The sequence below is a fragment of the Rattus norvegicus genome, chromosome 4 (genome assembly GCF_036323735.1).
Source record: "Rattus norvegicus strain BN/NHsdMcwi chromosome 4, GRCr8, whole genome shotgun sequence".
In the NCBI taxonomy this organism is placed as follows: Eukaryota; Metazoa; Chordata; class Mammalia; order Rodentia; family Muridae; genus Rattus; species Rattus norvegicus.
The window spans coordinates 34542140-34614228 of record NC_086022.1 but is presented as its reverse complement, the minus strand read 5'-3'; the positions used below and the strand labels follow the sequence as shown (position 1 = coordinate 34614228).

General features: G+C 40.8%; 1 protein-coding gene, 1 long non-coding RNA gene and 1 pseudogene across 2 annotated transcripts; 2 read left to right on the top strand and 1 right to left on the bottom strand.

Annotated features, from left to right (window-relative positions):
• Window positions 1-45899: 45899 nt before the first annotated feature.
• Pdk4 (pyruvate dehydrogenase kinase 4) lies at window positions 45900-55902 on the top strand. Its single transcript, NM_053551.2, has 11 exons — window positions 45900-46124; window positions 47051-47192; window positions 48479-48550; window positions 49269-49453; window positions 49610-49696; window positions 50141-50218; window positions 52048-52124; window positions 53782-53880; window positions 54064-54174; window positions 54466-54579; window positions 55668-55902. Exons 1-11 carry the CDS (start codon window positions 45995-45997, stop codon window positions 55809-55811), a joined length of 1239 nt encoding a protein of 412 aa, NP_446003.2. The 5' UTR covers window positions 45900-45994; the 3' UTR covers window positions 55812-55902.
• A 1450-nt stretch (window positions 55903-57352) lies between these two features.
• On the bottom strand, window positions 57353-66490 carry LOC102552448 (uncharacterized). Its single transcript, XR_010066093.1, has 2 exons — window positions 63774-66490; window positions 57353-61735 (listed from the first exon to the last, which is right to left on the bottom strand). It is a non-coding gene; the product is annotated as an uncharacterized LOC102552448 (long non-coding RNA).
• Window positions 66491-69101: 2611 nt separating this feature from the next.
• On the top strand, window positions 69102-71837 carry Vil1-ps1 (villin 1, pseudogene 1; annotated as a pseudogene).
• Window positions 71838-72089: the final 252 nt, after the last annotated feature.

The following is a 72089-nucleotide window of genomic DNA, read 5'->3' as shown; positions in this document are numbered from 1 at the left end:
TGACAGTATGATCATTGGAATCCAGCGACTAGAACAAAAGGACTGCCTGCCTTCCGAGGGCAGAGAGCAAGGGCCTATGCTTCCTTCCCTCCCATCCTTTGCTCCTAACGAGAAGTCTGTTTATTTCCCCCTTAATTTGAAGACAAAACTATTCTTCTCTCAGGGTGTGAATGCTAAGGGCTCAAAGAGATAAGCATAAGTGTCTGGCTGGAAACAGGAGCTGACCACATGAATTATGATCATTGAAAATCCTATTTAAGACACTTCTTTGATAAACCAGTCTGGTCCGGTCTTCTGTGGTTCTTGTCAGTCTGTACAAGGAACCAAATAGACTCCACTAGATATTCTATGAAACATCTTTCTCTAATCTGTGTTCATTTACATTTTGACAATTTTAAGTAGGTTCGAGCCTCATATCTAGTACTGGTCAGTGGAAATTTTTTTTTACCTCCGTTCCAATCCTCTCCCTCTCCTGGAGCATGAGAACTCTAGAATGCCTGTTGCAATACAGGAACAACAGGGATCTCGGAGATGCTCCTGCAAAACAAAATCTACCTGATCTGGTTTGAGTGTGGCAAGAACAAGAAATAATTCTTCCTCCTGTTAAGCTAATGATGGTTTTACTTCTGTGACTCTCAAAATAGCAATTACTCATGGGACTTATGTAGACCTCAAGTTCATCCATGACCCATATCTTAATTGTTTTTCTAGAAGTAAATTTAAAAAAAAACAATACTTTTGCAGACAGGAGATGGGAAGCAAAGGAAACACAATTAAATATCAGTGTTCAATCTGAAGAGCAGGCAGGAAATAAATAGAAGAGGCCAGGAAGCTACATGCTGTCCTGTTTTGCTTTGCAGATTTTTGTGGTTGTTGTTGGGGGTGGTAGTGGTAGTGGGGGGTGTGCATGCACATGTGCACGCGTGTCCATGTGTGCTCAGGGACATGTATAGGCCAGAAATCAACTACACATGTCATTCCTCACATGTCATTCACCTTATGTCTTGAGGCCTGATGGTTAGCAGGCCTGCCATTCACTCAGTAGGCTAACCTGGCTAGTCAGTGAACTGGGGACCATCTCTTTCTCCCCAGTGCTAAGCTCCCAAGCACATAAAACCACACTCAACGTTCTTCTGAGGCTTGGAGTAAGGACTTTACAGTCTTTGGGCAAGTATTTTACTGACCAAGCTGTCTCCGAACCCCAAATGTGGCTTTTCTTAACGTGAACATCAGGTTGCTAAATATCATTTTCTATCCCATCGCACTAGTTTTTAGTTCCTTGCACAGTGACTCTACTTCTTAAGCCACATGTTACAAATAGTTTGCACAGGACTGTTCCATTCTTCAAAATATATCAAGGACATCACAACTTCGATACAGTTTCACTATTTCTAGAAAGAAAGTCATTTTGTAGTTAACAAAATTAAAAAAAGAATATGAGACCCTGACATCTTAACATTGGTGGTAAGAGGGCTGGAGAGATGGCTCAGCAGAGCACTGGCTGCTCTTCCAGAGGTCCTGAGTTCAATTCCCAGCAACCACATGGTGGCTCAGAACCATCTGTAATGAGATCTGATGCCCTCTTCTGGTGTGTCTGAAGAGAGCAATAGTATACTTGTATACATAAAATAAATAAATCTTTAAAAATAATTGGTGGAAAGAACAAAGTTGGTAGGCAAAGTGGGAAACCATAAAGTTTCTCTATAATCATGTAAAATAAAGGATGTAGTAAAAGAGTGAAGGGTGTTCAAAGAACAAGGACTCATGGAAGGATGGGAGTGTCTGACATGGGTAGCCTACATGTTTTCAGAAGAAGAGTCACTTTCAAAATATGATGTATAGATAAAAATTTACACAGCCAGAGCTCTTCACATCTACTTAATTCTTTGTTTTTGATTTACTAAACTTGGTATATCAAGAGAAGAAAAATATTGAGATTATTAAACATGAGGATCTTCTTCCAAGCAGCTATGCAGTTGTGTGTCTGGGTAGCTTAGGGAAATTGGAATTCATTGTCAGTAGGCAGATTGCCAATAATGCTGTATTATTATAGATTGATTTAATTGTGAATTTCAAAAAGAAGGAGAATAAGTAGAAGAGGAGGAGGAGGTGGTGGAGGAGGAGGAGAAAGAAGAAGAGGAGAAGGAGGAGGAGAAAAAGAAGAAAATAAGGAGAAGGAGGAGGAGAAGGAAAAGGGGAAAGAAGAAGGTACAGGAGGAGGAGGAGGAGGAAGGAAGGAAGAAGGAGGAAGGAAAAAGAAGAGAAGAATGAAGGAGGGCAGTTTTCCCTGCATTATTTGAGAGACAGGTTTTCCCAAATCACTTTTGGGCTCAACCACACATTAGAATGGAGAGAGCTGCTACACAACCAATGAGGGTTAAATATCTCCAAGGGTGCCTATCAGTCTAATCCAAACAAATCACCTTCTGCTTCCTCCGCTTGTTGCCAAGTCTCTGCTTAGTGCTAAGGACAAATAATGCACAGAGTGGGAAAGAGTCTGGTCGACTCTCTGTTTGGTCTGTTTAAGTAAATGAAGGTCGAGCTGCAAGCTGATCTCATCACCTGCCCAGAAGCCAGCAGATCGCTGATGTCAGCATTAGAGAAGCTGCCCTGTCTCTAGATAAAGAGGAAGTACACTGTGTAATAAGCACGAGGTGTGAGGGGATGAATCCAGACATCATGGAAAGAACAAGTCTTCACCATGCAGAAGTCACCAGAAGATACTTTGTCTGGACACAAGAAGTGGATGGTATGAAGAGGCACTGAGCTTACTACTACAAATGCATAACCTCTGAGGTTATGAGTTAGGTGTATTATACAACTTACAGAAGGCTGGATTCTTCCAAGTCTAACCAATAGTTGGTCACTTTATCGAATATTCAATATACCACGGTAAAGTGCAGGGAGAACACAACTTCTTAATACTTTCCATGACAATAAATTAACTCCATTTTCTGTTGATGTGATTGCAACCTGGCCCAGGCACTCTAGAAAGCACTCTCATCTCTAAAATAAACTTATAATCCTAATATACCACTCTTCCATATTACCCAAAGGACTCAGGATTCTGTATCTCATTCCACAGTTGTTACTCAGCTATGTTCACTGTAGCTCTGTTCCCAACATTCAAAGAATGGAAACGACCTAAATGCCCTTCAACTAAGGAATGAATAAGAAAAGGATGGCAGAGCTATACTATGAAATACTATGCTGTAAAGAAAAAAGAAAAATCTTATAATCTGTATGTAAATGGGTGGAACTAGAAAATCTTATATTGATTGAAGTAACTCGGATCCAGAAAGGCAACCGGTATATGTCCTCTTTAATCTGAGTTTCTGAGCTTCAAAGTTTCAGCTGTGAGCTTATAACTTGAAGTAACTGCAGAGATGAGGAAGACTAAAATGAGACTGCAGTAGGACAATAGAGAAGGGAGTGAAGAGTTCAAATGATGTGAATAAGGGAAGGGGAGAGATAGGAATGGCTTTGATATGGAAGGGAGACAGCAATACATAAAGAAGAGAAATATGAAATAGCTGTAAGGATGTCTACAGATTCATAAAATGGCATACTACTAACCTACGTAAAACATGTAATTGTGTGTATACATGTATTTAAATAGTTAAATAAAGGTTTCTCATCTGGTCTGATAGTGATTCCCAAAAAAAACAACAACAACAACAGTATTAGAAGACTCCTCTTGAGTTCAGTGTTCTCCAAAAAACCCCAATAGAATCTAAAACAGGCTTTTGCTGTTACTGTTGGTTGCTTCCCTGAGGCAAGGGTGGGACCCTATTGATGAAGATGTTATGTACTTCAGACACAGGAGCCAACAGATCTAAGCTGGTTCTAACCTAAAAGTCTCTTCCCTGAGGAATAGTTGTGGTATCAAAAGGTGCCATACAAGCTTCCAAAGGAGAAAAGCAACCAATAGACTTACCCAGCTATGATGCCTATTCTCAAACAACTACCAGCATAGCGAAATGTGCCTAAAGGTACAATAATGACATGCATACCTTGGTGGTAATCAACATCCCTGAGCTGGACTTAAGGCTGGACCAATAATAGGGAAATTGTGCCTGGTGTTGGAAACCTAGCCATCTACTTGGGAGGACTGAAGAGTCTTAAAAAAAGAACTTAAACCATCATTTCACTAACCTTTTGAAGAACTTCTTGGATGTATACCATTTTTAGTCCCCAAAAGAGGGTGTGACAGTCTCAGATTCTCCATAGCCTTACTAATAGTTGGTTATCACTTTCATTATTGTAGCTACCCCAGTAACTGAAGTGACGCTCATTATGGCTTTGTTTTGCCATACTATCTGGACAAGCATTCAGGACACTTGTCATTTTTAATTGGACTGTTTGACAACTTACTATTGAATTGCAAGATTCTCTTCTATGTCCTAGATACATATTATTTAAAACATTTTAAAGATAAATAACCTGTAAATATCTTCTCCCATTCACTAAATTGTCCTTTCATTTTGTTTATAGTGTTCTGTGTAGAACAAAAATTTCAGTTAGAATTTTTTTCTTTGCATGTGTATGGGTGGAAATACATGTGGTACATGTGTTTGCTTGCCTGTGGAAACCAGAAGTAAATGTCAGATGTCTTCCTCAAGTAATCTATACTTTAAGTTTGAAACAGAGTCTCTTACTGAAGTTGGAGCTCACGAATTAAGTGAGACTAGCTTGTTACCAAGCATTGTGGATTTTTCTGTCCCCCATTTCCCGTAACTACGATGACAAGCTTGTGTAGCTGCTCTGCGTTGTTTAATGTAGATGTTTGGACTTCATGATGGAGTGGTTAGCACTTAATCAGCTGGGCTGTCTTTGTAACTCTAATCTTTTTAGTTTAGATTAATCCAATTATTATTAGTTTTTGGTTATTTGTTCTTTCAGTGTCAAATTTAAGAGATTATTACCAAGACAATAATGATAAGCATTTATGCCCATGTTTCTATATTTCTTATATATTTTGTCCTTACACTTAGACTTCTTCCACTTCTATGGAATTTTTGAATTACGTGTGAAATATGTGGTCAGCTTCATTCACTGGGAGGTCAACTGCTAGGTATTCCAATGTTATATATTGAAATGGTGATATTTTCCTCAACTCTTGCCACTCTAGTCCATTGATCCATATGTCCATCCTTACAGCAGAATAAGCACTGCTTTTACAATTTGTAGCTTTATATTTCTCAACTTGAGTTGAGAAGCTTGTTTTTCAACTCCTGATTATTATGGTCTCCTTGAACTTCCATGCACATTTTAAGCCCAGTTTATCAATGTTCTCAAATAAGTAGAACAACCTCGTTGGTATTGCCATGTTACCAATACAAATACTTTGCCTAATCAATGTGCACAGGATCTCTCCCATTTTGTGTGCCAGCTTGCATTGCTTTCAATAGTGCTTGTGGGTGTCTGAAAAACTGTAGTCAATTTTGTTTTTGTTTTAGACTTACTTGACTTAATTGATTTTTCATTCTCTGCTTCATCCATTTCTTTTTATCTTTGATATTTCTCTTAGTATTCTCATTTTAAAATTAGAGTTTTCTTTTTTCTACTTTTTCAAGTTTTAAAGTAGAAAGTGAGGTTGTTACTTTGTGAGCGAGTTCTTTATTAATATGGACTTACTTCATCTCATTTTTGTCTATGTAGTAAATTTTCTAATTTTCTTGACTGTCTTTAAATGGGTCGTCCTTCCACATGCTTAGGAATTTTTTTTTTTTTGGTTCTTTTTTTCGGAGCTGGGGACCTAACCCAGGGCCTTGCGCTTCCTAGGTAAGCACTCTACCACTGAGCTAAATCCCCAGCCCCGCTTAGGAATTTTATAAACTGTTGTCTGACACTTATTTCTTATTCTACTGTGGTTAAAGCATATAATTTGTATGACCACAATTCTTTCAATTTAATGAGACTTATTTATGGCTCAGCACATACTTTATTCTTTGCAGTTTTTTGTGTGGAACTGAGAAAGGGGTGTGTTCTGCCAATGTTACATGGAGTATTCATTCTGTAGGTGAATATTATGTCTAAGTGGTTTATTGTATTCAAATCTTATATGACTTGTTGATCTTCTGTCTAGAATTGTGAGTGCTAAGTCATGAAATTTGTCAAAGAAATTTCAGATTCTTGATACATGTATCTTTTCATATCCTGATCTTTCTCTGAGATTACTAATTCCCCCAACAGGATCTCTTCCCTACTAAATAAAGAAATCATGCTTTCTTTTTTTTTTTAAAATATAATTGAGTCTTGTAGATGAAACTAAGAAAATTCCCAAAGTTATGTTACAGGATATCTAATTATTTCTTTAAAAAATCCTAGACTATTCAACTAAGTTGGTTTGTGTGACTAGGAATCTAGAATCTGAGGACTAGGAAAGAGAGAAAGAAATGTCACCATGATACTAGTGTCCCTCATCAAAACACTGCCACCAAAGAATCAGTTATTAAATGCACATGTTAATCTGCTCCTTTCTTTGTAAGGTAACTTTATGATTTTTCATTGGTCAGACAAATGTCCAGTCACATTTAAGTAAGGAACTAAAAGAATTGTTCTCATGTTACTGTTAAACCCCCATGTAATGGGAATATTTAAAAGACTTTGTCTACCAAAAAGAAATCCCTACACATAATTAAGTAACAAACGTGTTCTACTTATATCACTATAATATTGGTTTTTGTTTATCCAGAGTATAAGTCACTTATCATAAAAGTTTATGATAGCATGAATTCACATCAGTGCGTATCAGGGTAGTAATACTACTAATAAACAAAAATGAGTAATTAGGTGTTGTAGAAATTTTTAATCCCAATCCTGGGTTCCTACTCCACCTTTGACAATTCAGTTCCGGGATAAAAGTCATATGACTTTTATTGTTTACAGCAGCCTTAAACATCACAAAAGCTGAGCAGATATCTACCCTCTCTTATTAGAATCTACTTTCCTATCTTGATAATCCCGAGTTATTACTTACTATGTTTCATCTGGGCTGCTCTTAACTACTTTGGCCAGCCCTTAGGGCCACATTTCCTTGACTCCTAATCCATGGTATCTTTCTCCCTTCTTCCCACTTTTTTTCTATCCTCGTGGTCTCCTCTGACCCCCAGGCAGGGAACACCAAGCACTTCCTATCTCAATTCTGACTAGCTATAGGCTATAGAAACCTTTATTTACCAAGAATAAATAATTTGGGAGACAAGGTCACATAGTGTCACTTGGGTATAAGTGTTGACTTTCTCGTCTCTGAGGTAACCAGGTCTTGGGGACCAATACATAGCAAGAGACCAAACCACAACACTCAGGATAAAGACACTCTTCCTTATTTGACAAACAACATTAGTAAACGCTCATAGCAATATTTAAATCTGGTGTCAGGATATCATATGCTACAGTTAAATAATATCGCCTGACTTGTGACCTCAGAGTTAAACATGGCTTATCATCTTGTCCTAAGAATTTCTGTGACACTCCTCAACCAAAAGAAACTGGAATGTTAGGAATCAATATCTCAAGAACTTTTAAGAATATTTGGCAGGCTCCATGGTGCCATAACTGTGCACCAAGGTACTCTAGAGAACTACAACATCACTGCAAGACACTCTAGTTTTGTTTCTTTGTTTTATTTTTTTCTAGAAAACATGGCATCAATCTCTCCAATATCACATGAATTGTTATTATCCTATTGTTTAGAAATACTACATATGCAGTTGGAGCCTTGAGTCAGGATTTTCCTTGGGATTAGGGATACCATTAAGGAAATTACTGTTAATCAGCATGAGCTGCTCTGACCTGAGAAGTTTGCCAGGTTCTATATTATCTATTTTTTTGTTTTCTCCTTAAGCTTTATTGAAGACAATTATCTGATTTTATTTGGTCTTCTGGATGACATAAAAGAGCTTTAAGAACTTTTTGGTCTTGTGAGCATCAAGAGATTTTTCTAGTCTCATCAATAGAACAAAGTCTGTGTCACTGTTCAGTATTGTGTCATAACTGTCTGCCATGGTATGCAATTCTGCCTACTCTTGATCACAGCATCCCTAGATGCACTCCTAGAGCTAGAGAATGAGCAAAGAGATTAATTAACTTGTTGTGCTACACCTGAGGAGAAATTATTTCTTTCAATACAATTTGGTTTAGGATCTACTGTATTTTTAACCCTTAAACAAGACCAAAAAATCCTTATTTCATATTCCAAAATCCAAGTGTTGCATGTAATGTTGGGTATACCAATAGAAGAATAAAAGTGGGGGATATACAATTTCAGCAATTGGGACCATGTTACATACCTTGAATAAGGAACCATTTTCAGCAGAGACATGAATAACTGCAGAAAAGATGTACCATGAAGAGGGGGAAAGTTCCAGACAGAAAGTAAGATACAACACTTACAGCATTCCTAACTTGGATCTTGTAAGTGAGACAGATCTTAAGTTGACTTCTATTCTTGACTGCTTAACAACACTGTATCTGTGGACCTGCAAAGCCTAGAACCAGTTGGGAAGCACCTCACCGACATCCCAGAGATACAGACTCAATCTAAGATGGCAGAAGAATTTTCTGTTTGGTAAAACAAGATTCGTAACAGCAGCAGTTTGCAGAGTCAGAATGGAAGGGGGAAACTGGGTGTTCTGCTTTGTTAATTCCTCGTGGAAAAGATTGGGTGTCACCTGTAACAGAATTCATATGGCACCTGTGTTCTCTGAGTGGCGAGATCAGAAAGTGAACTGTGCATTTTCCTGGAACATCCTATACATTTGTATTCTTTTTTTTTTATTAACTTGAGTATTTCTTATATACATTTCAAGTGTTATTCCCTTTCCCGGTTTCCGGGCAAACATCCCCCTTCCCCCTCCCCTTCCTTAAGGGTGTTCCCCTCCCAACCCTCCCCCCATTGCCGCCCTCCCCCCATCGTCTAGTTCACTGGGGGTTCAGTCTTAGAAGGACCCAGGACTTCCCCTTCCACTGGTGCTCTTACTAGGATATTCATTGCTACCTATGGGGTCAGAGTCCAGGGTCAGTCCATGTATAGTCTTTAGGTAGTGGCTTAGTCCCTGGAAGCTCTGGTTGCTTCACATTGTTGTACTTTTGGGGTCTCGAGCCCCTTCAAGCTCTTCCAGTTCTTTCTCTGATTCCTTCAACGGGGGTCCTATTCTCAGTTCAGTGGTTTGCTGCTGGCATTCGCCTCTGTATTTGCTATATTCTCGCTGTGTCTCTCAGGAGCGATCTACATCCGGCTCCTGTCGGTCTGCACTTCTTTGCTTCATCCATCTTGTCTAATTGGGTGGCTGTATATGTATGGGCCACATGTGGGACAGGCTCTGAATGGGTGTTCCTTCAGTCTCTGTTTTAATCTTTGCCTCTCCCTTCCCTGCCAAGGGTATTCTTTTTCCTCATTTAAAGAAGGAGTGAAGCATTCACATTTTGATCATCCGTCTTGAGTTTCGTTTGTTCTAGGCATCTAGGGTAGTTCAAGCATTTGGGCTAATAGCCACTTATCAATGAGTGCATACCATGTATGTCTTTCTGTGATTGGGTTAGCTCACTCAGGATGATATTTTCCAGTTCCAACCATTTGCCTACGAATTTCATAAAGTCGTTGTTTTTGATAGCTGAGTAATATTCCATTGTGTAGATGTACCACATTTTCTGTATCCATTCCTCTGTTGAAGGGCATCTGGGTTCTTTCCAGTTTCTGGCTATTATAAATAAGGCTGCGATGAACGTAGTGGAGCACGTGTCTCTTTTATATGTTGAGGCATCTTTTGGGTATATGCCCAAGAGAGGTATACCTGGATCCTCAGGCATTTCAATGTCCAATTTTCTGAGGAACCTCCAGACTGATTTCCAGAATGGTTTTACCAGTCTGCAATCCCACCAACAATGGAGGAGTGTTCCTCTTTCTCCACATCCTCTCCAGCATCTGCTGTCACCTGAGTTTTTGATCTTAGCCATTCTCACTGGTGTGAGGTGAAATCTCAGGGTTGTTTTGATTTGCATTTCCCTTATGACTAAAGATGTTGAACATTTCTTTAGGTGTTTCTCAGCCATTCGGCATTCCTCAGCTGTGAATTCTTTGTTTAGCTCTGAACCCCATTTTTTAATAGGGTTATTTGTTTCCCTGCGGTCTAACTTCTTGAGTTCTTTGTATATTTTGGATATAAGGCCTCTATCTGTTGTAGGATTGGTAAAGATCTTTTCCCAATCTGTTGGTTGCCGTTTTGTCCTAACCACAGTGCCCTTTGCCTTACAGAAGCTTTGCAGTTTTATGAGATCCCATTTGTCGATTCTTGATCTTAGAGCATAAGCCACTGGTGTTTTGTTCAGGAAATTTTTTCCAGTGCCCATGTGTTCCAGATGCTTCCCTAGTTTTTCTTCTATTAGTTTGAGTGTGTCTGGTTTGATGTGGAGGTCCTTGATCCACTTGGACTTAAGCTTTGTACAGGGTGATAAGCATGGATCGATCTGCATTCTTCTACATGTTGCCCTCCAGTTGAACCAGCACCATTTGCTGAAAATGCTATCTTTTTTCCATTTGATGGTTTTGGCTCCTTTGTCAAAAATCAAGTGACCATACCTGTGTGGGTTCATTTCTGGGTCTTCAATTCTATTCCATTGGTCTATCTGTCTGTCTCTGTACCAATACCATGCAGTTGTTATCACTATTGCTCTGTAATACTGCTTGAGTTCAGGGATCGTGATTCCCCCTGAAGTCCTTTTATTGTTGAGGATAGCTTTAGCTATCCTGGGTTTTTTGTTATTCCAGATGAATTTGCAAATTGTTCTGTCCAACTCTTTGAAGAATTGGATTGGTATTTTGATGGGGATTGCATTGAATCTGTAGATTGCTTTTGGTAAAATGGCCATTTTTACTATATTAATTCTGCCAATCCATGAGCATGGGAGATCTTTCCATCTTCTGAGGTCTTCTTCAATTTCTTTCCTCAGTGTCTTGAAGTTCTTATTTTACAGATCTTTTACTTGCTTGGTTAAAGTCACACCGAGGTACTTTATATTATTTGGGTCTATTATGAAGGGTGTCGTTTCCCTAATTTCTTTCTCGGCTTGTTTCTCTTTTGTATAGAGGAAGGCAACTGATTTATTTGAGTTAATTTTATACCCAGCCACTTTGCTGAAGTTGTTTATCAGCTTTAGTAGTTCTCTGGTGGAACTTTTGGGATCACTTAAATATACTATCATGTCATCTGCAAATAGTGATATTTTGACCTCTTCTTTTCCGATCTGTATCCCCTTGATCTCCTTTTGTTGTCTGATTGCTCTGGCTAGAACTTCAAGAACTATATTGAATAAGTAGGGAGAGAGTGGGCAGCCTTGTCTAGTCCCTGATTTTAGTGGGATTGCTTCAAGTTTCTCTCCATTTAGTTTAATGTTAGCAACTGGTTTGCTGTATATGGCTTTTACTATGTTTAGGTATGGGCCTTGAATTCCTATTCTTTCCAGGACATTTATCATGAAGGGGTGTTGAATTTTGTCAAATGCTTTCTCAGCATCTAATGAAATGATCATGTGGTTTTATTCTTTCAGTTTGTTTATATAATGGATCACGTTGATGGTTTTCCGTATATTAAACCATCCCTGCATGCCTGGGATGAAGCCTACTTGATCATGGTGGATGATTGTTTTGATGTGCTCTTGAATTCGGTTTGCCAGAATTTTATTGAGTATTTTTGCGTCGATATTCATAAGGTAAATTGGTCTGAAGTTCTCTTTCTTTGTTGTGTCTTTGTGTGGTTTAGGTATAAGAGTAATTGTGGCTTCGTAGAAGGAATTCGGTAGGGCTCCATCTGTTTCAATTTTGTGGAATAGTTTGGATAATATTGGTATGAGGTCTTCTATGAAGGTTTGATAGAATTCTGCACTAAACCCGTCTGGACCAGGGCTCTTTTTGGATGGGAGACCTTTAATGACTGCTTCTATTTCCTTAGGAGTTATGGGGTTGTTTAACTGGTTTATCTGTTCCTGATTTAACTTCAACACCTGGTATCTGTCTAGGAAATTGTCCATTTCCTGCAGATTTTCAAGTTTTGTTGAATATAGGTTTTTATAGTAAGATCTGATGATTTTTTGAATTTCCTCTGAATCTGTAGTTATGTCTCCCTTTTCATTTCTGATTTTGTTAATTTGGACGCACTCTCTGTGTCCTCTCATTAGTCTGGCTAAGGGTTTATCTATCTTGTTGATTTTCTCAAAGAACCAACTTTTGGTTCTGTTGATTCTTTCTATGGTCCTTTTTGTTTCTACTTGGTTGATTTCAGCTCTGAGTTTGATTATTTCCTGCCTTCTACTCCTCCTGGGTGTATTTGCTTCTTTTTGTTCTACAGCTTTTAGGTGTGCTGTCAAGCTGCTGACATATGCTCTTTCCTGTTTCTTTCTGCAGGCACTCAGCGCTATGAGTTTTCCTCTTAGCACAGCTTTCATTGTGTCCCATAAGTTTGGGTATGTTGTACCTTCATTTTCATTAAATTCTAAAAAGTTTTTAATTTCTTTCTTTATTTCTTCCTTGACCAGGTTATCATTGAGTAGATCATTGTTCAATTTCCACGTATATGTGGGCATTCTTCCCTTATTGTTATTGAAGACCAGTTTTAGGCCGTGGTGGTCTGATAGCACGCATGGGATTATTTCTATCTTTCTGTACCTGTTGAGGCCCGTTTTTTGACCAATTATATGGTCAATTTTGGAGAAAGTACCATGAGGAGCTGAGAAGAAGGTATATCCTTTTGCTTTAGGATAGAATGTTCTATAAATATCCGTTAAGTCCATTTGGCTCATGACTTCTTTTAGTCTGTCGACATCACTGTTTAATTTCTGTTTCCATGATCTGTCCATTGATGAGAGTGGGGTGTTGAAATCTTCCACTATTATTGTGTGAGGTGCAATGTGTGTTTTGAGCTTTAGTAATGTTTCTTTTACGTATGTAGGTGCCCTTGTATTTGGGGCATAGATATATAGGATTGAGAGTTCATCTTGGTGGATTTTTCCTTTGATGAATATGAAGTGTCCTTCCTTATCTTTTTTGATGACTTTTAGTTGGAAATTGATTTTATTTGATATTAGAATGGCTACTCCAGCTTGCTTCTTCTGACCATTTGCTTGGAAAGTTGTTTTCCAGCCTTTCACTCTGAGGTAGTGTCTGTCTTTGTCTCTGAGGTGTGTTTCCTGTAGGCAGCAGAATGCAGGGTCCTCGTTGCGTATCCAGTTTGTTAATCTATGTCTTTTTATTGGGGAGTTGAGGCCATTGATGTTGCGAGATATTAAGGAATAGTGATTATTGTTTCCTGTTATATTCATATTTGGATGTGAGGTTATGTTTGTGTGCTTTTCTTCTCTTTGTTTTGTTGCCAAGACGATCAGTTTCTTGCTTCTTCTGGGGTATAGCTTGCCTCCTTATGTTGGGCTTTACCCTTCATTATCCTTGGTAGTGCTGGATTTGTAGAAAGATATTGTGTAAATTTGGTTTTGTCATGGAATATCTTGGTTTCTCCATCAATGTTAATTGAGAGTTTTGCTGGATACAGTAACCTGGGCTGGCATTTGTGTTCTCTTAGGGTCTGTATGACATCAGTCCAGGATCTTTTGGCCTTCATAGTTTCTGGTGAGAAGTCTGGTGTGATTCTGATAGGTCTGCCTTTATATGTTACTTGACCTTTTTCCCTTACTGCTTTTAATATTCTTTCTTTATTTTGTGCGTTTGGTGTTTTGACTATTATGTGACGGGAGGTGTTTCTTTTCTGGTCCAATCTATTTGGAGTTTTGTAGGCTTCTTGTATGTCTATGGGTATCTCTTTTTTTAGGTTAGGCAAGTTTTCTTCTATGATTTTGTTGAAGATATTTACTGGTCCTTTGAGCTGGGAGTCTTCACTCTCTTCTATACCTATTATCCTTAGGTTTGATCTTCTCATTGAGTCCTGCATTTCCTGTATGTTTTGGACCAGTAGCTTTTTCCGCTTTACATTATCTTTGACAGTTGAGTCAATGATTTCTATGCAATCTCCTGCTCCTGAGATTCTCTCTTCCATCTCTTGTATTCTGTTGGTGAAGCTTGTATCTACAGCTCCTTGTCTCTTCTTTTGGTTTTCTATATCCAGGGTTGTTTCCATGTGTTCTTTCTTGATTGCTTCTATTTCCATTTTTAATTCCTTCAACTGTTTGATTGTGTTTGCCTGGAATTCTTTCAGGGATTTTTGTGTCTCCTCTCTATGGGCTTCTACTTGTTTATTTATGTTTTCCTGGAATTCTTTCAGAGATTTTTGTGTCTGCTCTCTATGGGCTTCTACTGGTTTATTTATGTTTTCCTGGAATTCTTTCAGGCATTTTTGCGATTCCTCTCTGTAGGCTTCTACTTGTTCTCTAAGGGAGTTCTTCACGTCTTTCTTGAAGTCCTCCAGCGTCATGATCAAAAATGATTTTGAAACTAGATCTTGCTTTTCTGGTGTGTTTGGATATTCCGTGTTTGTTTTGATGGGAGAATTGGGCTCCGATGGTGCCATGTAGTCTTCGTTTCTGTTGCTTGGGTTCCTGTGCTTGCCTCTCGCCATCAGATTATCTCTAGTGTTACTTTGTTCTGCTATTTCTGACAGTGGCTAGACTGTCCTATAAGCCTGTGTGTCAGGAGTGCTGTAGACCTGTTTTCCTCTCTTTCAGTCAGTTATGGGGACAGAGTGTTCTGCTTTCGGGGGTGTAGTTTTTCTCTCTACAGGTCTTCAGCTGTTCCTGTGGGCCTGTGTCTTGAGTTCACCAGGCAGCTTTCTTGCAGCAGAAAATTTGGTCTTACCTGTGGTCCCGAGGCTCAAGTTCGCTCGTGGGGTGTTGCCCACGGGCTCTCTGCAGCGGCAGCAACCAGGAAGACCTGTGCCGCCCCTTCCGGGAGCTTCAGTGCACCAGGGTTCCAGATGGTCTTTGGCTTTTTCCTCTGGCGTCCGAGATTTGTGTGCAGAGAGCAGTCTCTTCTGGTTTCCCAGGCTTGTCTGCCTCTCTGAAGGTTTAGCTCTCCCTCCCATGGGATTTGGGTGCAGAGAACTGTTTATCCGGTCTGTTTCCTTCAGGTTCCGTCGGTGTCTCAGGCAGGGGTCCTGCCGCTCCTGGGCCCTCCCCCACGGGAGCCCAGAGGCCTTATACAGTTTCCTCTTGGGCCAGGGATGTGGGCAGGGGTGAGCAGTGTTGGTGGTCTCTTCCGCTCTGCAGCCTCAGGAGTGCCCACCTGACCTGGCGGTTGGGTCTCTCTCTCACGGGGTCTGGGAGCAGAGAGCTGCTGCACATTTGTATTCTTATTGGACACGTTATTAGTAATTAAGAAAAATGTTAAAGTATTTTCATTGCACCCTTAAAGAGAGGTTTAGAAAACAAAACTGCCTTTGCTCATGTATGTTTATGTATGTTCATATAAAACCATGAAGCATAAATTTAGTAAGTTTTTTTTAATTTTTGTTAGATATATTTCTTTACTTACATTTCAAATGTCATTGCCTTTCCCAGTTTCCTGTCCATAAGCCCCCATTCCCTCCTCATCCCCTCCCCCATATGGGTATTCCCTCCATACATTCCCCTTACTGCCCCCCATGTTCCCCTGCACTGGGGGTCCAACCTTGGCAGGACCAAGGGCTTCCCCTTCCGCTGGTGCCCCAACAAGTCTATTCTCTGCTACATATGCCGTTGGAGCCCAGGGTCAGTCCATGTATAGTCTTTGGGTAGTGGTTTATTCCCTGGAAGCTCTAGTTGGTTGGCATTGTTGTTCTTATGGGGTTGCAAGCTCCTTCAACTCTTTCATATGTCCCCTAATTCCCCCTAAGGAGGTCCTGTTCTCAGTTCGGTGGTTTGCTGCTAGCATTGACCTCTGTATTGGACATGCTCTGGATGTGTCTCTCAGGAGAGATCTATATCCAGTCCCTTGAGCATGAATTTTTTAGCTTCATCAATCTTATCTAGTTTTAGAGGCTGTATATATATGGGCCACATGTGGGGCAGGCTCTGAATGGCCATTCTTTGAGTTGTTGCTCTAAACTTTGCTTCTATATCCCCTCCTATAGATTTTTTCCCCTTTTAAAAAGGAGTGGAAGCATCGCATTTAGGTCATCCTTCTTCTTGAGCTTCCTGTGGACTGTGGATTGCATTTTGGATAATTCAAGCTTTTTGGCTAATATCCACTTATCAACAAGTGCATACCAAGAGTGTTCTTCTGTGATTGAGTTACCTCACTCAGGGTGATACTTTCTAGTTCATTCCATTTGCCTATGAATTTCATGAAGTCATTGTTTTTGATAGCTGAGTAGTATTCCATTGTATAGTTGTACCACATTTTTTTAATTCATTCCTCTGTTGAAGGGCATCTGGGTTCTTTCCAGCTTCTGACAATTATAAATAAGGCTGCTATGAACATAGTGGAGCACATGTCTTTGTTATATGTTGGAGTATCTTTTGGATATAGGTCCAGGAGAGGTATACCTGGGTCCTCAGGTAGTTCAATGTCAAATTGTCTGAAGAAATTCCCGACTGATTTCCACAGTGGTTGTACCAGTTTACAATTCCACCAACAATGGAGGAATCTTTCTCCACATCCTCGCCAGCATCTACTGTCACCTGAGATTTTTATCTTAGCCATTCTGAGGAGTGTAAGGTGGAATCTCTGGGTTGTTCTGATTTGCATTTCCTTGATGACTAAGAATGCTGAACATTTATTTAGGGCTTTTTGGCCATTCAATAATCCTCAGCTGAGAATGTTTTGTTTAACTCTGTACCCCATTATTATAAAAGGGTTATTTGGCTCTCTGGAGTCTAACTTCTTAAGTTTTTTGTATATTTTGGATGTTAGCCCTCTATCAGAAGTAGGCTTGGTAAAGATCTTTTCCCAATCTGTTGGTTGCCATTTTGTCATAATGACAGTGTCTTTTGCCTTACAGAATCTTTACAGTCTTATGAGGTCCCATTTGTCAATACTTGATCTTAAAGCATAAGTCATTGGTGGTTTGTTCAGGAAATTTTCCCCAGTGCCCATGTGTTCGAGATTCTTCCCCACTTTTTCTTCTATTAGTTTGAATGTATCTGTTTGATGAGGAGGTCCTTGATCCACTTGGACTTAAGCTTTGTACATGGTGATAAAAATGGATCTATTTGCATTCTTCTACATGCTGACCTCCAGTTGAACCAGCACCATTTGTTGAAAATGCTATTTTTTTCCATTGGTTGGTTTTAGTTCCTTTGTCAAAGATCAAGTGACCATAGATGTGTGGGTTCATTTCTGGGTCTTGAATTCTGTTCCACTTATCTATCTGCCTGTCTCTGTACCAATACCATACAGTTTTTATGACTACTGTTCTGTAATACTGCTTGAAGTCAGGGATGGTGATTCCCCCCAGAAGTTCTTTTATTGTTGAGTATAGTTTTTGCTATTCTGGGATTTTTGTTATTCCAAATGAATTTGCAAATTGATTTTTCTATCTCTATAAAGAATTGAGTAGGAATTTTGATGGGGATTGTCTTGAATCTGTAGATTGCTTTTGGTAAAATGGCCATTTTTACTATATTAATCCTGCCAATCTGTGAGCATGGAAGATCTTTCCATCTTCTCAGATCTTCCTCAATTTCTTTCTTCAGAGACTTGAAGTTCTTGTCATATAGATCTTTAACTTGCTTGGGTAAAATCACACCAAGATATTTTATATTATTTGGAATTATTGAGAAAGGTGTCATTTCCCTAATTCCTTTCTCAGCCTCTTTAATCCTTTGAGTAGAGGAAGACTACTGATTCATTTGAGTTAATTTTATACCCCAACATTTTGTGGAAGTTGTTTATCAGCTTAAGTAGTTCTCTGGTGGAACTTTTGGGGTCACTTAAATACACTATCATATCATCTGCAAATAGTGGTATTTTTATTTCTTCCCTTCCAATTTGTATCCCTTTGACCTCCTTTCACTGTCTGATTGCTCTGGCTAGGACGTTGAGTACTATATTGAATAAGCAGGGAGAGAGTGGGCAGCCTTATCTAGTCCCTAATTTTAGTGGGATTGCTTCATGTTTCTCTCCATTTAATTTTTTGTTGGCTACTGATTTGCTGTATATTGCTTTCACCATGTTTAGATATGGGCCTTGAATTCCTGATCTTTCCAACACTTTTATCATGAAGGGGTGTTGAGTTTTGTCAAATGCTTTCTCAGCATCTAATGAAAAGATCATGTGGTTCTTATCTTTGAGTTTGTTTATGTGAGTTTGAGTCATGTGGACTACATTGATGGATTTTGATATATTAAACCATCCCTGCATATCTGGGATGAAGTCTACTTGATCATCATGGATGATCATTTTGATATGTTCTTGGATTAGGTTTGCAAGAATTTTATTGAGTATTTTTGCATCAACATTCATAAGAGAAATTGGTCAGAAGTTCTCTTTCTTTTTGGGTCTTTGTGTGATTTTGGTATAAGATAATTGTGGCTTCATAGAAGGAATTTGGCAGTGATCCATCTGTTTCTATTTTGTGGAATAGTTTGGACAGTATTGGCATGAGGTCTTCTATGAAGATCTGATAGAATTCTACACTAAACCCATCTGGTCCTGGGCTCTTTTGGTTGGGAAACTTTTAATAGTTGCTTCTATTTCTGTGTCTATGTAGAAGTAGCTGTACAGAATGGAGAAAAGATTGGAAAAGCAGAGAAAAAGGGTTATCCTTGTAACTTGGTGATTAAATTATGGATGCTTTTTTGACATCATTTCTGAATTATTTTAAGATTTTACTATTTTAAAACTTAGCAGCCATAAAGAGAGCACAGAATAAGTATATACAGATACATTGTCACCCATTACTACCCATGTAAAACCTCGTGAGGTTATTATAAAAGAGAGAAAGAACTAATAGCACTCCAAAATCCCTCCACAGATCCTGTCATACACTTACTACAACAAGTTATAACAATGAGAAAAAAATGGAATCACAAAAAAAATGTGCAGCTTGATGTTGTCTTCATTCACAAGATCTCTGTTAGTTAGATAAGCAGTAAATTTGGATTGAACATCCCAGTTCTTCCTCATAGTATCAGCACAAGTTGCTTTCAAGTACTTCTTTCCATGGAGGGCATTTACATGGATAACATACTAGCTTTACAGACTTCAGTGGGTAAGTATTTCTGTCAGTACAGAAAGGCAAGGCAACCTGCCCACAGTCTCACAACTATTAATGAATAAATATAGACTAAGACCCCACATTCCTTTCTCTGAGTCTAAATTTCCTTACCTGAGTTACAGAAAAACCTGAAAAGTGCTGCCTTTGTTATTTGAAGAAAATAGCCTGACATTCTATGGCATCTAATAAAACTCAATATTGTCTATGTTTCACTCAGAAAACAAAAAACAAAAGCAAAGTGACTTGCATACACAGCTATCATGGTTTAAATCATAATGCTTCCCATCGGCTCATGTGTTTTAACTCAGTCCCTAGTTGGAACTCTTTGGGAAGGATTAGAAAGTGTGACCTTGTGGATGGAGGTGTGCCACTGGGGGGCAGGTTTTAATGTTTCAAAAGACCCAGACTATCCCCCCCGTCTCTCTCTCTCTCTCTCTCTCTCTCTCTCTCTCTCTCTCTCTCTCTCTCTCTCTCTCTCCGTCCCTCCCTCCTACTCAACTATTCCCACCACCATGTCCCACCATCATGAATTCTAACCCCTTGAAACCATAAACCCCAAATTTTTATAAGTTTACATTAAGGATATTTTTTTTATTAACTTGAGTATTTCTTATATACATTTCGAGTGTTATTCCCTTTCCCGGTTTCCGGGCAAACATCCCCCTAATCCCTCCTCCTCCCCTTCTTTATGGGTGTTCCCCTCCCCATCCTCCCCCCCATTGCCTCCCTCCCCCCAACAATCTAGTTCACTGGGGGTTCAGTCTTAGCAGGACCCAGGGCTTCCCCTTCCACTGGTGCTCATTAAGGATATTTTATCACAGCAATAGGAGCAAGATCAGGACTTGGGACTCTGCTGTGATAAATTATTATGCTGATTTTTAGAGGGATTCAGTCTATGAATCAGGAAACCAGTTGAACACTAATCAGAGCTTAATACATGAGCCACACAGGATCTTAGAGGATAGCTGTGAAGAGAACAATGTAAATTACAGAGATCCAGTCCAAGGAGCTTTCAGAGGGGAACAAGATGAGCAACGGAGGTAGAGACAGCTTTGTGATATTTTGACAAAGAATATGGCTACTTTCTGCCCTTGCCATGAGAATCTTCCTGAGGCTAAACTGAATGGGTTTCAATTAAATTCCTTGGTAGAGGACATTTCAAGACAGTCTAACATTGGTTTTGTAATGCGGTTACTAGTAATCACTCTTATTCAGGTAAATAATGAAAAGGGGCAAGCAGAATAAAAAGAAATACAAAATATATCATTTGAATGAAACGGGTAGTAGTAAATTTAATGTTGGATTCAAGGCTTGTGCTGAAAGAGATAACGAGAGGCCCTATGAAGGGAGAAGTGCCTTCAGAGAAGAACCCCATGTAGATAAGTTTCCAACTTGTAAAAAAGAAAAGCTTGAGGCACTTTCTGCTCCTAAAAAGCAACAGCAAAGGAAACTTTATGTACATGAGATTTAAGGAGAGCCAGGCTCCTTCCAAAGTAGCAGTCAATGCTGTCCATGTTTCTGGATTTAGGGTCATAAGGGACATATGAGTAAATGGTTGTGTAATCTACCCCTACCCTTATGAAGAGTTTCTGAAGCCATGCATGTGACAGGGAAGTCCTCTCTGGAGTTCCTGAGAGGTCATTGCATGATGCTGTGAAAGTGAAGCCTAGATTAAATTGGAAACCCCAAGATGTGGGAGGCACCTAAGCTGTGAGACATTTGTCAAGGAGAGCTGCACACAGGGACTGGAACTAGCCCAAGGGAGAGGATTGTGTTATAGGCAGCAAAGCTAGAAAGATGAAACCAACTAAGTCCTTTGATGTCAAACAAGGAGCTACAATTTGGAGTTTTCCCTACTAGGTTTAAGCCTTGCTTTGGTCCAGTATACCCTCATTATGTCCCAATCCTTCCATTTTGAAATTGTAATGGATATTCTGTTTCATTGTATTGTGCTGAAGGTATGAAATTTGCTTTCTGCTTTTGCTTTTGCAATAGGTTACAGCTAAAATAATGCCTTGAGTCTTGGAAGAGATGTTGGATGTTGGGATTTTTATACTGCGTTGAGAAGGTGAAAGGCTATGCGACTTTGAGTTTGGACTAAATGCACTTTGCATTAGATATGGTACAAGCCTGTGGCAGCCAGGGAGTAGAGTGTGGTGGTTTGAATAAGACTGCTTCACATAAGCTCTTATGTTTGAATATTTTGTCCCTAGTTATTGGAACTTTTAGGGAAGGATTGGAGGATATGGCCTTGGTGAAGGTATACAACTAGGGGATGGACATTGTCTATTTTTGCCTCCTACTTTGGGATCAAGATGTGACCTCTCTGTTACTTCTGCCATGCCTAGCCATCATGGACTCTAGTCCTCTGAAACCATAAGCTTTAAAACTTATAAAAGGTTTCTTTAGTAGTGGTGTTATATTACAGCAATTGAAACATAACTAAGAGAAGACTTAAGGTGGAAAACCTCTTGTGGTGTCTATCTGTGCTGGCAAGTTTTATGTCAACTTGACAAAAACTAATGTCATCAGAGAGGAAGGAGCCTCAGTTGAGAAAATATCTTCATAAGATCGAGCTGTGGGGAATTCTGCGGGGAATTTTCTTAATTACTGATCTGCATAGAATGGCCCAGCCCATTGTAGACATGGCCATGCCTGGGCTGGTTGTAATGGGCTCTATAAGAAAGCAGGCTAGGCAAGTGATGGGAAGCAAGACCATAAGCATCACTCCTCCACAGAATCTGCATCAGCTCCTGCCTCTAGGGTTTTTTCCTGATTGAGTCCCTGCCCTCACTGCTTTTGATGGTGAACTGTTATATGGAACTGTGAATGAAATAAAACTTTTTCTCCACAAGTAACTTTTAGTCATGGTGTTTCATCTCAGCAATAGTGAGGAAACACACCCTTACTAAGATGATCCCTTTAACCTGTCCTGAAAAGAGAAAAGGAAAGATAAGACTGATGGGTATGCACATCTTCAGCCTCCTGCTCAACATCCCACAATGTTCAAAGTGTCTTTTACACCCTGTCTTTGCTATCTTCCTCTTCCCTCCTTCCCTCCCTACATCTCTTACTTCCTTCCACTTAGGTCTCATCTAAAGAAGCATATACATTGTCAGTCATTCTGAGAACTTATCTGCCAGTCATGGGCCTGATTGCTTTAATATTAGAGACAAGAAAACTAGAGAAATTGGTAAACAGGAAATTCCAGGTGAGTATGTATTTAATGCTTGTCCAGTGAAACTTTGCCAAGTTATAAGATGCATTTTATTCAATAAATCAGTGTGTAAATGGATAGACAAAATGAGAGCTTTAAGATTTTAACAGATTCTTTCCTTAGTGGGGTAATTACACTTTTCTCCTGATTCCCATGATGTGTTCCTATATCTGTGTGAGGGTAAAATGCAGAGGAAGAATTTGGCTCAACCTGTCAGTCAAAAAACTTCATAAGAAAATCAATTAGGTAGCTCTAATATCATTTTTGTACTTTGAGGAGAAAAAAGAAAGCAGCTGCCTGATGATATTTTTAATTGAATTCAGAAGCTATTACCTACTAGGACCTTTAATTTATTCTTACCCAGTCAATCGAAAACAATTTAAGCAAAGCAGAATCTGTTTTCCTCTAAGTTGCAACTGAGCTAAGAGCTGTCACGAGCCAATTTTCACCTAGTGTGAATTACAGCACCTGAATGATAAACACCAGTAAAGGATACCCTTTTCTAGAATGCCAGCAGGTCTGCTTTAACCAAGCTGATGCTACTAGGCAACAATCTACAAAAAACCAATATTCTGTCGTTAATTACCCATCTAAAAGGCTAGAGAGGAAATTACAGAAAAAAAGCAATCTTTGCAGTAATTCCTCTATTAGCCCTATCCTGAACCCTCCCATACTCAAGAAAGGATGAACACCTGAAGTTTCAGAGAATACCAGTTTTTATTCAAATGGAGTAAGAGAGGGTTGGCCTCCTTTTAAAAGAATGGACTTTGCAATTCCATGCAAAGTCCTTACCCCACAGAGTAACTTAATAGATATGCAGTACAGTGGTGGGTAAAAGTTACATGTAAGGCTTCCAATGTGAAATACTAGGAAACACAAATCCAAAACTGACATTATTATAGCCAGACACAGTAAGGGGAACCCTATTATTTGTTTCATTCATTCATTCATTCATTCATTCATTCAGTTATCACTGATGAACTTTATAAAAAAACATACATTACAAACCAGATATAAGAGTCAGATGGAAAACGGGTACAGGTAATGGTTTAAAAAATAATAATTGTGCTTTGAGCAAAGTCCCCAATGTGATCTGATAAAGACTATCCTGATGAAACTTATTTAACTGTGGAGTTTAAGGACGGCCTCTCAAAGGATTCTTCCAGTTTAAAAGGTTTAGGGGGAGCTCTCTGCTCCCAAACCCGGTGGGAGAGAGACCTCACCGCCTGGTCAGGTGGGCACTCCTGAGGCTGCAGAGCGGAAGAGACCACCAACACTGCCCACCCCTGCCCACATCCCTGGCCCAAGAGGAAACTGTATATGGCCTCTGGGTTCCCGTAGAGGAGGGCCCAGGAGCAGCAGGTCCACTGCTTCTGAGACATCGCCAGAACCTGAAGGGACCGACCGGATAAACAGTTCTCTGCACCCAAATCCCGTGGGAGGGAGAGCTAAACCTTCAGAGAGGCAGACACGCGTGGGAAACCAGAAGAGACTGCACTCTGCACACATCTCTGACGCAAGAGGAAAACACCAAACGCCATGTGGAACCCCGGTGCACAGAAGCTCCCGGAAAGGGCAGCGCAGATCTTCCTGGTTGCTGCCGCCGCGGAGAGCTCATAGGCAGCACCCCACGAGCAAACTTGAGCCTCGGAACCACAGGTAAGACCAACTTTTCTGCTGCAAGTGACCTGCCTGGTGAACTCAAGACACAGGCCCACAGGAACAGCTGAAGATCTGTAGATAGGAAAAACTACATGCCCGAAAGCAGAACACTCTGTTCCCATAACTGGCTGAAAGAAAACAGGAAAGCAGGTCTACAGCACTCCTGACACACAGGCTTATAGGACAGTCTAGCCACTGTCAGAAATAGCAGAACAAAGTAACACTAGAGATAATCTGATGGCAAGAGGCAAGTACAGGAACCCAAGCAACAGAAACCAAGACTACATGGCATCATCGGAGCCCAATTCTCCCACCAAAGCAAACACGGAATATCCAAACGCACCAGAAAAGCAAGATTTAGTTTCAAAATCATATGTGATCATGATACTGGAGGACTTCAAGAAAGACGTGAAGAACTCCCTTAGAGAAACACAGGAAAACATTAATAAACAAGTAGAAGCCTACAGAGAAGAATCGCAAATATCCGTGAAAGAATTCCAGGAAATCATAAATAAACAAGTAGAAGCCCATAGAGAGGAGTCACAAAAATCCCTGAAAGAATTCCAGGAAAACACAATCAAACAGTTGAAGGAATTAAAAATGGAAATAGAAGCAATCAAGAAAGAACACATGGAAACAACCCTGGATATAGAAAACCAAAAGAAGAGACAAGGAGCTGTAGATACGAGCTTCACCAACAGAATACAAGAGATGGAAGAGAGAATCTCAGGAGCAGAAGATTCCATAGAAATCATTGACTCAACTGTCAAAGATAATGTAAAGTGGAAAAAGCTACTGGTCCAAAACATACAGGAAATCCAGGACTCAATGAGAAGATCAAACCTAAGGATAATAGGTATAGAAGAGAGTGAAGACTCCCAGCTCAAAGGACCAGTAAATATCTTCAACAAAATCATAGAAGAAAACTCCCCTAACCTAAAAAAAGAGATACCCATAGGCATACAAGAAGCCTACAGAACTCCAAATAGATTGGACCAGAAAAGAAACACCTCCCGTCACATAATTGTCAAAACACCAAACGCACAAAATAAAGAAAGAATATTAAAAGCAGTAAGGGAAAAAGGTCAAGTAACATATAAAGGCAGACCTATCAGAATCACACCAGATTTTCGTCAGAAATTATGAAAGCCAGAAGATCCTGGACAGATGTCATACAGACCCTAAGAGAACACAAATGCCAGCCCAGGTTGCTGTATCCTGCAAAACTCTCAATTAACATAGATGGAGAAACCACGATATTCCATGACAAAACCAAATTTATACAATATCTTTCTACAAATCTAGCCCTACAAAGGATAATAAATGGTAAAGCCCAACATAAGGAGGCAAGCTATACCCTAGAAGAAGCAAGAAACTAATCGTCTTGGCAACAAAACAAAGAGAAGAAAAGCACACAAACATAACCTCATATCCAAATATGAATGTACCAGGAAGCAATAATCACTATTCCTTAATATCTCTCAACATCAATGGCCTCAACTCCCCAATAAAAAGACATAGATTAGCAAACTGGATACGCAACGAGGACCCTGCATTCTGCTGCCTACAGGAAACACACCTCAGAGACAAAGACAGACACTACCTCAGAGTGAAAGGCTGGAAAACAACTTTCCAAGCAAATGGTCGGAAAAAAACAAGCTGGAGTAGCCATTCTAATATCAAATAAAATCAATTTTCAACTAAAAGTCATCAAAAAAGATAAGGAAGGAAACTTCATATTCATCAAAGGAAAAATCCACCAAGATGAACTCTGAATCCTAAATATCTATGCCCCAAATACAAGGGCACCTACATACATAAAAGAAACCTTACTAAAGCTCAAAACACACATTGCACCTCACACAATAATAGTTGGAGGTTTCAACACCCCACTCTCATCAATGGACAGATCATGGAAACAGAAATTAAACAAAGACGTAGACAGACTAAGAGAAGTCATGAGCCAAATGGACTTAACAGATATTTATAGAACATTCTATCCTAAAGCAAAAGGATATAACTTTTTCTCAGCTCCTCATGGTACTTTCTCCAAAATTGACCATATAATTGGTCAAAAATCGGGCCTCAACAGGTACAGAAAGATAGAAATAATCCCATGCGTGCTATCAGACCACCACGGCCTAAAACTGGTCTTAAATAAAAATAAGGGAAGAATGCCCACATATACGTGGAAATTGAACAATGCTCTACTCAATGATAACCTGATCAAGGAAGAAATAAAGAAAGAAATTAAAGACTTTTTAGAATTTAATGAAAATGAAGGTACAACATACCCAAACTTATGGGACACAATGAAAGCTGCGCTAAGAGGAAAACTCATAGCGCTGAGTGCCTGCAGAAAGAAACAGGAAAGAGCATATGTCAGCAGCTTGACAGCACACCTAAAAGCTGTAGAACAAAAAGAAGCAAATACACCCAGGAGGAGTAGAAGGCAGGAAATAATCAAACTCAGAGCTGAAATCAACCAAGTAGAAACAAAAAGGACCATAGAAAGAATCAACAGAACCAAAAGTTGGTTCTTTGAGAAAATCAACAAGATAGATAAACCCTTAGCCAGACTAATGAGAGGACACAGAGAGTGTGTCCAAATTAACAAAATCAGAAATGAAAAGGGAGACATAACTACAGATTCAGAGGAAATTCAAAAAATCATCAGATCTTACTATAAAAGCCTATATTCAACAAAACTTGAAAATCTGCAGGAAATGGACAATTTCCTAGACAGATACCAGGTACCAAAGTTAAGTCAGGAACAGATAAACCAGTTAAACAACCCCATAACTCCTAAGGAAATAGAAGCAGTCATTAATGGTCTGCCAACCAAAAAGAGCCCAGGTCCAGACGGGTTTAGTGCAGAATTCTATCAGACCTTCATAGAAGACCTCATACCAATATTATCCAAACTATTCCACAAAATTGAAACGGATGAAGCACTACCCAATTCCTTCTATGAAGCCACAATTACTCTTATACCTAAACCACACAAAGACCCAACAAAGAAAGAGAACTTCAGACCAATTTCCCTTATGAGTATCGACGTAAAAATACTCAATAAAATTCTGGCAAACCGAATCCAAGAGCACATCAAAACAATCATCCACCAAGATCAAGTAGGCTTCATCCCAGTCATGCAGGGATGGTTTAATATACGGAAAACCATCAATGTGATCCATTATATAAACAAACTGAAAGAACAAAACCACATGATCATTTCATTAGAAGCTGAGAAAGCATTTGACAAAATGCAACACCCCTTCATGATAAAAGTCCTGGAAAGAATAGGAATTCAAGGCCCATACCTAAACATAGTAAAAGCCATATACAGCAAACCAGTTGCTAACATTAAACTAAATGGAGAGAAACTTGAAGCAATCCCACTAAAATCAGGGACTAGACAAGGCTGCCCACTCTCTCCCTACTTATTCAATATAGTTCTTGAAGTTCTAGGCAGAGCAATCAGACAACAAAAGGAGATCAAGGGGATACAGATCGGAAAAGAAGAGGTCAAAATATCACTATTTGCCGATGACATGATAGTATATTTAAGTGATCCCAAAAGTTCCACCAGAGAACTACTAAAGCTTATAAACAACTTCAGCAAAGTGGCTGGGTATAAAATTAACTCAAATAAATCAGTAGCCTTCCTCTACACAAAAGAGAAACAAGCCGAGAAAGAAATTAGGGAAACGACACCCTTCATAATAGACCCAAATAATATAAAGAACCTCGGTGTGACTTTACCCAAGCAAGTAAAAGATCTGTACAATAAGAACTTCAAGACTCTGAAGAAAGAAATTGAAGAAGACCTCAGAAGATGGAAAGATCTCCCATGCTCATGGATTGGCAGAATTAATATAGTAAAAATGGCCATTTTACCAAAAGCAATCTACAGATTCAATGCAATCCCCATCAAAATACCAATCCAAGTCTTCAGAGAGTTAGACAGAACAATTTGCAAATTCATCTGGAATAACAAAAAACCCAGGATAGCTAAAACTATCCTCAACAATAAAAGGACTTCAGGGGGGAATCACTATCCCTGAACTCAAGCAGTATTAAAGAGCAATAGTGATAAAAACTGCATGGTATTGGTACAGAGACAGACAGATAGACCAATGGAACAGAATTGAAGACCCAGAAATGAACCCACACACCTATGGGCACTTGATTTTTAACAAAGGAGACAAAACCATCCAATGGAAAAAAGATAGCATTTTCAGCAAATGGTGCTGGTTCAACTGGAGGTCAACATGTAGAAGAATGCAGATCGATCCATGCTTATTACCCCGTACAAAGCTTAAGTCCAAGTGGATCAATGACCTCCACATCAAACCAGATACACTCAAACTAATAGAAGAAAAACTAGGGAAGCATCTGGAACACATGGGCACTGGAAAAAATTTCCTGAACAAAACACCAGTGGCTTATGCTCTAAGATCAAGAATCGACAAATGGGATCTCATTCACTGAGTTTTGGACAGGTAACATCCAACGAGATTTAAAAAACAAATTTATTGGAGCAGCAATGAGTTAAGTGTCTGTGCTCATGTAGACCAGGGACTGGGGGTTCAATCCACAGTAAGCTCAACAAACAGTACAATACTGGTGCCTCGTAAAGCCGTTCAATCCTTGTCAACACTGTTGAGAGAAGGGTGAAAGAATAAGAAAACGAATACAGCTAAGTGCAATTGTAAGTCTATGAGATAGAGAAGATCTGGGGATGGTAGAAGCAAGTCTTAGAAGAGTAATGTATAAATATGAATGTATTGGTCTACATATGCATGAGGAGATTCTATATGATCTCCTATAGGTGTCTTGATTCTCAACATGTAGTTCTAGCTTCTAAATCTGTAATTGATCCTGATTTCTACAACCTGAACCAAAAAGAAAAGTTATTCACAAAGTCTCTAAGTGGTAAAAGGATCAAGTTTGATAAAAATGTCTGAGAGTTCTGGAGTAGAGAATTCTGAAGCCCACTGGGCCCATGCCTGAGAGCTATTTGGTCCTCATAGCTCTGCCCCCACTGATACCCACCCACCTGTATTTACTACACATGTCTTTCCATGGCACTGAAAATGATTAAGTTTTTATAAGCTACATTAGGGAATGATCAGGGAGTCTGATTCAAATCCCAGCATCCTTCATGGGAGGCAAACACATGTTCTTTCAGAACAAAACAAAATGGAAATATTCTCTAAGAAGAACACGGAGTGTTACCTGACATTCAGCTGTAAGTTAGGCCAATCATTTATTAAATGCTCAGCAAAAAGCACTAAATGAGTATTAGTCACACTTTGTTTTTTCTGGTGATAACTACCTGAAAAGTCAAGGTAGGAAAATTAATGGTAGTTTTTGCTACACTGCAAACCGTTGAGATCGCTTACTACTTAGAGACACACTGTCACCTGGATGAGCCTAGTAGCAATGTGGCAGCTATTGGCTTAGGATGTTGGCTTAGTTAGGGTTTTACTGCTGTGAACAGACACCATGACCAAGACAACTCTTATAACGAGAACGTTTAATTGGGGCTGGCTTACAGATCCTGAGGTTCAATCAATTATCATCAGGATGGGAGCATGGCAGTGTCCAGGCAGGCATGGTGCAGGAGGATCATCTTCATCTGAAGAAGGCTGGTTTCCAGGCAGTTAAGGTGAGGGTCTTGATGCCCATGCCCACAGTGGCGAACTTCCTCCAACAAGACCACACCTCCTAATAGTGCCACAACCTGGGTCAAGCATATTCAAACCACCACAGATGCTGTAGAAAAATGTCCCCTCTTGGAGAAGTGGCTTGTGCTTGGTGAACATGAATCAAGAGGATTAGAATTCAGATTCATCCGGTGGGGGGGGCAGTGATAAGTGAACAGCAAGATGGTAAAGCCAAGATGCACCTGAGAGCTCATCTGCGACAACATTTGACTTTTAATACAGTGGAAACAGAGAGATAAACGAATGACTCTCCCAAGGATTCTCAGAGAGTAGGCATTTAAAGCGGCAAGGGTGATTATATTTTAATATCAGAAATGTTTTAATGAAAGAAAAAAAGAGAGAAAGAAATAAAGAGCCCATAGTATGTTTGTCCTCATCCTGTTCTTCCCTGTTGCAAGAGACTGCATCTGTTATTTCAAAGGAGTGCAGTTTGGGATGTACATACAAAGCATATTGAAGACCACATAGCTACCCTTTGGTGTTATGATAGTTAGTGTAAACACAGAGGTGTGATCTGGAAAGAACAGGGAGAAGGGCGTCAAAGGTAAGGGGTGAAAAATGCATTCACACCTAAGTGAATCTAATGTTCTCATATGAGGTCTAATTGACCAACATGTACTTAGTTTTTCTGGTAATTAAACTTCAGGTGCTAAAGGAAAAGCCTGTATTGCTTTCAGGGAGGCCTCAAGAAAATGTTACAGTGAAGGCAAATTATTTTTCATCTACTTAGAAAACTTTTGGACTGAAGAGAAATCAATACCTCACCAATTCTTGCCGGTGTTGTTTATCTCACATGTCTCCTACGATACTCAGATACAACAATTTAAACATGGCCTTAATGAGAAAAATCGCCGATGGCTGATCTGGAACTGCCTTAAATGGCTCTGTAGCCAATGTGCTGTTCACTTAAAATGTTTCTTAAAGGACAAATCCATTATTTATTGCCACTTTTTCCAGGTCTAAGGAGAAATTAGCTTAATTTTTTTCTTTGGTGGCCAAAACATACAAATCTTCTTGAGAAATGGCAAACAGTGAAGTGGTGATTCAGTGGTTTTGAGAAATTTTATAAATCAAAATATTGAAATATGTAGATCAGGCTATTAGAAACATTTCTCTAAAGGACAGAGTATATGGTAATAGTTCCTCAGTTCAGAGACAGAAGAAACTAAGAGTTTAGAGGCTGTATCAAAATATGGAGGAATTTGGAACCCCAGTCATCTGGAGATCTCAAAAATATGTCTAGCAAGAGTGGCCTCCTATCTGCTACCAAGTTGGTGCAGCATATAGATTCTTCAAATACACCATGGAATGTAATATTCATTAGGAGTTATGAAAGGATGTGACTATCTTAGAAGGAGTCTTTAAAAGAAAACGAAAAGAAAAATAAGGGAGAGGAGTAAGTAATGGAGGAAAAGGCTCCGGTGAAAACATAGACCCTACCCCTACCACCTCTCACCCCTTTTCTAGGTTTTCTCCCTAACATTCATCATTCATGCTCTTTCCTCTCAGACTAACAGTCTATCCAGCTGCCTGCTTCTATCACTGGTCAAGAACATTCCGTCTACCACCCCATGATTTCAGATAGGACAGGCAAACATGAACCTATCAAAGCTCACCCTGTTTTCTGTTCGTGGAGTCAACGTCAGGTAGTTTTTGTCTAGACTGTGAGCAAGCGGGCTCTCTCTGTCCTTTGAGTGTATTCATCTTGAAATGTTGGTCACGTTCATTCCTTCTACCTCTCCCTGGAGTAGCAGGTTCACGTTTGTCTAACTCTAGAAACCATGAAACCTTGTTTGCAAGATCTCTCTCAAAACTATGCCATGGTAGCCTCCCCAACAGATCCTCCATGCCCTATAGAATCTGGAGTTCATTAAAATGACAACAAAATAAACAATAACAACAACCAGCCAACCAACAGACAAAAAGCTAATAGCCAGAGTCTTAGGGAAATAAGCAAGGGAGGGGACTTGGGTTTTGTTTTAGAATCTCAAACAGAGATTTTTATACCAGTCTACATAGAGCTGTAAGGAAAGTATTTATTTGAAAAATCTCATCACAAGCATGACTTCCCACTTTGTTCCTGTTTATTTTCCCACCATCCATGATCTAGCAATTAGATGCCATAACCCATTTGCTCCTTACAGGTCACAATGTGTAACATGGACTAGAGTGTTTGCTATGCCTGGTGTTTAAGGCATGTTTTGAAGTGTAGAACTAGTAAAAATAAAAGCCACAGGTTCTTTTATAGAAATAGATTTTGGAAAAGAATCTGTCCCCTTTCTGTTGTGTATGCTATTTACCTAATATAAACTTATGAGCCGGCAGGATGTTCAATTCCTCTTAGTCGGTACTGGGTGGCCCCAACAGCACATCACAACCTGTTTTTCCACTTAGGCAGCAGAATTTAGAAAAGGCACACTAGACTCATGTCTTGGACGCTACTGGAATAAGGCATGGGCTATTCTAGGGCTGCCTCTGGTTGGTGTGACCTTTCCCCCAGAGAGTTCTCTTTCCACAAACAGAAACTAGATGCCTGAGAGTTGATGCATGGAAAGTCATTACTGCACAAGAGTGACCCTTCACCTACTAAACTTCCCCGTGTTGGCTGAGCATGGCTAAGCTGCCAGGCAGCGCGGGCAGGGCTGTTGGAGTGGGTGTGCGACTAACCTTTCACCTACTTCATCTGGCTTGGGAAAGCAAGGTGGTACCCGCTCAGCTTCTGCAAGACAAGCTGTTTCTTTAGTCTCAAACAATCCTGATGAAACTGTGGGAACAGGAAATCCCTTTATTTTCAAACAAGAAACGAGTTGCTGCCCTGGCAGAGTAAAACAATCTCTTTGCTCGGAACAGCCAGTTTTCAGGAGCCCTGGACACAAAGGAAGAAGTGGTGCTGCCTAGTGTGCAAAGGACAGAAGAAAGGACGGAATAGGAGAGCCCTATCCTTTCCTACTTGGCCTGTACCCTCTTTGGCCCCGGCACTGGCTGTTGAAATCCAGCCAGACCATATTAGTCACTCAATATTATAAACATGTTTTCTGAACTCAGCACTTCGGGTCCTCGCGGTTATTTTTGGAGCAAAGGAAAGAACTGTATGTCTATGTGGTGATATTAAAGTTGAAGACGTTAGAGGAGTTCTTAGGGTCAGAGCCAGGGCCCTGGCATCCCTACCAAGTCACGCTCCTCCACAATCCTCAACCGGGCAAGTACAGAAACAAGAAATAAAACAGAAGATGATGTATTCTGTTGCTCGTATTGTCCAGAAGTCTAGTCCTCCCTCCCAAGACTGTCCCTGGGTGAAAATAAAGAGTAAGAGCATAACCAAGTTGGGGGTGGGTCCCCATCTTTGAGACAGCCCCTATCTTGCCTGCCAGGTGGTCCAAAGAGTTGTCAGAACTGTGTGAAATCTCTATCTGATAGATATACTCCTATGGCTGACATCAGAGCTCTTCCTCTTTCTTGTCCCAGCAAATTCCAGGAGAAACCATAATCCCTTGGGGACCATTGTTTCAATAGTCTGATAGCCAATAGGAGTGGTCCTGTCTCTAGAATATTTTCAGTCTTGCCAGGATGGTCACAAAGATAATCTAGTTTCTCTCAGACAGGTCTGACCCAATCTTTACACGTAAAATGGCATCATAGAACATCAATACCATTCAAGAACCAAAAATACGGAGTGCACAGTAACTGGTGTGTTTCAAACTCAACACTGTTGCCTGTTTACTTTGTTAAGTAAACAGACATTCTTAATAATGAGATACCAAAAGGACTAATCTAAAGTTGGGGTGTTTTTTTGACATTTACTGGTTTTTTTAAAAGTAGCATTAATGAGCTCCAAGCAAGTGAAGAATAAATTTCTGTTCACAAGTCTAGCACACTCATGCTTTCTGAAAAAAAAATTAGTCATTCTACTATTCTACTTTTCTGCTCTCCTGTGTAAGTGAAGAGTATAGTAGGAGTCAAATTTTTACCTCTGATAGCCATGCTCAGGGTGTCCTTCTGTGTTTCTAAAGGAGTGTGGGGCAGGCCACAAGGTGCTGCTCACAACTCAACTTGACCCCTGGATCAAGAGAAAGAAGCATGGAATCTTTCTGAGCTGATAACTAACTTCTCCACATCTGGAATGCAAAGTTAATCCTAACAGGAAAGGAAGTTACAATCTACCTTTTGTGGAGCAGACCCAGCAGTGTGGGGAAGGAAGAGCCACCACTTGTAAAACATGCTTTTGATTTAACCAGTATTTTCAGACAAGAGAAGTTTTGGAGTAACATCTGGGCATCTGTCCTTTGACTGCCAAAAAGTGACTTACTCAAGACAATGTTGACACAATTTCTGACTTAACACTGCTCTGAGTTAAGGGGGAAAAACCACACACATACAAAGACTTCCTCTAGTGAATACTTGTGTCTTCCAGATGACCCAGGGCTCAACTGTGAGTGCTTGACTGTGTGAAAAGTCAGAAAGGTTACTCAAGGCTGTTACACCACATGAACCAAGGACAGATTAGGACAAGCACTGGAGTTTTCTTTCTCTTTCTTTCTCTCTCTCTTTCTTTCTTTCTCTCTTTCTTTCTTTCTTTCTTTCTCTCTCTTTCTTTCTCTCTTCCTTTCTTTTTTTAAGCATGTAAGAATTATCAAATGTGTGCCTTTTCTTTTTTTAAAATGGATTTTATTTATTTACATGTCAAATGTTATCCCCTTTCCCAGTTTCCTGTCCATAAACCCTCTATCCCATGCCCCCTCCCCCTGCTTCTATGAGGGTTTCTCCCACCCACTCACCCCCCCCCAACCACTCCTTCCTCCCTCCCTGCCCTGACATTCCCCTACACTGAGGCATCGAGCCTTGGCAGGCCCAAGGGCTTCTCCTCCCATTGATGCCTAACAAGGCCATTCTCAGCTACATATGCAGCTGGAACCATGGGTCTGTTCACGTGTACTCTCTGGATGGTGATTTAGCTCAAAAGCTCAGATTACCCAAGATACAGTCCACAGACCACCACATGAAGCTCAAGAGGAAGGATGACAAAGTGTGGGATGCTTCAGTTCTTCTTAGAAGTGGGAACAAAAATATTCATAAGAGAAAATACAAAGACAAAGTTTGGAGCAGAGACTAAAGGAAAGGCCATGCAGAGACTGCCCCACCTGGGGATACAGCCCATATACATACAGCCACCAAAGCCAGACAATATTGCTGATGTCAAGAAGTGCATATGGTGTCTTCTGAGAGGCTTTGCCAGAGCATGCCAAATACGGAGGTGGAGGCTAGCAGCCAACCATTGAGCTGAGAACAGGCTCCCCAATGGAGGAGTTAGAGAAAGGATTGAAGGAGCTGAAGGGGTTTGCAACCCCATAAGAATAATACCAACCAACCAGAGCTCCCAGGCACTGGAGTTTTCTAAGCAAGAGACTTCTCCATGAATTCTGGCACTGCCAGAACTACACAGAAGAAAAATACCTTGTCTGGTGATGATCTAAGGGAATGTAGGCAATAGTCAACAAGCAGAGGGAAGGAAGAAGCTTCGGAAGTTTGCAGAGTTTCAGCTTGCAGGAGCCCAGAAGCAGTTCCCAGAAGACACTGGGCCCAAGTGATAATGAAGAGTGTGGAACTTAGGGCATAACTCTTGTTTCACAGCAAGGGAATTGAAAAGAAGACAAGAGAGCTAACTGCTGGCCATTTCTATTACATTTATTTGTTTATTTATTTTTATTTTTTATTTTTTATTTATTCTGATGAATTTTTTAAAAACTACTTAAGAGAATGTATTTGCCAAGCTCTTCAGTTCTCCTGCTGCGTATATCATCACTTTAACTTTTGAAATACTTACTTGCTTACCGTTAAAAATTACCATTTCATTGTTTACCATTCAGAGATGCCTTTAAGGAGTGAAGACACATACCACTCTTGTATAAGCTCTATGGGAACTCTGGCAGTCTTCATAGTGTGTGCACCTGTGCTTAAGTTTTCAAAATATTAATCACATGTGTTTGTGGAAACATTTCTTATGATCCCATGACTCTTTATCCCATTTGGAAAGAGAAGGCAGCACTCAGAAGAAGCCAAAAACACTTAGTAGAAATTTAAGACCAACTTTACTGAGGAATTAAAATACTGATTTGCCTTTTTTTTTTCTCAGACCCACCAAACTGAAGCATGATTTCTATGATCTATATACTCTTTCCTTTTACGTGTCACCTAAATCTGTTATCATTTCTTCTCCAACTTTTATCCCTTTCATATAAAAAGATTATTTCATAGCTATGGGAGGGGAAGTAATTGTTGGAATCTTTGTGTGATTTATTGTAGATTCACAGTGCTGCAAATTGTTTCAAATTTAAACTTTTAGAACTTATGCTGGCACCAAGATACTCAGAAGGCAGCAGGAGCAGAACTATTTGCACGGGGACTATAGATACACAGGTGTGGACCAGCTCTGTAATGTTTGTGGCCGTCCAATGTGTTCCTAATGTCAGTGTGGCACTGGGGTAGATGAGTATAAGCTTATGTACCAGCATGCTTCAGGAGCAGCAGAATAAAATACTGCCCAGAGACTGGGACAGAAGCACAGAGAGGGTTTGCCAGACACAAATTGGCCTTTTGCATGGAAATACACATATTGGATCAATAGCTCTCATGAACTAACAACCTAGGACCAGATTTGATTAGAAGATTTCAGTGGACACTAACATATTAAATGTTCATTGCCCTGACATTTGGTTGTTTATATACTTCTAGGAATATAAATGCATCCCTGACAAAAAGGAAGAGTAAAATTTTACATTCATCCAAGGGACTTACAACAGAAATCAGAAGAAAGCAAAAATCAGCATTTGCACATTTAATATTTATAGACTGAAGTTTGTACTCACACTCTATATTTAGGGTGGTTTAACAATGCTTAGTGTGCCAAGCAGTGACACATAACGAGGCAATTAAATGTTTTCTCAAGGGTAATATTATAGTGTTGAACTCTGGAGGTATGGTTGGGTAAGAGTGAGGTAGAGGCTTACAAAGGATGAAGAGAAGTAAAAGGGGAGTTTCCATAGTCCTCAGGTATTGTACTTGAGAAAAGGGTTGATATAAATGTTCAAAGTAGAGAAAGTAGGTTTCATGAAATGGGGTACAGCCACTGGACATGGTGGTATCTGCTATGAAGACACTAAGAGCAAGATCACAGAAATGGAGAGTTGAGTTGGGTTCTGAGGAATGAAGAGATTGGTTAACTAGGGAACAAATGTATCTGGATTGTTCACAGGGGTGTTGATCTAAACCACAATGATGACAGGAACTATATTAGCAAAAAGACAGAAGGTGGGTATTACAAATGCCAGCAACAAAAGTTCTTGGGCAGTATTGCTTGATGTCTTGATCTTTAAAGACTCTGTGTGGTGCTCAAGAAGAGAAGTGTGTGGAGGAAGGAGAAGTACCAACTGAGATAGAGGAGGAGAACAATGACTTCATCTTCAGACTGAATGCCCTATGTTGAGAAAAGATATCCGTACTTGAGTCTCCTTGAAATGTGATGTGCTCAGATTACAGTAAGAAAACAAAGAGAAGATTCAGAGGAGCAACTGGGGGTATGGGAAGATTGAAAACAGACTCTGATCACAAGGGAGCAGGGGTGTTTGGAAGGAAAGTAGGGGGACTGAGAACTATATCAGAGTAGAGGATACTCCTCTCAGAAAAACTGAGAGGAGTAACAAGTCAAATATGGCTGAAATTAGAGAGGGGACTCAGAGGTACTTCAGTTAAATCAGGATTTTAGGCATGATGTAGCAAATCCAGGCAAACTCTGATGATCAGAGAATGCAACATAAATATAGTTGTTGCCTGTATGACTGGAATCAAAAGTCACTGTTCACTCCCGAGTCTATGTACACTACAAGGGGAATTCCTTCACATACAAAGGTTTAGCAAAAGCCTGGCCATTGTCATGCTACTGTCATGCTATACTGTGGTAGGCTGGTAAAGGGGTGGGAAACATCACTGGGGAGATAATGGTTATTAGCCAGAAGAACAAGGAAATAATATTGTGACTGAAAGAACTGATGGAGATGGGTTAATAGTCTAGAGGCGGGGACGGGGGATGCAAAACAAGGTGAACAGCACTGTGTGAATAAAAGGGATGAGTAAGGATAATTGAGAGAGAGAGAGAGAGAGAGAGACAGAGACAGAGACAGAGAGACAGAGAGACAGAGACAGAGAGAGAGAGAGAGAGACAGAGAGAGAGAGAATGCATTATTTACATATGGGAGGACCATCTGGTTCCCTAATTGGTTCTTGATTTGGTCAATAAAGGAGGTAGAAGCTAATTTCTGGGTGAAGGGTAAAGGTCGGACTTCTGTGTCCCAGGAGAAATGAGAGAGGGCATTTCAGCCATTCTCATTCTCTTTGGAATGAGAAGTGTGCAACAATCATTCAAGGTCTTGGGGCAGCTAGAACTTGAGGCCTCCACCACCAGATGGCTGATATAAGGTAGCCGATAAGGTTGGGACAGGAGATTCTGTGCCCAGCAATTGTGTCATTCGAAAAAATCTAGGATAATAAAACTGTCAGTGGAGCAAAGGTGGGCAGAAAAAGAGGGAAACTAGGGTGAGAGGGGACAGCAACATCTGACTTTCCCGGGTTGGGGGTTGGTTGCGATCGATCTAAAGCTAAGCCAGGAAAGCAGGCTGCCAAAGGCAGGGGCATGTTTTTAAAATTAAAACCCAACATATGTCAGTTTGAAATGAGCTTTTTTCTCCCCACCTAAGCTGGTGTATGCAAAGCCAAGAATATGCCAGGCTTTAAAGGAAGAAGCTGAATAGGAAGAGTAACATAAGCTCACCAAAGTTAGTGCCTTAATAATATGAACACAGAGCCATAATCTCTCACATTTAACACCTTATCTATTCCTTTCTCAAGATGCTCTAATTTCTAAGACTTCTAACAATCTAAGGTACACACACAATGTTGTGTGTGTATGTGTATGTGTATGTGTATTTTATATATACATATATATGCATATATAGTGCATTAATATATGTGTATTGTGTGAATATATATGTATATACATACATATGAACAGCTGGATGGAACAAATTAACATATTACTTTGAATACAATTACTTTGTGGTTAGAACGAAAAAATCTACTCAACGATTTCCCAGTATACATACACCTCATTATTTACGATAACCACCATGCTGTACAGGAATTCTTTTGATTTTGTAATACTGAAATTTTGTGGGTTTTGGTCAACATCATCTCAGACGCCAAGGTCTGAGCTTGTGGTAAGATTTGATGGGGTGAACTTTTCCAGATTTCACACACAAGCAAGATCACCTAGAGTTTATGTTCTAGTCCTTTGGGTCCCTTGGCATTATGACAGGAATTCCTTATTGTTTAAGTTTGAACACTATTCCATTTTGCATGTGTGACATATTATCTTTATCTAGTTGCCGTTTACTGGCCACTTAGGTGTTTCCATTTCTTACCACTTATGAGAAGTGCTGCAATAAACCTAGGAGTGAAGATGTCTCTCACTTAACTAACATGCACTTCTTACCTGCTTCGATAAGACTGATCTCAACATATAGGTGTTTTTCTTTCACGTTGTCCAGAAATCTGTATACTGTTTTCCATAATGGCAGTTACCTGTTATTGTGCTTTGAACTAGAACACTGTGTCCAGTACAGGGACTTTTGCTTCTCTGCGGGAGTAGTAAGAGCTGTTATTATGAAGGTTTGTGGTAACATACAGTTCTTCCACAAAGGGCCACCCAGTTTCCATAAATGAAGTCATATGCGTGAACATGTGGTTTCAGTATTCCTGATATGAATGACACCTCCACAATGCCTTGGAGAGGTTCTACATTGCATTGACTTAGCCAGGGAAGCAAAGGGATTAAACTTGGCCTTTCTTGTTTTGACTGCTCTAGGTCCATAGACCAATGTCCCAGTGTGGGGATTCCTCTAAACTCTGCCTGCCGAGTATGCAAATCCATGTTAAATATACACATTTGCAGACCTGGGAAACAACCTCTATCTGCCCAGTGTGGGACTCCTGTAGGAACTGTTTGCTCCCGTTCCTATCTGGGTAAGAGACACTCTGATGTCATTTTCCTTCAGGGAGGGAGCAGGGGAGAGTAAGGAAGTTTCTATGTGCAGTGTACACTTGATTTCTGAAACAGAAAAATGAGGCATGGCAAGCAGAACTGAGTAGGATAGACTTTGATGCATCTCAGAAGACCTGGGATGGACATATGGGCTGTCTGTCAAGGCGTTTGATTTAAATCTTGTAATGGTCCTCAAAGTGTTGCAGCCCAGAACTATCAGCTAGTTCCATTCCCCAAAACTAACAGCAACCTTTTCTTCAAACAAAATTGAATGGCAGACCTCCAAGGCTGCTGCGAAGCTTAACCTTACGCATTGCATCGGCTGCATTTCATTTCTGAGATAGGCAGCTTCTCTGACTTTCGTTGTTACAGGTAATGCTCCGTGGGTTATCTTGTACATAAATCTTCCTGTTCTCTGTCCTTAAAGCTGGAGGGTAGACTTCTAGAATTAAAAGGGCTGAGACTCGGGATAACTATTCCTAAGATTTCCCCATGTCAGTCAATTGCCAACTTACACCAACACAAAGTACATTGAATAGTGCTCACAACTTAAAGCTTTACCTGCATATGAGATTGGCTTTTTAAAAAGTTTGACAACCTGATGGCAAATAGCAATGCCTTAATATCTTACTTTTAGTTTTGTACTCATTACTTTGGGCCTGTTTCTGTTTGCTTATTATACATCTATTTCTCCTCTTTGGATAATTTCTCATTTCCAGGGCTAACCTTCCCTCCTTGCTTCTTAAAAGCAAACATCAAATGTAATTGGAAAAATTCTTGGGAGAAAGATAAATTATAAGTTATCAAGAGACATTCTTCTTGTCTGCCTGCAAAAATTTTAAGAGCTTTGGAATTTGTTAGTTTTCTTTGCCCTCCTTTCTTCATTCCTTCCTTCTTTCCTTTCTTCTTCCTTCCCTCTCTCTCCCTTTCCTTCCTCTCTTCCTTCCTCCTTTCTTCCCTCCCATCTTTCTTTCTTTCTTTCCTCCCTCCCTCCATCTCCCTCCCCTTCATTCCTTTTTCTGGTAGGTCTTGGGTCACCAGGGCAACAAGAAGAATGAGTTGATTTTTTTGTGTTGTGAAGCATCAAGACCCTGATGTGTGTCAGAAAGCTGAGATTGAGACAAAAGCCTATTCCAGAAGGACTACTCTCTAGGGGAATTAGAGTCACAGCTAGAGGCTAGACAAAGAGACCTTTGAGTGAAGGTTCTGGGAACAGAACCCACATCCGCATCACTTTTCAGCAGTGACTGGGTGACCTCTGGGTTCTCACCTTCCCTTCACTGGTAGTTAAGACTCTCTCTTCTACAGTTGTTTCCCAAACTAGCTTATCACATGAGCTGTCCACTAGTCAGCCAAGCCTATCTACCTGACTCTACCAACATTCTTGCTTTCACTGATGAAATTATCTACTCCCAGTAGCATGGACTATGAACACAAGAAAACTTCAAAAACTAAATAAGTAAACTCCATCCTGGTGATTGACAAAGCCCGGAGATCCTACAAACACAGTGCCTTCCTCCTCGTTCTCCCCATCTCTATTTCAGTGCCCTTCCCTTGCCTTCATATAAGGGTCTCTTCCACCATTAAAACACACATGGTTCCCTGACTGCTCGAGCCACACTCACACATAACAGATGAAACATAACTTTTCTGTCAAGATAACTCACAAATCTCTCTGCCATCCTTTAGCCAGTAACTGTCCCATTTTTATCTTTATGGTCCTAGCATCTGTCATGGAACCTGTTATGCAATAAGTTCCCGTTAAAGTTTACTAGAATTCAATTGCTGCTAATGAATTTGAGCAAGCAGGACAGCCTCCCGTTCTCTCTTCTCTCAGGATGCTGTGGGCAATAGGCAGACTAAACTAGCCATTAATTCTCTTAAATGTCTGCAGCTCAGAATACCTGTAGCTGATCAAGACGCAAACATCCTTCCCACTAATCATTTGATAGTCTTACTCATCCTTCCAGATCATCCTAAATGGCAGCTCTCAGAGACAGAAGTCCCTGCTCACCAACCTATGTCTCCCTCCAAGTGTCCCTTCACCTCGATAGCATTGTCATCAGAGCCTATGACACATTGATTAAGTCTATCTTATGGACTGCTATCTTAACGTCTTTAGTTATGACTTTTAAGGTGTCTGTTAAATGAAAGTCTCATACATTTAAAAATGATAGACCATTGTTTTCTGTCATCCACTGTGAGTCTGGGGTAGTTCAGAGGAGACGATGTCCACCAAGACACTTAATTCAGCCCCTGGGCCTATTGTCTTCTAAGTGATCAGGAGTTAGAAGAAATGTTAGGCTCTGTTCTACCCAATTATCTACGACAATGTGCTTTCACTATCATTCTCTGCCATGCCCAACAGAATGTTGCTGCTCCATCTCATTTAATGGTCATTCTCTCAGGGGGACTATCTCTGACCACCATGCCCAAGGTCACTCCCTCTCCTCTAGTCTTCATGAGCATGTTCTTTACAGCTCTTGACCCGAGTTAATGTATAGGTTCAATATCCATCTGCTTTTGTAATGACCATTTCCTTCCCCAAGTCCAGAATCTCCCAGAAGGAACAAACCATGACTGCTTTGATCCTACTGAAACAGCCATTTCTGAAATAACCATTTCCCAGTTACATATTTTGTAAGCATTTTCTCCAAATTTTCTGGTCAATCTTTAACTATACTTACTCTATGGTCAAATCTGCTAGCTTTTCCATTACAGCTTTGAAGTTTTCGCTATGTTCATTTTTTTCCATTACTTCCCTGGACTATGCCCCTAGAGTGAGAAAAAGATGAATAGTTCTCTTCCGGAGTTCTGGCCCATTTTGCCAATTTGACCCCTCCCTACACACATACATTGGCTAAACTGTGAATTACATTCTCAATGCTCCCTTAATGGCGTTATATTATTACAAATGATGTTTGCTGAGCAATTTTAAGTAAGTGAAAGTACAGCTGAAAATATAAAGAATCTCATGCTTCCGGCCGATGTTGTATCCAGCAGCTTCTGCAAAAAGGAAGTATGGATTACCACTTCCCAGCACTGAGTCAGGTAGTAGATTTCTCATGATTTGTGTTTACTCAAATGAGCACGTGAATCAGGTCATACCTGTGATTCCCAGATAAATCTCGTGCTTCACCTTTGTCTCAAGTGAATCTCCTCCAGGATTTGTGGTCCGTCTGAGGATAGAGATCCCAGGCCATTCTAGTCACAGTGCCACGAGAAGCATTTGCCAACTAGGTAAAAACCCTGACCTGGTCATTCCGGCTCAGTTACTATCAGTGCTGCCAACAACAGTCACCATTACCCAGAAATGACAGAGAAGAATGCCACGTGTTGAGAGCAACGTGGTAAATATTATTGGATAGGATAACGCTGTGACAAAATTTGGGTAACCTAGGTTCACACTTAGCCTTTAGTCATCTCTGTGAGCATCATATGACACCACCTGATCCTAAATCACCCCACAACACCATAAGGTAATTCTGAGTACACAATAGGCTTGAGAAAATAGGACTTTCTTTCTCAATGAAACCCATGTATCATATCCTACAGCTTCTTCCCTTCTCTCTCTGGATAAGAATATTGTTCTTCGTAGCATGGAATTTTGCCTGAAAGGAAATGGGATTGTGTACTTTCGTTTCTTGGGAGGTAGTTCAGGGTAGAAGGGGATCGTCTACCTTCTATTTGCTTCATCAATGAGAGTCTTTCACTCAAGGATTCACGTGTGAAACATATCAACGTGACCGAATTTCTTGCAAGCAAGACTTAAATTTAATTAACTATAGTATATATTAATTTAATAGTAAAACTTTTAGCACTAAAGAAAAGAAAGAAAATACAGTCCCAAGGAAACATGATTTTTCTCCATGCTTGTGAGATTCTGACATAAGTGTTGAATAAGCTCCCAGTCCATAAAACCCAGTGCTTCGAGCACGCGTATTATCCCAAGTTATTTAATGTGTTACAAGTGAACAGGAAAAAAAGAAGATATATAGTGACTGATGAAAGAGAGAGAGAGAGAGAGAGAGAGAGAGAGAGAGAGGGAGAGAGGGAGAGAGGGAGAGAGGGAGAGGGAGACAGTGTGTGTGTGTGTGTGTGTGTGTGTGTGTCTGTGTGTCTGTGTGTCTGTATGTCTGTGTGTGTGTGTGTGTCTGTGTCTTGCTTCCTTTTTAGATCACTTGGACATTTCTTTGCTTCCCAGAGCACTGTGTTGTATATGATTCCAAGCCCGACCTGTGGGTTCTGGTTCTGGTGGTGTCTGTGTGCAAGCATCAGTGCTGGCTAAGCTCCTTTATCTTAAGTGCTGGAGCGGCAGTGTTTTGAGTTGCATTTACTTCAATTGGGTTTTTTTCTTCCTTTTATTTTTTTCTCACTAGAGTTAGTTGCCGATGTCTTTTCACTCATCTCTGGATTATTCCTCAGTGTCTTTAAGAACCGGTACCAGATTCTCTTTACCAGAAAACTATGGTCAAGTGTCTCCACCAGATTGTTTTTTCCCATGGGTCTGAGCAAAATGTGTGGGTGCAATGGCAGGCATAAATGATGCTAGAACTTACAGGCAATGACAAGACGGAGGTGGGGGGATGGACAGAAAGTCAACGTGTTATTTCTAAGCAAGTCACACAAGTGGACACAGCATTGGACAGGACTAGCTCAGACCTCCCCCCCCCCATGGTGGTAGCTTTGAAAGAAGGAAGATTCATGCTAGACATATGCGTGCACAAGTCCAATACACAGTAGAACACTGGAGTCTGGCTACAGGAGCAGAGTTTGCACGAGAGATAGAAATTAGACATCAGTCATGTGACTAGGTTAGCTCTCTTAGGGGAAAAGGCAAAGTAAGAGTGCACCTAGGGTCACCCATGACTTTCATCACACCACATCCTCCTTACATGCGAGGGCTAAGGGCACCTTGGGTAACAAACTGCCTTTGCTGCCTTGTTCCCATTCCATTCCATTTGCAACCGAGTCGTTATCATTGTCCCTTATCAACAGTCCATTTCGAGTGAACAGAAGGGCGAGAGAGGTTAGGATGAGAGTTTTATGACCCACTAAAATGTTTCAACAGCAATCATTAGGTAAACCAATATTGAGAGGTAACAAAGTAGGGTAGGATGCACTGAGCCTCTGGAAAATTAAAGAGCCCAAATAACTACAATATGCTACAATGCCTGCTAGGGACAAAGGCTGCTTTTGGAAGGAGGGCAGTCACAGTGAAGAGAGAGCTTTCGGAGCAGATTGAGGGAGGGGCGTTCAAGAGCAAACCAGAAGGCCTTAGAGAAAGAGGGGGTAACAGGGGATGTGGACTACAGAGCTGATCAAACACGCAGCAAATCGCTTTTTAGTTTACATTTAAAAAAAACCGGTAGAAAGTGTCACAAGGGAGAAGTGAACTGGGCTTTTCCACCACAGTAATAATAAGGCTATTTAGGCAGTTTCTAAATTCAAACTGGTATGTGTTCGCTAAGGGGAAAGTCGGGGAAACTATAGGGTGGTCCTTGCTTTCGCGGTCCAATGGCAAGGAAACCCTTACTTAAGAAGCAGATGATTGGCTACTGTAAAAGTCCCGCTCTGAGCGAACACCAATGCACTCTCTGCGGCAAGATTCTTGGAAACAGTTTCTGGCGAGGAATGCGTGACATTGAGATGGCTCCTGAGTTGTAAACAAGGACAAGTCTGGGCGGGCCTGAAGCCCCGGGCGACCTGGGACCTATCCCAAGGGTGCCAATCTCAGGCCCACGTCGTCCGGGATGCCCACTGTAGCTGCTCCCCTACACCACCCCACCCCTGCCTCCCTCTCACCCTTTGCCCCTTACAGGCCGTGGAAACCGTGTCGGGATCACTGTGCCAGAACTTTCTAGTGACCGCGGCCAAAGGGAGGAGCCCAAAGTTCTTGCTCTGAGCTGATTGGTGTGGCCCCAAGTTCAGAGTCCCAGAGGCTCCTCCTGGCAGGAGTTGTGGAGAGGGCGGGGGAAGTAAATAAAAGGCAAGACAGCGGGAGGTGGGAAGACAAGAGTGTCAACCCTTCACCCAGCCTCGAGCACCCGGGACCCTGAGCCCACAGCGCACTTGCTCTCGCTCGACCGCGCTCCCGCCCCGCAGTCCTCACCAACCCTACGGATCCTAGCCACCGCCAGCCTAGGAGGGCATCAGGATGAAGGCAGCCCGTTTCGTGATGCGCAGCGCCAGCTCGCTGGGCAACGCCGGCCTGGTCCCCAGGGAGGTCGAGCTGTTCTCCCGCTACAGCCCGTCCCCGCTGTCCATGAAGCAGCTGCTGGACTTCGGTAAGAGGCGACTGATGCAGGGCCCAGGAGGGTGGCCCTGAGGCTGGGGAGGCCCCAGGATGGGAAGGGCTGAGTTCAGGGGTGAGGACAACCTAGGTCTGTTTGGCTGAAGAACCCAGAAGCCTCAAAGGGCTGTGCACCTGTTTTCCTAGTTCGCTAACTTTCTGACAGTTTGACCCAGAAGTCTACGTCACCTGTAACCACACTGATGTTCAACTTCCATTCGACTTTTCTCTTCTTACTGTCCAGATCTTTGAGTTTATGTATATGCTTTCAGCCACCATTTTAATAATGGGCTAGAAACGAACTCCTTTCTTCCTAATGCTCTATTTCCTATTAACATAAACTCACCTTAGATTGATAGATTTAAACTTGTACCCCACCTCCATATACAGTGCAAATCTCTTAGCAGCGTGCCTAATACTATTTCGCCTTTATTGTTTTACAAATATTTACATTACTATTAATTTAAAAAAATTACCGTTACTCCCTCTCTGCAGCGGGTGGCATAAGGAACATTTCAAGATGTCAATGTGGTATTCTTTGTTGCTAGTCTGAGAACGCCTCTGCCTCCTTCTACCCAGATCCTTTTAAGTTCATATTCATTAGAGGGTGTGTTGTTGACTTTGTGGGGCAGGCTGGCTGTGGACTCACGGATAGGAAGAACTGGAGAGTAGTCGGATTTCTCCAGAGTGATTTTTTTTTTCAGAAAGAAAGTAAACAGTATTTCACCTATGTTGGTCACTCTTAAAAGGAGAAAAGGGATAGGGGGAGTAGGACTGAAAGAAAAAGACGTTAAAATAGCTGTCCTTAAAGTACCCATAAGCACTAACCTAACTGTGATTAAGATACCGTTTTATAATTTTATATTTGCTACTTATTCTCAATTTTTTTCTCTAAAACTGAGCATGTTTCACCCACTACAGGTTCAGAAAATGCCTGTGAGAGAACTTCTTTTTCTTTTCTTCGGCAAGAATTGCCCGTCAGACTTGCCAACATCCTGAAGGAGATTGACATCCTCCCTGAACGCTTAGTGAACACCCCTTCCGTCCAGCTGGTGAAGAGCTGGTAAGGCTCGCTGCTCTGAAGTCTCTGGCTGAGTACTGCTTCTTATACATATTAACCTCATACCTGGATAACAGGCGGTCTTGACAGAAAAAAGTTTTGAATGTTGTACATAGGTTTGTATTAACTTAGGGCAAGTTATCATTAGGATTGTTATAAATCTGCAAATAGATGTCTATTGATATCCTAAAAAAAAATTCCTCTTCACCTTGGGGAGGATGTGTTTCTAGTTTTGCTTTTCTTTCCTTTTCCTCTTTTCCTTGCTGTTATTTGTCTCCCAAGACCAGGTCTGTGAGTCACAGGCTTCCTGAGATTTCTTATATAGTTAGGATGACCTTGAACTCCCTTCTACTTATCTTTACCTCCTAGCTGCTGCGATTATAAACATGGTCTACCATACCCAACTTCACTACAACATAATTTGGACACATGGGATAGTTTTGAAGAATAACCAACATATGGATTTTTTTTAACTTCGTGCTTTACATAACAAAAAAATGGAATCTGGAATTGTATAAACAATCCCCTGCCTAGAAATAGATGGAGATGTCTGCTGTTTAGAGAGGGTCTATGTTTTGTTCCTTATCAACAACTAGCAAAGTGAGCCTCGGGTTCAAATTGTGCCTTTGCATTTCCCTTAGTGTCTTAGCAATTGCGTTAAACCCTTGCTGCCTCAACAGCCCCACCTATTATTACAAGAGATGCTGCATATAATTAAAGGGAGTGATTTATTTCTTATCCAAACAAAGCAAGCACACGACCAGCATGGAGTCTCAGTTACTTTGATTTCGTCTTTGAGCTTCAAGTACTGAGCCTAGCAAGCAGCTGTTTGTAAGGTAGATTCATGCCATAGACTGTGGGAGATGAAGAGCCCTAGCCTAGTCCACTGACTGCACAGCATATCATCCAGTGAGTGAAGAAATATGGGGCACCAATGGGAAGATTCTGATCTCAAATGTTCTGTGTAGTAGCTCTGTGTAGTCTGCTACTGTCAAGACTTCAACCCTCCCACAGAGGCATACAGTCGGAAAAATAAATCAGAAAGGATTTCTTAAAGGTTGATTCAGAGTGTTTTTAGTAAAAGAAATGAAAACATCTGCCAATCGAAGTGGCTGGGAAAATAGACGATGGAAAAACGGCAGCTTTAAGACTATCTTAACCTACTATTCTCCAAGCATTTGGAAGGAAAGTTTCCATTTGAAACATAGTGGATCCCTTTCTCTTTCTAGTCATTTCTAAAGCTATTTTCATTGCATCTGACACTAGTTTCAAAACTTCTCCCTTTCCAGGTACATCCAGAGCCTGATGGATTTAGTGGAGTTCCACGAAAAGAGCCCAGAAGACCAGAAAGCTCTATCAGAGTAAGATTTCTTCTTGAAAACACTTCCTTAGAAATCTGGATCTTTCAGGATGCATCTCACAGACTGTTTTAAGCTTAAAGAGCCCCAGCCTTTCACAATAAGTTGCTACCCCTTACAAATGTTGGCTTGCTTGTGGTTTTAGAAGTGGAGAAGTGTAGGGCTGAAATTAATGCTAGGTGGGAACCACTGAAAAGGACTTGGAGCTTTTGATCTTCAAAGGGTGCCATGCTTACTTTAAATTTAGGCCAAAGATGATATTTGCAAGAGAGTTTGCCGTAACACAACATTAATGGACTTCTGGGTCGTTAGTGACTACATATTTTCTTTTCGTGTGACAATTTCTATCTAGCTAAATAGCAATCTTTTTTAAAAATCTCTGGTTTTATTTTTCCACAATGGCATGCCAGAATCCTCTTTGATTTTTCACAATAGTCTCTAACAAGTAGACTTAATGAACATTTTAGTGAAGACAGTAGTCACACAGTGAGTAGTTTGATATGGGATTTGGAAATACAAACCCTTCATGAAGCTGCCTCTTCTGCTACTGTAGAAGAATGTATAGTGAGAGTCCAAAAGGAATTTCCCCCAGAATTTTATAATTGGCTGTGCCATTAAGTTGGTCTTGCAAAAAGAGCTTTAGTTTTCTCTGAAGTAACTCAAGGAAGAGATGTGAGGCGAACTTCTTTAATATCCACTAACTATAAATGTTCCGGCTTAGCTTTGTAGACACGCTGGTCAAAGTTCGAAACAGACATCATAATGTGGTCCCTACGATGGCACAAGGGATCCTGGAGTACAAAGACAACTGCACCGTTGACCCCGTTACCAATCAAAATCTTCAGTATTTTTTGGACCGGTTTTATATGAACCGCATTTCTACTCGGATGCTCATGAACCAGCACAGTAAGTGAGGGTCTCTTTGGACGGTGGTACAGACATGGGGACTGAACATGAGCCATGCTGAGGCTGGGCCCATGACTGGGGACTCACAGCATTTGGGGCAGTTCTAGTCAGCACCCTGAGTTTCGTAACATGTTTTTTGTTTTCATTTTGTAACAGTCCTCATATTCAGTGACTCAAAGACAGGAAACCCAAGCCACATTGGGAGTATCGACCCCAACTGCGATGTGGTAGCAGTAGTCGAAGGTAATTTCTAAATCGCTGAATTTTTCTTATTGAAAATGTATAATGCATGCCTGGCAAGTCTGTAATCTAGGTGATTCTGTAAATGAATTTGTGTTCACCGTGTTCTGTTTGCGCTTTATGAATTCTGCCATCAAGGCCCCTGGCTTCAGACTGTCAGGAGTATAAACACTCATTTATAGTATTATAAAAAATTTAAACATAAACGGCCCATGTGCCATATTCTTATATATTGTATTTGATCTAAAAGTGCACATATTCCTATTGCTACCGCTTCAATAAAATATTATGTTTTAATAAAATATTAAAGAGACGTCTTCCATACACATAAGCCAGTTCTCCAGTGAATAGAATTTTAGATTAAGTGTGGTAAACGCATTGGATATCACTTGACAACTGTACTTGGAATGAATTTATTTCATTGTTATGAAAACATTTCTATTCCAGATGCCTTTGAGTGTGCAAAGATGCTCTGCGATCAGTATTATCTAACGTCGCCAGAATTAAAGCTCACACAAGTCAATGGTAAGCTAGCAGCAGCAGGGCACAAGCAAACCTATTAAAACGTAGTGCTATGGGTCTTGGTAAATACAAGGCTGACTTGGCATTCTTTTTATTCTCTTGAGCTTACTTACAATTTGTCAAAGTTCTGTTTTGTTTTTTAAGACAAACTTCTCCCTATTTGCCTCAGCTGAAAAGCTTCAATTGTGAATACCCCTTGCTTACTGTGATACTTTTGGATAGTGACATACCCAGGCTCCAATCTTTTAGGTCAAGGAAAGAAGACCATTTACTCTAGAATGTGTCAGAACATCTCCAGGCATGGCGCCTGCAATCCTAGCACTTAGGAAGTGGAGGAACTCAAGTCCTTCAACCTCCAGGCCAGCTGAACATATCGAAGACTCTGCCCCCAAAAGAAAATAGTAACAATTAGAATACAAAGAAGGATATCTTTGTATATATTCAGAAAGCAGTTGTGGATGGTCATAACCTTCTCAAGATGTTATTCATGGGACTAGAGAACCAAAATACTTCATAAATTCCCTTATAAGGAATAAGATAGACAGAATGGCAGATATTACATGATTCTGGTCATGTGAGATATAAACACAAATCATTCACAGTCACACAAGCAGAAATTACAATGGTACTTGTCAAAGGCTCAGGGGGAAGAGATAAGAAATTGCTTTTGAATAAGTATAAAGATTCAGTTGTTTAAGATGAATAAGTTCTAGAGATTTGGTGCACAACATACTTAACAGTATTGAACTATACACCTAAGAATTTTTCAAGTATACTTGCACTCATGTTGAATATTGTTACTGCAAATTTTTAAAAATGCACTGCAAATATATACCACTATTTGGAAATGGAACACACTTCAAAACTTGACCTCTATGCTGTCTGCTGCAACTAGTTCTTCACAAATGGAAGTGATTACACAATCAAGGCAAGGGACCATTTTTATCTTAATCTCTTCTATTCCGGAAGACAGTGACTTCTCAGATCAAAGCATGCTTAAATTGGAATGACTGTTCCTTTCCTTTCTGAGTATATTCTTTCCAAGTAATATATACAGTGATTCTTATTAGTGGCGAGATTGATAGTCATTGCTTTAAAGAAACTAACTCATAGACGAGAGAGAATCCTAAAATCAAAGCAGGAAGACTGACGATGATGAATCCAGAGTAAGCAGAATTGTATAATAGTGAGAAGTAAACTGCTTGAGCCATTAGAGAAAATAAAAACAGGATTGTGCCAGCCCTTCCTTGTGTTTGCTTAGTCAAACTTTCCCAAGGCCCAGGGCACCCAAGAATACTTTTAGTTTTGTTTTCAAACAGTACCATGAGGCTTTTGTTTCTGTTTTCTTCATCGTGTTGGTGAAGGTTAAAACCATTTAGCTTCTAAGATTTAATGTTCTGGTGATTTAAAACATGTCATTTAATATGTACTAAAATATGAAAATTACAGCTACTACTAATGTCATAAGCAGACTTATTCCTCCTATCTTGAAATTCATTTAGTTTTATTATTGAAATTGTATACTTTAAACATGTTGAAAATAGAGGCATTTATGTAGCTTGACTTATTTCACGACCTCACGCTTCAGCCAACTACATTCATTTGCAGGGAAATACAAACTTCAATCTTGAATACTCAGGAGCAGTTGGAACCATGTAGGACACATAAGCCAGCTGTCTTCACTATTTTAAGGGGAAATGTTCTAAGTCACAGTTTTCAGGGGAGGAAAATGGTGGCAATCCCAATCTTGTCTAGAGCGAAAACAGACTCATAGCTTCATTTCAGCAAAATAGTTGTTTCCCAATGCTAATGAGCTTAATTTCTTTTCCTAGGAAAATTTCCAGGCCAACCAATCCACATCGTGTACGTTCCTTCACACCTTCACCACATGCTCTTTGAACTATTCAAGGTATGATGTCTCCCAGCAATTGTTGGTTTGTCTCTAAATAGTTTAGTGCTCAGTTTCATCGTTCCTCATTAAATAAGACCCTCTATACATTCTCCCAAGAATACTTTTGTATAACGAAGCTACGTAGCCAGTGTTTGGGAAAGTGCACAGAGATCACAGTAAAATAATATGCTTAAAATTATGCAACATGGTTCATTACATCTCAGTATTGTAGAGTGGAGACTATGTCCCCATCATGTCTTCACATTTGTGACAAAGCACTAGTCATTTCTTCTTTAGAAGAGGTCACGGGGTGAGTGTCTTTGTGAATGAAATCTTGCAACGTCTAAACTACAGATTCCAAGGTAGAGGTCCTGTAAGGTAGGGTGGCCACATTCTGAATCTAGAACAGCCAGTCCTATCACATGAATATGATTCATGTGTGGACTGTGTTAAAATGTAAAGTCCGATGCAGGTCAGGAATAGAGTCCAGGATTCTGAATTTCCATGAATGGGGTGATTATCTACAGCCCACACTTAATGACCAGCCCACAGAACCCTGGTTCTCAGACAGTGGGTGCCACAACCATGCTCAGGCCTGGATGAAAGAAAGATGCACGCAGAGAGTGAGGCTCTCTAGATCTGAGAATCTGTACTTCTAGCACTCTGAAGACTCAAAGGCCTCTCTCTAGTCTGGGTACCTAAATGCTGATATCGTATCCTTGTCTGTATTCTAAGATCATACTAACACTATGAACTTAAGCCAGAAAATGAGAATTGCTTGAAGGTTTGTGATGTTCTCCAAGACAATTGCATAGATTGACAGGAGGAAGGAAATCTTTAAAAGTAAAATCTGCCTCTAACATTGGCAACTTACCAACTTACCCTAATGTTTGGAAATGAGGAAATTGATTAAGTTACAAATATTTGATCTGTCTTTATTTCACTTCAGTTAATATCTGGAGTCACAGATGACATCAAAGGATTGTCGGAAAGGGAAAGAGACCAATGAAATGAGGCTTCTGCCATAGGGCATTTCCTCTGAATACTCAAGACGTGTTTGAGTTTAGTTGGTGCTGAAGAACACATGATACTTTTTCTTCCATTTAGTTTTATTTTAATTGAATGTTCTAGCTTGCAGAGTTACTCTCCCATCACTGGTGAAAGTTAAGATGATATTCACATGCAAATAGAAATTTAATTTAGAATTGTAGACTGTCCTTTTAAATAGTAGCAACCTTTTTTTTCCCCAGCAAGTTTTATAAAAGCCAATAAATTGGTTCAATGATTCACTGTTCGTTCCTTATGTAATAGTCTTTGGTGTTTGGGTATAAAATGTAATAGAAAGACAGAAAAATAGGGCACTAGGAAATGGACTATAAAAACCAATTTCTACATTTAAATTAAGCTTACAAATAAGAACTTGACAGCTAGCAGAATTGTTTTTCCATTAGACATTCCTCCCAGGAGCTATGTTACATGGTAAATGAAGATTTTGAATTATACATTCTACATGACACATTCATAAACAGCTATATTTACAGAGATGTTTTATCACTCACTTAAGAAATAGGAACTTTGAATTACCCTCTGCTGCTTTTAGTTTCAACATAAAACCGGTTATTTATTGGTCTCATTCTTACCCCAATTGGATTCCTTATGGTTTTGTTGTCTTTAGAATGCCATGAGGGCCACGGTCGAGCATCAAGAAAACCGCCCTTCCCTGACACCAGTCGAGGCCACCGTCGTCTTGGGAAAAGAAGATCTTACAATCAAGGTGACTGCTATCTGCTTTTGTTTGAGGTTCTGTCTAGAGAGACCTAAAGGGGGAGCTCCTCGTGGGGTAACACTCAACACAATGTGTGCCCAGTGACTTTGAAAAAAGGAAAGGTCTTTCTCTGTAGACAGGTGCCCATTGTTGTGAAAGTATAGCTCTGACCTATTTGGTTGCCTGTTTCAGATTTCTGACCGAGGAGGCGGTGTTCCTCTGAGGATTACTGACCGCCTCTTTAGTTACACATACTCCACTGCTCCAACGCCTGTGATGGACAATTCACGGAATGCCCCTTTGGTAAGGCTAATGATACAGCTGATGTTATCTTAAAGCTACGTAGTTCTGAATGTAGGGTGAAACTTGTATGGAAGTATTTAAGGGAGATAATTGATTTAGCTAAATAGGCACCCAGGCATTTGTGAAATATGACCAAGCTAGCTAACATTAAAGTGAAGATCCTAAGAGCACCTGATTGGGAGGGAGAGGTTTTCAAACATGAACATCAGTGAGGCTCCTAATTCCTTCCCATATTTGCCATTTCAGTGATAATGTTGGCTTTTTCACTAACCCTTGACCTTCTACCTTCAGGCTGGTTTTGGTTACGGCTTGCCGATTTCCCGTCTCTACGCCAAGTATTTTCAAGGAGATCTGAATCTCTATTCCATGTCAGGCTATGGGACAGATGCCATCATCTACTTAAAGGTATGCTTGGAACTCAGTCAAAAGCCATCTTTTCAAAGCCATGGCTTTGTTTACGCCTCTGTGCTCCATGTTCCTCTGTGAACCCTTCAAACTGAGTTAGTCTAAGGAAGCTTCCTGTTTGGGTGTGAGCACACCATCCTGTATACAGCTTACCCAAGAGGTGAGAGCTTACCTAAGCTAAGGTGTGCTACCTGTCTCAAGTGCTGACCCAGACACAGCTTAAGCTCCAGAATGAATCTTTTTCAGACAACTCCTCTTTGACCTCTGAGAGGGTAGCTAGAGCTCTCTTTTAGTCAGTCTTGTGGGTAATACATGCTAATGAAGACTCAGACTGAAACAACAAAAATCAAGACCCTTTGTAACCTTAAGACAACCCTATATAAAACCCAGGGGAAAGAAGGCTCACAAGCTGACAGTGGGGTGCCAGGCATTTCCTGTTTAAAACTGGAACTGGAGTACACAGTTTCCAGTCTCGGATAACGCCTAAATTTGTTTGTTAAGATCACCTTCCCAACTCTGTTCGTCATTTGCCAACTATTTCAAGAGAAAATGTATTTATAGCTCGTAAGAACCGCACCATCAGTCGCTTCTAGGCTTCCATTTTACTCATTGGAATTAAATGCTCACATACCCGTCACTGTCTGAAATGCTTGCTGTCCTTACTCATTTCTGAAATGAGCAAAAGTGTTCACACTGTAGGGAAAGAAGTCTGTGATAGATGAATAGTATCACCTGAAGCCTCTAATCACAGAAACACAGGTTTCTTTCTGAAAAGAACTGCCTTTCTTTTCATCTCCATTACATCAAAGGTCACCAATGGTCATGGGTAAATATTGAACACAAAATCTGTGCCCAAATTTACAATCGATCCCACACCTACAAATTAAGCTTCTATCAAATAAAGATAATAGTTTTTTAGTCATATTTTGTGAAATATCTAGAACACCATGGGTTTGGTACATTTTTTACCACAAAGTCAATTACCCGAGAGTACTTGGATATTCTATCGTACCTCTGAATGTATTGTGAATAACGGAGTACAGCCATACATCTTGTCTTAATTCGTTGTTTTCTCTACTCTCCTTTAGGCTTTATCATCTGAGTCTATAGAAAAACTCCCCGTCTTTAACAAGTCAGCCTTCAAACATTATCAGATGAGTTCTGAGGCTGATGACTGGTGTATCCCAAGTAAGGAACCAAAGAATCTGTCGAAGGAGAAACTGGCAGTGTGACGGGGATCTCGCCTGGCACTTTACGGGATCAAAGTGGGTCTACGGCAGTGCTGCTTCGTGAATGTGTGTGGACTCTTGTTTCCGCAAAACAAAGCAAAACAAAACCAAGCAAACGCTAGAACAGACATTGATCTGAGGAGGGACTGAGCTTGGTTATGTGACCGGGAGAAGTCAGGGCAGGGCTTCAGTAGACAACAAGTGTCCTGGATCTCATTTGGCAATGCAGAATGACTCGTGACTGTTCCAAATACTGAAAAGAAGTCTGCCTCTGAGTTACATCTTTTTCTCAACAAGTACAGGGTTTGAGGTTTGCAGTTTCAACAGATGGATGTTTTCGGGTTCTTGCTGACATCCAAATATATTGGTGTTTAGTGAACATCAATCATCGGTGATTTCCTGCTGTGCAAGGATTAGAGAATTGGCAGGAATGTATACAAATGTGCATTTTATAGGTGTTGGTACGCTCTGGAGAGGATAGGATAGAAGGAATCAAAGCACTTTATTGAGCTTGAGGCTATAGGCATTTAGGCCTATGTGCAAACTCAGAAGAAAAGCTTCTCTGTCAAGAAAAAGCCAGTCTCATGCAGTTTTTTCAGTTTGGTCTACATTCAAAAAGCCAGTGTCTTTTGGCCGGTGCGTAGTCTTGGGTGAAATGTTAACTATGCACTGACCTCAGGAAGTTGGGTTCGAAAGGGAGATAAATTACCAAAGTGGTCCAAGAATTGTATATGTGGAGAAACCCATGTTAGAGAAAGAAATCATATACTCAGATCTTTACTGAGAAGAAATGGCTGCTCTCTAACTGGGAGTAGTGAAAAGTCCAAGGGCATCTACTTTCTACTCTTAAAAAGATGTGCATTTTATATTTTAATTAGATCCTCTACACTCTAACATTAACATATCTGTTCAAACTTGTCTAGTTGCCAAGTGGCTTGAGAGTGTTAAGATTTAAATCCTTTTTGGAGTATCTCTGAGAGTAGTCTGGAAGCAAAATGTTCTCCTCTCAGGATGATGTCATTTGTGAAGCAGGGAAACATGGAGAACTAGTGCTATGCGTGAGTCTTGGGAGGTTGACACTGTAATTGTCAGCGGGAGGTCGTCGATGTAGATCACGCTTAAGAAAGGTGATCCATGGTAGAAAGATAGATCACCTTAAAGAAAGAAATGAGGAACAAGGGAAGGAATGAAGGGAAGGAATGAAAGGAAGGGAGGAAGAAAGGAAGGAAGAAAGGAAGGAAGGAAGGAAGGAAGGAAGGAAGGAAGGAAGGAAGGAAGGAAGGATGGATACAGAAGGTAGGCATCTTTCTATTTCCCCATATGCTAACCCAAGGAATCCTCTGTGCTTTTCCTGGGTAAGGAAGAGGAAGAATTGGTATCTTTGAAAGGAGTGTGGCTTCTTCAGTGGGTCTCACTCTTACAAGATAAGGTGAAATAATTAATTAATTTGTGTCAAATTAACGTTGAAAGTCTTTTCTGCATTGTAATGTTATCAGTCCTGTGTATCAGTTGAGTTTGAAATGTGTATTTAGTTTCCTGGTGACTTAGAGCTGAGGTGCTTCTGGTTGTGACAACAGGAGCCACAACTATTTGTTTTGCATTTCAGATGTGATCCATAAAAGTTGTGGACAATAACTTTGATTGATCACACAAACTCTCGGCATTTGGGTTATCTCTCGTATCATTGTTTTGTTATTGATGTTTTCACTGAAATTTCAGCTACACGTTTGTGCACATGAATACTTGTGTTTACCAAAGATCTAAGGCATTTGGTTAATTAGCCCAAATACCACGAGCTATGTGTAAAGTAATAGAGAAAAGCTTTAAGATCTCAATAGCATCAACTGTGTAAATTAAATCAAAATACCTTCCCTATTATTTATGAACCCACAGGAGACTTTAAACTCTAGTAGATGGATGCTAAATGCCTAGGCCCACTTAACTTATTAATGTGTGAATTACATTTATGTTTTTAGTTTATATGCAAAGAAATGTGATTATTTTATAATAAATATTTTTATTATAATAATGATGTGGTCTTACAAAATTCCTTTCTTGAATAATCTCAAAGTACAATGAACAATTTCAACTAAAGGCATTCCTCACTTTTTTCTTTAGATATAACTCATCTATACATTTCTCATAGGCTTTGACAAGTATTAAAGCACCTTTAAAATTCTAATTTTAAGACAAACGTGTTTTAGAGTAGTTCAGAATTTGTGATTGTCATCTCTTACTTGTTTATATAACATGCAGAACTAAAACATGTTTACCTATAAGTATTTATTCAATAACTGTTTGGCAATGCATGTTTCCTAAAATTCTCATGTTGCCCTTTCTTTCATTTTTGTTAATTATTTTATTTATTTACATCCCAAATGTTGCCCCAACTTCCTGGTCACCCCTCCATGAGTTCTTCAACTCATTACCCCTTCCTTTTGCTTCTCACTTACTTACCTACTTCCACCTCACCCACTAGCATCCCCCTTCCCTGAGGCATTAAGTTTCTACAGGATTAAGAGCATCACTTCCCGCTGAGGCCAGAGAAGGCAGTCCTCTGTTACATATGTAGTGGGGGCCATGGACCAGTCCATGTATGCTCTTTGACTGGTGGCTTAGTCTCTGGTAGTTCTAAGGGGTCCGTTTAGTTGATACTGTTGTTCTTCCTATGGGGTTGAAATCCCCTTCAGGTCCTTTAGTCCTTCCCCTAGCTTTTTCATAGGAATCCAATGGTTGGTTTAAATATCTGCATCTGTCTCTGCTAGCTGCTGATAGAGCCTCTCAGAGGACAACCATGTTAGGCTCCTGTCTTCCAGCCCAACATGGCATCATTAATAGAATAGAATCAGGGTTTGGTGCCTGCATATGGGATACACTGGGTGGCTTTTCCTTCAGTCTTTCCTCCATTTTTGTTCCTGTATTTTACGTTACTTTTTCTAACCTCACTTAATGTGAGATTACACATTTGCATGCACACTGCAAAGTTTAAAAATACTAACCTAGATAATTTAAATTCCCAAATAACCTTGGCTTAAGAATCTGCATGATAATAACTAAGAGATCAAATAGAAATTACTAAATTAGGGCTAACAGGACAGCTTATGGGTAAAGGTAACCTTTACCACGTCTGAGATCTGAGTTCAGTCTCCGTAACCATCACAGTAGAAGAAAAGAACAGCATGCACACTGCTACATGTGAACACACAACACATAAACACATAAGCATATGTGCATGCTCAACACATAAAACAAATAGAAAGGTAATAATATGAAGAAAGAATTGCTAAGTTGAATCATGCATGGCTATTGTCATCTTTGTTATATAGTACCTTGTTTTACTAACACAATCCTTGTCTGCCTTTAAACAATCTACTTTGCTCCCATCATAGCATTTTTACATGGTGTGTTAGTTATTTTTCTATTGCTGTGATAAAGTCACATTGATTAAGACAATAGAGGTTGGCTTATTTGGAGCTTGTAGTTCCTGGGAGTTAGGTGACTGTCACTATCACGGTAGGGAACATGGCAGCAGGCAGACATTCATGGTTCTGGAGCAGTAGTTGAGAGCTCACATTATAATTTACAGACAGGAAATAGACTTTACTAAGAATGACTGGAAGCTCTCGAAGACCAGCCCCACAGCACATCTCCTCCAACAAGACCGTATCTTCTAATCCTTCCCGAACAGTACCTCCAACTGTAGATGGAGTATTTAAACATGAAAGTCAATATGGGACTCTTCTCATCCAAACCACCCTATTCCACTCTCTGACCCCATAGGTTTGTGCCCATAGAATGCAAAATAGATTTAATCCATCTTCAAAAGTCTCTATAATCTTTCGCAGTCTCAACACAGTTTGAAGGCCCAAAGTCTCTTCTGAACTCAAAGTAGTCTCTTAATTGCAACCTCCTGTAAAATGAAGTACTAAATCACATACTTTCAATATACAATGCCATTGAATACATATTATCATTCCAAAATGGGAGAAATGATGACATAGTGAGGAAATACCAGACCAAAGCAAGACCCACCAGGGCAAATTCCAAATCCTTGAAGCTCCATGTCCCATGTCAAAGGGCTTAGATGACTTCACCCTTCTGGATTTGCTTATTCCAGATCACATCTTTCTCTTGGACTGGTTTTTGTTGAGGTTTGGGCTGTTGCTATGCATTGTATTGCTAAATTCTCTGCCCGAAGGTATGGGCCTACTCAAGTTTATAAGCTTTTTGTTGTGCAAACCTTGTACCTTGATTTAAAACTTGGTTAAATAAAATTGGCAACAGCCAATTACTAGAAGGATTGGAGGTAGATGGGTTTGGAATGACCTGGTTGGGTGGGGAGGAATGAGGAGAAAGAAGATGGGAGAGAGGAGGAAGCTGCCATGAGGGGCAAGGAACCAAGAGCACAAGGCCAAGAGAACCAGCCAGTATCTGGGGGACACCACTGGGGAGGTAGCCAGGCCAGCAGCTAGAAGAGTAGATTAGGAGTTACATCCCCCCCCAGTAATTGTCAAAGCCAAATAAAATAACCATATTCTACTCCCTGTCTCATGGCTCTGACATCTCCAACATCTTGAAGTCCCCAACACAATCCAGGCATCATTTTAACAGCTTCATGCAAAGGCCTCTCAGGACCTCAATACAGAGACTCCCCGGCCACATGCCTGGCATCAATAAGTCTCCATAACTTTTGAGGGAGAGTCTACATTCTCTTCACGCTTCCACTATTCTGAAGCCAGAACCATGTGACCTACGTCACCAAACCTGCCTGACCCGTGCGTGAATCACGTTTCAACAGCTTTCATTTGTTGTTTCTTAGAGGTACATGTGGGACTGTGAAAGGTAGCTTGGTCTCCAGTTGAGCTAAGGCTTGATACCCCGGAAACCCCGAAGGGACAGTAGGCACTTCACCTGTTTCCGGGCAACAGGCTTCTGTCACTAGCTGCATCCCCCCCATAGATTTGTGGCCAGCAGTCACATAAGGGAATGGCCCAAGCCCCTCTATATGTAGAGAATGTGACCTGTGGTCACATAGACTGAAGACAGTTCTCCATTTTAATGAGGTACCTAAAGGCCTGGAGAGTTAGCCAATAAGATTTCCTTCCCAGACATTCCTGCCTGCAAAAGGTATTTAATCTCAGCCCACCCTGAGAAGTGGGGTATGATTTTACACATGCACTTTCTGCCCTGACAATAAATGCCTTAAAACCACGGACTCTCTCTTTTTACCAGGATCCACCAAGGGGAGCCACAGAGAAGGTCTTCGCCTATAGAGCAGCAGCAGTCTAGTCCTCCCATAGAAGGCCTCTCTGTGCTCCCAGCCACAACCACCACCAAGCTCAAGCCCACCACCATCAAGCCAAGACCAAGGACTAGTCCTGCAGGACCAGTTAGAGCTCCTCCCTTTCCCCTCCATTCCCAAGACAGATCCAGCCTGTAGGGCTCCCCTCCATTCTCGGCTCTTCTGCAGCTTCCAGTGGCACCTGGGTGCCCACGAGCCTGAGAACCAGACAGTTACAGGCCTGGAGACCCCAAGCCAGCTCCAGCTGTCCTGTGCCTCAGATTGTGTTTTCTCACGCCCAGAGCGGTGCCCTACAGCCCAACACCTGTCTGGTAATAGCGTGGGGCAAGCACTGCCAGCTCCCTTGTCCTGACTCCCCAAGTGACACACTGAGCCCTGTGGTGGAGCAGACTCAGGAGGACCCATGACTCTAAAGTATGAAACTTCCTGAGGCCTTTTCCTTTTCTACTTTGGAAGCTTGGCGTCCTCTTTTAATTCCAGTGTGAATCGGGAATCTTCTTAATCTCTTTGTCAGTTTCAGAATAAGCCTTGGCTCCAACAGCAAATTTTCTGGTGCTTTTCTGTCTTCAAGTTGTACCCACCTTGCATTTCCTTGTGTCTCACTCGCTCCTTTCTCACTGTATACCTGCACGACAGTGGCGACAAGTCACCTCAGAAGAGTCAATATTAGGCTGCCTTGACATCTTTTCTACCAAATAAATTACCATCACTTTTTAACTTGGTGTTAAAATTCTAAGGATGAAAGTAGAAGTCAGCCACACTCTTTGCCAGAATACCTCAAGAGCAGGTCTTTAGCCCAGTTGCTAAAATTCTTCCCTTCTGACCTCTTGAGCTAGACCTCAGTAGTCCACAATGTTCTCTGAACTTTTGTGTGGAGAGCTTTTGGGGCCGCTTCTATGAAGTTTGTAGGAATTTGATATTGGGCTAGGAAAGTAAAGTAGGCTCAAGGTAAATACAGCCAAGGAATGTATTATATTCCTTGTATCCTGGTAATCCCTTAGACACAGTGACCATGGGATTTTTTTATTGCCTTGTTTGATTACTTTGATTATTGCCTTGTTTGTTCCTTGACTACTTTGCTTATGCCTTAGGATTGGCCATATTCTTTGTATGTACCTCAAATGATATAAAAGCAGACTGGAAAAAATAAATCCCAAATCAGCTTCAGAACTGGCGAGGGTCATGTGTTGTCTAATTGTCTTTTTCTTTTCAATCCTCACTCCCTCCCTGGAGACCCCATTGACTGACTGAGCTGGTTGGTCACTTTCGTTTTCTAATCTCCTGATAGTATGGCTCATTAGGTTTGGTTTGTAGTGTTGTTTCTCTGGCCCAAACCCCTAAAACTTCTGCATTCCTCCAGAAACCAGCATGGACATGTCTGTCACAGTAATAGCCCGATGTCTGCTTCAAAATTCTGTATTATTTACTTTTTTATTGCTGTGATAAAGCCCCATGACTAAGGCAACTTATAGACGGAAAGGTTTACTTATGGTTAGCAGGATGCTAGGAGTCTTTCACCACCAGAAAGCATGGCAGCAGGCAAGCACCCATGTCTCTGGAGCAACAGCTCACATCCCAATCTACCAACAGGAAACAGAGGGTACTTTGGGCATAGTGGCTGGCAGAAGGCTTATGAAGCCTCAGAGCCTATCATTCACTGTTACACACTGCTCCCAGAAATGTCACACTTAAGCCTTCCTGAAGGATTTGACCAACTGGAACCAAGTATTCAAACCTATGAGCCTATGAGGACTATTCACATTGAAACCAGAATACAGGACAAGTTTCTGTAAATGGAAAATAGGAAAGGAAGGGAAGGAGTAAGAAAAGTTAGGGTAATGCAATTAGTGGGATGGGTTAACCATAACTAAATTTTGAAATGTTATGAGACCACCAATTTTAAAAACCTTCACAGAGGATCTTTATCAGAAAGAGCATTCCCTGACTACATTTTCTTCTTTCTAGTCGAAGGACACAGTACTTTCTAAGAAAACATGTGTATCTATCTGTCTATTTATGTGTCTATCTATCTATCATATGTCCATTCATTCATTCATCCATCCATCCATCCATCCATCCATCCATCCATCCATCCATGCAACTCTTGTCTCTGTCTCTCTCTTCTATACACACATATACATGCAGGGGCGACTGTACAATTTCCTTGGTTCATGCTGCTCGACAGGTATAAAAACACACTGTAAATACTCAGAACTTTTGCCCATGTATCTTTGCGTACATGAGCAGATGTGTCTGCATGTTCATGCATGTGTGCAAATATATATGTATGTATGTGTGCATGGAGGCCATAGTTCAAGCTGAGGTACTGCACCTCAGGAGCAATTAACCTCTCATTTTTGAGACAGATAGATCTATGGTGACAAGTACAAATCACTATGCCTGGCTTTTTACATGGGTTTTGTTGGATGGAACTCCTATCCTTATCTTTGTTCAAGAAATACTTTATCCATTGTCTTATCTCTCCATCCCAAAATAGTATCTTTTTTTTACTCAAGTCAATGTGTGCCTCCATACAAGATGCTATTTTCTTTAAACAACAAAGGAGCCAGCTGTTTGTGCAGTGGATCCCTAGACCATTTCTCCCACATTTCAAACTTGGTTATACATGGTAAGATTATTTGATCTCAGCTACTGTTACTTACCCAAACAGAGATCATTCAAGCCAGAAGCAGGTCATGAACTTTGAGAATTGCTTTGATGTCCTACTTCACTTTGATGGGCTCAGTTTCATTTGGCCATGCAACCACACTGCAAAGTAGGTGGTGGCATCATCTGCATGCTTTGATCTGGCCTGTGGGCAGAAGAGGGGAGGGACTTCTATTCTTCCACTGGAGCCTGTATAAAAAGTCAAGGAATTTCTACCACAAACGCTTAAAATGAAACATTCTGACCCTCATCACCTTTCTGGTCTCGACGTTCTCTTTCATTCTACATGGTTCTATTTTATCGTTTATAGCCTGAAATTTAGTCACTCAGTGAATAGTCATTGGACAAATGCATTGGTGAACATATGTCCTCAAACCAATCCTTGCTATTAAAACAGATTGGAGCTCTATGACAAATAACTGTACAGGACTTGCACAGGACTTGTACTTTGAGTTATAGTCAAGATGCTCTGCAGTGTTTCAGAGACTACACAATCTGCTTCCAAACCAGTTAATTGTCAGCTGGCTTTTCTCTGATGTTACCTTCATTGATCGCCTTTAACCTTTGAAAATTATCATGTATCCCACAAGAAATTAAAAGTTATAGGAAATAATTTCTGAGGCAATTTCTTGAGCATTGGGTCTAGTTGTCTCAGATTTTATGAGGACTCTTCTTTCTTGCTCACTTGAGCTCTGAGGAAGGCCTACTTTTCTCCAACTATCAATGTCCCTGTTGGAGTTTTTCATTCTTTTCCATGTATAAACTGACATTAAAATGCACTCGAAACAGAAATGTCAACAACTTTGATAATGTGTTGAATCTGGTAAGTGATGTGAAAATGACATAAGCCCACGTAATGACAAATCCATAACAAAACATAGAGTTCATCAACAAAATATAAGACTTGTTTTACTACTTTCATTTAATATAGTGGTAGTAACATAGGAGTGATATCAAATAATGCAGTACAGCTGGAAATTATTTATTAGGATATTGCCTATCATAAATGTAAATGACTGACTTAATACCTAAGCTTGTTTATTGAATGCAAATCCAGAGATTTGATTTGTCTCACAAAGCTATGCCTTCCTGGCTAGTTCTGGCCACTAAATATAGCTTGACATTTGGTAGAATTTCACTCCTTTTAGTCTTTTCCCCTTAAATTTGCTTCCAAAAATAATAAATTTTATTTGGGTTAAAACTTAAGAGAGGGGTTAAAAATTCAAAAATTTTAGAAGCTATATTTTCTTATTACAGAATAACTCTACTACTCTCTCTCATAACTTTCAAATTAATTCCTTTAATCAGCCTTTTCACGCTATCACTATAAGCAAAAATTCCTTTAATAATTTCCTAATATCTAAGATACTGTCATTTATACAATGTTTATGGTTTTCTACAACCCAGCCTAACAGATCAGTCTTGCAATTTCTATGTGTTCAATATACAGTCTTCTGAACACATACATTTCTCTCAGTCTTAAACACCTTTCTTTCTTCTCCTTTGTCTTAGTACTATTCAGACTCATAGACCCATCTTAAATCCCAACCCCATTGACAGTGCATCCCAGCCTCCCCTAAACTCTCAAATGGTCAGGACCACTTTAGTATTTAACACACAATTCCCAAGGTTGTTGCTTAAATGTTACAGGTAAATATACAGCAAAAATCTAGCTGGGGTCTTTCTTAGTCATTGTCTACACTATTAATTGAGGCAGTCATTTACTCGAATACAAAGCTCACCAGTATGGATAGGCAGGGAAGCCAGATTGCTTTGATGATCTCTTGTGTCTACCTTCTGAACACTAGAATTATAGGTAGGCCTCCAAGCTCTACATTTATGTGGGATCTGGGGATCCAAACTCTCGTCTTCATGCTTATATAGCAAATGTTTTAACCGCCCAGCAATCTTCCCAGGCGTCTCTTGTGTAGATAGGCTCATGCATGAGACATCATGTATATGGAGGGGATCAGACAATAACTTGTGAGAACTTGCTCTCTTCTTGGGAACCTTGCATTCCAGGCATTTAACTTAGATCTTCAAGATTGTATAGGCAGTGTTCTTAGCCTAAGGACCATCTTGCTAGCCCTTATCTTAATATTTTTATGACTATAGGTTTTATGAATCTTAGAAATAATCTTTATTTACTTTCCTGTGGGCTGTAGCTATAATATACACACACAACTAAGCAAGTTTATTACACAATCAACACTTGCTCTTTGCTCTGAAGGGACTTGGAGTCCCATTGAAACTTTGAAAAGTCAAAAACTGAGTTTATGAGATGTTAAAGTTTTATCAACAGTTTAAATTAATAATTCAGGAGATGCAATAATCCCTAACATACTCATGAAATGTATTAATAGTAATTAATGTGAAAATTTCCAGAATGAATGTGATTTCAGGCTAGTATGTCTCATAGATAGGGGGCATTTCTGTGGGGAAGTAGAAGGACCATTGAAGAAAGTATCTCAGAATGCTGCAAAGGATTACAGAGATACTTTGAGAGTCTGGATATGGTTCCTCAGGTACCAACAAGACATTCACTAAGATGGCAGTGTATAAAAAAATGGAATTATTGACTAAAATCTCAACATTATATATCTTACAGTTTATTTTCAAAATACAATGCAGTGAGCATTAAAATATGCTAACACTGAGATTTAACTTAATATTTAAGGAATCTTGCATGTGCTGATTGGTGAATGTAAACAATAGATCTCACCCACGTGTCAGAGCCGTGCATCCTGTAGACTCTCACACCAGCTGCCTAGATTTCCTCCCAGTTCTGATGCCTCAGTTTTCTAGTCTGAGTTGCTGTTACAATCTCATCCTTATAGAATATCTATGAAAATGAAAGAGGTTCTCACATATAAAAAGATGTTACTAGTGTTTGATACATGCAATACTTTATATAGACAGCATTCATTTATCAAATGTGTTGTTTAATTGACATTGTACCTTGTGGTAAATTCCTACAGTAATACCTATAGTCTTTCAGATTCGAAGTCATGCAACGTTAACTTGGCCTATGTCAGTGACAGCATCAGATCTGCTCTATTGTAACCTGCTGCTCGATTGTGACCTTTGAGCTACACCTCTGGCTGAAAGTATGGTCTGCGATCCAACAGTGCTGGAAAGATGGGAATCTGACTCAGAATTCGGCCTGTTTCAAAATCTGTCCAATCAAGAGCTGAGGCCTGTCAACACCCTTAGGAGCATGAGGCTGCACTCTCCTGACTACAGAGAAGCCAGCTAGCTCACTGCACATTCTAAACACACATACAAAAGTCTACCACAGCCTCAGGCAGATAAGGGCAAAAAGCAGCCACATTCTTTACCAAAGTACAATAAAAAAAAAGTTCTCTACCCCACATACTATAATTTTTCTTCTCTGGAGCCTCTATAGTCAGGCTTCCACAGTTCAAATCACCCTCAGCACCAACGTCCTCCATCTTCCTACTGGTATGACCTACTAAGCCCCACTTAAAGCACTCCACTGTTTTCCAAATCCAAAGTCCCAAAATCCACATTCTTCTAAACAAAAATGTGATCAGGCCTGTCACAGCAATGCCTTAGTCCCTGGTACCAACTTCTGTCTTAGGGATTTCATCACTATAAAAAGAAACTATGACCAAGGCAGACATTTAAATGGAACTGGCTTACAGGTTCAGAGGTTCAGTTCAGTATCATCATGGCAGGAAGCACAGCAGCATTCAGACAGGCATGGCAGGAGGAGCTGAGAGTTCTCCATCTTCATCCAAAGGAAGCCAGGAATAGACCGTTTTCCAGGTAGCCAGAAGGGTCACAAAGCCAACCCCCACAGTGACACACTTCCTCCAACAAGGCCACACCTACTCCAACAAGGCCACACCCACTCTAACAGGGACACACTTCCTATTAATGCCACTCTGTGGACCAAGCACGTTCAAACCACCACACTACCAAAAGCAATCTACAGTTTCAATGAAATTCCCATCAAAATTCCAACACAATTCTTTACAGATTTTGAAAGAACAATACTCAACTTCATACGGAAAAACAAAACAAAACAAACAAAAAAAGCCTACCACACCACCATGACCACAATAGATGTTCAGTGACTCTTTACTGAAAAGAGAAAAACAGGCTCAATTCATTAGATTAACAATTAGGCTTTAGTTATTCCCTGGGTTGTCTTTGCTCTTAAATATCATATTTCACCTTGTGAAAGCAGGCCTCCAAATGATAACAAATACATGCTTCTTAAAAGCCTTTGAAAACAGGACTTTGGTTTGCTTGAGAGCAGAGATAATTGTCTTGTGTTCCTAGACTATTTCATGGTGGTCCATTGTACATATCTTGCAAGCTCTGCAGTCAGATCTTACAGCAATTTTTACATCGTCCAAATAGCGCCAGTTAGAATCTCCTTTTACTATGAATTAATTTGAGTGAGTTTACTATGGGGATGAAATTAGCTATTGAATTTGTAGAAACAATTTCTTAATTTGAGAAAACACCATTGATTTGGACATCTCAACTATATTTTCCAGTGGCCATAAATGTCTATCTCACATATTAGACTAGAAATTAGTTCTACTAGATTTTATTTTATCCCTGAACTCTTTCTAGGTTAAACAAGTATCCAAAACAAGCACCATAAGTAGCCCAAAAAAATCTATTGAACTTTTAATTCTGAACACTTCATATTAATTAATTCATTTATCATCACAAGACTTCATTATATTAACTCCTTTATATTAATCGATTCCTTTTATTCTTACAATAACTGTAGTATTATTCTCTTCATGTGACAGATAGGAAAGCTACAGAGCTGTTGGGTAAGAGGAAGCTAACAGTGGAAGCAAAGTCTTCACTCTGTATAAATAGTCCCCTAAAAACATTACCTGAGATAGCACCAAATCAGAACAATGTCTAAGGTCAGTCCAAAGTTGACCTATGGAGGAGAAGAACACTGGCACTTCTTGATCATCAGCTAAGTCTCTAGAGTACTTCAGATATCTCAGGAAAGAACTGCATATATGCTGAACCATCACAACTTCAGGATTCTGTGAGGAATTGTACTAGGATTTTGATGGGAATTGCATTGAGTCTGTAGACCCAATTGCTTTTGGTAGGAGGGTCATTTTTACTATACAAATCATACCAATACATGAGCATGGAAGATCTTTCCATCTTCTGATATTCTTTTCAATTTCTTCAATGTCTTAATGTTTTTGTCACAGAAGTTTTTCCTTGATTGGTTAGAATTACGTTAAGGTATTTTATAGTATGTGATGCTATTGCCAAAGGTCTTTGTCTCTGATTTCTTTCTGTTGATTTGTCATTTGTATATTAAGAAGGCTTATAATTTTTGTGAATTAATTTTGTATCTACCTACTTTTCTGAAAATGTTTATTATATTAACTAGAAGAGTTCCTCAGTGACATTTTTAGGGTCACTTAAATATACTTTCATATCATCTAGTAAAGATATTTTGGGCCACAACTTCCTAAGATCTCCCAGGTGGTGGCTGCCTCTTCCAGACAGGCTCATCCACCATGACTAAACTGACTGCCCAAGTCAAAGACTCTCTCAACAACACCACTCCAGGAATACAAATATGGAGGATAGAGGCTATGCAGATGGTGCCGGTTCCCCAGCACCTTTGGAGCTTCTTCGATGGTGACTGCTATGAAGTCCTGGCTATCCACAAGACCAGCAGCACCCTCTCCTATGATATCCACTACTGGATTGGCCAGGACTCGTCCCAGGACGAGCAGGGGGCAGCTGCCATCTACACAACACAGATGGATGACTACCTGAAGGGCCGGGCTGTCCAGCACCGTGAGGTCCAAGGCCATGAGAGCGACACTTCCCGGAGCTACTTCAAGCAAGTCCTTGTGATCTGGAAAGGGGGCGTGGCTTCTGGCTTGAAGCACTTAGAAACAAACTCCTGCGGTGTCCAGCGACTGTTGCATGTCAAGGGCAAGAGGAATGTGCTGGCTGGAGAGGTGGAAATGTCCTAGAAGTTTCAACAGAGGGGATGTCTTCCTGCTGGACCTTGGGAAGCTTACCATCCAGTGGAATGGGCCTGAGAGTAACTGCATGGAGAGACTTCGTGGCATGACTTTGGCCAAAGAGATCCGAGACCAGGAGCAGGGTGGACGCACCTACGTAGGCGTGGTGGATCGGGAGAAGGAAGGGGACTCCCTACAGTTGATGGCAATTATGATCCACATGCTGGGCCCACGCAAGGAACTGAAGGCTGCAATTTCTGATTCAGTGGTGGAGCCGGCTGCTAAGGCTGCACTCAAGCTGTACCATGTGTCTGATTCAGAAGGAAAAATAGTTGTTAGAGAAGTTGCTACTTGGCCACTCACACAGGACTTGCTCAGTCATGAGGACTGTTACATCCTGGACCAGGGAGGCCTGAAGATCTTTGTGTGGAAGGGAAAAAATGCCAATGCCCAGGAGCGGAGTGGAGCCATGAACCAAGCCTTGAACTTCATCAAAGCCAAGCAGTACCCACCTAGCATGCAGGTTGAGGTACAGAACAATAGGGCCGAGTCTGCCATTTTCCAGCAGCTTTTCCAGAAGTGGACAGTGCCCAATCGGACCTCAGGCCTCGGCAAGACCCACACAGTGGGCTCTGTGGCCAAGGTGGAACCGGTGAAGTTTGATGCTCTGTCCATGCACGTACAGCCTCAAGTGGCTGCCCAGCAGAAAATGGTGGATGACAGGAGTGGGGAAGTGCAGGTGTGGCGCATCAAGGACTTAGAGCTGGTGCCTGTGGAGTCCAAGTGCTGGGCCATTTCTACGGTGGCGACTGCTACCTACTACTCTACACCTACCTCATAGGCGAGAAGGAACACTACTTGCTGTATATCTGGCAGGGCAGCCAGGCCAGCCAGGATGAAATTGCAGCCTCGGTTTACCAAGCTGTCAACCTGGACTAGAGGTACAACGACGAGCCAGTGCAGATCCGGGTCACAAAGGGCAAGTATCCGCCTCACCTCATGTCTATCTTCAAGGGGCGCATGGTGGTTTATCAGGGAGGCACCTCCTGAAAGAACAACGTGGAGCACGTGCCCTCTACAAGGCTGTTTCAGGTCCGAGGGAACAGTGCTGATAACACCAAGGCTTTTGAGGTTACAGCCCGGGCTACCTTCCTCAACTCCAGTGACGTCTTCATACTCAAGACTCCGTCCTGCTGCTATACCTGTGGTGTGGAAAGGGTTGTAGTGGGGATGAGCGGCAGATGGCCAAGATGGCTGCTGATACCATCTCTCGGACAGAGAAGCAAGTGGTGGTCGAGGGGCAGGAGCCAGCCAACTTCTGGATGGCTCTGGGTGGGAAGGTGCCCTATGCCAACACCAAGAGGCTGCAGGAGGAAAACCAAGTCATCACTCCTCGGCTCTTTGAGTGCTCCAACCAGACCGGGCGCTTTCTGGCCACAGAGATTTTTGACTTCACTCAGGAGGACCTGGAAGAGGAGGATGTGTTCCTATTGGTTGTCTGGGACCAGGTCTTCTGGATAGGGAAACGCGCCAATGAGGAAGAAAAGAAGGCTGCAGCTACAACTGCACAGGAATACCTCAAGATCCATCCCGAAACAGAGACCCTGAGACCCCTATCATTGTGGTGAAGCAGGGGCACGAGCCCCCCACCTTCACAGGCTGGTTCCTGGCTTGGGATCCCTTCAAGTGGAGTAACACCAAATCTTATGATGACCTCAAGGCCGAGCTGGGAAACTCTGGGGACTGAAGCCAGATTGCTGATGAGGTTATGAGCCCCAAAGTGGACGTTTTCACTGCCAATACCAGCTTCAGTTCTGGGCCCTTGCCCATCTTTCCCCTGGAGCAGCTGGTAAACAAGCCTGTGGAGGAGCTCCCTGAGGGTGTGGATCCCACCAGGAAGGAGGAGCACCTGTCCACTGAAGATTTCACTAAGGCTTTGGGGATGACTCCAGCTGCCTTCTCTGCCCTGCCTGGATGGAAGCAACAAAACCTCAAGAAAGAAAAAGGACTGTTTTGAGAACTGAAGCTCAGCGTCCAATAGCTCCTAAGCTCCTACCCGGCCTTCAACCCCCACCCCTGCCCCCCACCGCCATTACTGACTTTAGTCCTGTGTCAGTTGAAAATGTCCAATTGTATCTGTGAACCACAGTGTGAAAGTTCCTTCTGTTCATAATAGTAATCTGCCCATTCCTTCAGAAATATGCCACAGCCCAGTGGAGTCTTGTTCTAGAGTTTTCTTTCCTTAGAGCAGCTGAGTACTCTAGGAGACACTAGCACCTGGGCTTTTCTCTCTCAGCTTATCCCTCACAGCAAGGA

Excerpts from the sequence above, each read along its gene's own strand:
- Pdk4 (NM_053551.2), top strand. The coding sequence starts at position 45,995 with ATGAAGGCAGCCCGTTTCGTGATGCGCAGCGCCAGCTCGCTGGGCAAC. Across the intron at positions 48,551-49,268 it reads GACCAGAAAGCTCTATCAGA|CTTTGTAGACACGCTGGTCA; the intron begins GTAAGATTTCTT and ends GTTCCGGCTTAG. Across the intron at positions 54,580-55,667 it reads ATGCCATCATCTACTTAAAG|GCTTTATCATCTGAGTCTAT; the intron begins GTATGCTTGGAA and ends ACTCTCCTTTAG.